This window comes from Cheilinus undulatus, linkage group 10, assembly GCF_018320785.1.
Source record: "Cheilinus undulatus linkage group 10, ASM1832078v1, whole genome shotgun sequence".
NCBI classification, from domain to species: domain Eukaryota; kingdom Metazoa; phylum Chordata; class Actinopteri; order Labriformes; family Labridae; genus Cheilinus; species Cheilinus undulatus.
Genome location: NC_054874.1, coordinates 41,612,893 through 41,684,981, shown reverse-complemented (window position 1 = coordinate 41,684,981; position 72,089 = coordinate 41,612,893). Strand labels below are relative to the sequence as shown.

At 39.2% G+C, this 72,089-nt stretch overlaps 1 protein-coding gene across 2 annotated transcripts; it reads left to right on the top strand.

Annotated features, from left to right (window-relative positions):
* Positions 1–50,220: 50,220 nt before the first annotated feature.
* On the top strand, positions 50,221–63,911 carry pcgf1 (polycomb group ring finger 1). Of its 2 annotated transcripts, none has more exons than XM_041796878.1 (9): positions 50,221–50,333; positions 54,006–54,111; positions 54,216–54,368; positions 56,345–56,416; positions 56,810–56,915; positions 57,061–57,103; positions 61,641–61,724; positions 63,359–63,439; positions 63,732–63,911. In XM_041796878.1, the coding sequence occupies exons 1-9, from the start codon at positions 50,247–50,249 to the stop codon at positions 63,780–63,782; spliced, it is 783 nt and encodes a 260-aa protein (XP_041652812.1). In that variant the 5' UTR covers positions 50,221–50,246; the 3' UTR covers positions 63,783–63,911. The 2 variants fall into 2 exon arrangements, with proteins under 2 accessions (XP_041652812.1, XP_041652811.1); XM_041796877.1 differs by having other exon boundaries at positions 61,638–61,724.
* The last annotated feature ends 8,178 nt before the right edge of the window (positions 63,912–72,089 follow it).

Here is a 72,089-nt window from a genome sequence, read left to right as displayed (position 1 = left end):
CCCAAAATGCTGCTGGGATTAAAGTTACTTATGTCTGCCATCTCCTGGTGTAAAGTGGCAACAGCGCAGACCTCCGCCATTAGCCCTATCTCCCAATAGTACAGAATCCTTAAAAAAATTCCTGAATCCATACTGTGACCTGGATCAGTCCCAAAATCTGGTCAGTTCTTCCTCATGTCATTTCTGGCATTTCCTGAAAATGTCATCAAAATCCATCCACAACTTTATGAGTTATGTTGCTAACAAATGAACAAACTAACAAACGGACAAACCCACCCGATCACATAACCTCCTTGGCAGAGGTAATAAGCCAAAGGAGTACCTGATGCAGACCTCAACTGTATATTTCGTTAAATTGTCTTTAACGCCAAATTGTCTTTATTTTTTTTGTTGCATGTTTATTTCACACAATAGACTAGTGCAGGAATGAGTCCTAAGACACGGAAGTGAGTTGGCATCTTAGCACTTCTGGTTCCCTCATCTGGACATGTATGGGAGTTTTGACTGAGTTTTTGGTTTAAATGTCTGAAATAATGTCTGTGGTGACCACAAGCTTAAGAGAGTTTAATGTTTTATCCAACAACATAAAATACGTCTGAAACCTGCCCCACCTTTGAGTTTTATCTTTTCAAGCCTTAATAAAGGTGGCTGCTAAAGGACAGCTAACAAGGGCTACAGCATTTTTCAGGAAGATAATATACAGGGTGCGAATTGTTGAAAAACCAGAGGGGGGACATTTTCCAAAAAAAAAAAAAAAAATTGTCTTGCTACTGGCCTTTAATCAGTAGCCAGGCATACACTGTGAGCCTTTAAGCCAACCTGATGATTTTTTAGGTGCATTGTTTGTGAGGACACAATGACCAACCTCTGCAGTTTTCCTGTATAAAGTTCTCGGAGCTAATCATCAGATGATCCATGGGGGACTGAGAGAAGGAGCTACATGAGGAGAAACTCACATCTAAATAGTTAAAATCCTGAGAACTTCTCAAAATTTTTATCAACTCCTTTCCCTCATCGCTGATACTCCACCTACTGAGAGTCACGGGATTTTCCTACTGGGTTAATGTTTCTTTATGAAACGACAAAAACTGGCAAAGGAAAGAAGGAAAGACAGGAGTTAAAGCTGAATGTTCCTGGCTTATCTGATTGTTTTTATGTTGTCTTAAAATAAAAATCAAACTGATTAAAAATTAGACTGACAGCACAGCACGCCACTCTTTCCCCACTAACTCTCTCTCTCTCTCTCTCTGATCAAAAACAAATAATGATTCATGCTTATCGTCAAAAAGAGAGCATTTTCTTACATTGAAGACAAAGAAAAGTCTTCTGATGACTGATATATGGGTCTTTGGAATAGCAAAAAATTAAGGCAATCATTTCTGGATTGGGCGATAAGAGCTGTGTGCTCTACTAGTGCCAATAAATGAATATGACTCATTAGTTATTACATTAACAAAAGGCTGTCTCTATCATGGGCTAAGTGTTTCAAACATCTTCAGCATTTTATTTGAGATAAGGACTGGAAATTGTTTAAACTTAAGGTATTAAAATGCCCAGACAAAGCTGTAATCCTTCCAGCAACAGCTCAAATGAAAATGACATTAGCCCAACTTGAGCAAAATTCTGTAATAAAATACTCAAAAATTCGAGCTCACCACTATTAATAAAGAAAAAGCTATTTGTTGTTTTAGCAAGGGCTCCTTCTTATTATTACATTAATGACTTCAGAGAAGTCTCGACTGGTCTTGATGGAAAATTGCAAGTCATTTCTAGCCTATTAAAACAAGATTTATATGCCTTGTTTATCTCCTTGTAACATCCATAACCAGTTGTTTGGGATTTGACAAAACTAAATCACAGGAAACCCCATCAGCCAGCCTGATTTGAGCTGCGATAGCTCTGTTCCCACAGCTGCGACTGTTCCCTTTAACATTCTTAATCAGTCTTATTGCATCAAATCAAAATGATGCCCACATGCATTATCACTTTAAAAATGAAGCTTTAAGATTACCAAAAATACCAGCATCATGGTGACTAGTACAGACAAGACAAGAGGCAGCAGTCTCTCTTTTCTTTTTAACTTGTACGGCCAAGCAATCCCTCTTTGGCATCCATCCTAAGAGGTTTTGCAGATCTTAGAATGTCAGAAGATTTTTCTTCACATAAACTGCACTGAACTGAAGAAATGTGAAATTAATGGAAAGGAAAGACATGTTGAACTGACGATATGTGAAGGAAATAACAAATAGTCCCGTTCAAACTGCATATTTGAGGAGGGTGTTGAAATCTGCAGGCAGTCCAAATAAAAGTTTAAGAGCACATTTTTATCATAGCAATAAAATCTGAGAGAGGATAATCTGACCTGATTTTGTGTAAAACGTTGACTTGGCTTCAAACCCTTTCTGAAAACCATTCGGTGTAAATCATGTCATCACAAAAATGAGACTGATACTGTGAGGAAAGCAAGACAGATTGTGTTCCAGTTAGTATTAAAACTATTCCATTTATCAGCATGATCAGACAAAGCTTTGCTGGAATAACTCATCGGAGACCAATCAGGTGTTTGGCTCAGATGCTGTGTGGTCTCATCTAGAGAATCTCAATTAGGCTTCATATGAGATGAATGGCTCTAAAAATTGGACAAGTTTGCCAAATATTTCTCTGCATGTGGTCCAGTTTGAGTGCATGTTTGAAAAGACCACAGGAGAAAGTTTATATTTTCTCTGCAAAATTGTGATGTTCTTGTAATTTTTGTAGAGGAATTTAATCAAAGTATATCCTTAATCTCATCTTTTACACACAGTCTGAGTGTGTGAGGATTTTGGAAAATCATTTTAAAATACATAAAGACTTAAAACGTACTCTCCTCTGTTTCTTTGGCAGTATAAATGCATTGTAAATTTGCAAGCCAAATCTCAAACATCTTAGATACACATATTAGACCCTCTTTTAGCACAGTCTCCAGTGGTATAAATCAGTGGTTCTCAACTGGTGAGTCAAAGCCCAAAAGTGGGTTGCAGAGAGAGAAAAGTTTGGAGCAAAGAGGCTATGATAAGAAGAGATACCAGCCTCCACTCTTCTTGGAAAGCTTCCCATAAGATTTGGAGTGTTTTGTGGGAATTTGTGTCCATTCATTCTGTACAGCATTTATGAAGACAGGCACTAATGTTGGATGAGAAGGCCTGGCAAGAAATCTCCAGCCAGGGCTCTGTGTGGGCCAGTAAAGTTCTTGCACACCGAACTCATCAAACCATGTCTTCGTAGTCTTTGCTTTGTGCACTGGGGTGCAGACAAGTTGGAATAGAAAAGGGCCTTCCCCAAACTTTTTCCACATAGCATAGCATAGCATTGACCAAACTGTCTTGGTATGCTGTAAGATTGCCCTTCACTGTAGTTAAGGGGGCCTAGCTCAAACCCTGCTCGGCACTGGACTTGGTGATGTGAGGCCTGCATGCACCGGCTCAGCCACGGAAACCCATTCCATAAAGCTTCTAACTCAGTTTGTGTGCTAACATTAACGCCAGTGGAAGTCAGGAACTCTTCAGCTAGGAAATCAGCGGCGTATTGGTGACTTTTTACGCACCATATGCCTTTGCAGTTGTGATTCTGATATTTTATGTTGTCTTCTGCTTTGTGGATAAGTTGCTGCTGTTCCTAAATGCTTCCAGTTTCTAATAATCACACTGACACTTGACTGTGGAATATCCAGCAGCATATTCTGAATGGACTGCAAGATTTCATGTTTTCAAAAATACACATACCATGAACAACAGATTGGGTCAGCTTATTTCACTTTTGATGGATAATCCGGATTCCCAAAAATATGTGCACAAGATTTTTTAAAATAATATTCCTTCCTTTAAGATGAATTCTGAAACACAAAGAGTGTTTTTAATACAGTGGGAGATAATGAATGAGTTTAGCTTGTAAACCATATTTTTCTCTTTCCTGGTAATTTAATTTTCCTTCGTGCTTCTCTGACCTTGGATTGAAATGCTGGATTGAGCATTAAATAGGGACTAAGGCAGTAAATACTGCTTAAAGAGGCTTAAACAGCAGGGAAATCTCCCTCCAGTAAAGACAAATGTCATCCCCTATTTCTACATGAAATATGTGAGTGGAGATGTGTTCCCAAGATAAACACAGAGTGATAAAAATACAAGACCAAAAGAATTATGCTGGCCTAAAAGCAGCATAAAGTATGAGGATGATTTATCACGGACTGTGGGTGGTTTTGAGCAGATAGGAAAACTTGACTTTAAATATCTAAGAAAAAAATAATCAGGAAAATTTGAGTTTTTGGGTCCCAAAGAAAATATTTGAATGCACGAAGCTTTCGTGTCACAAATAATTAAATGTGATAATAGGCAGAAGTTAAGGTCAGGCATTAACCTGCATTATCTTAACTTACACAGCTATGCTGTTGTAGCTTTTGCTGTTGTGAGCACCACATACTTGTGCACTGACGTGACTGTATCACAATGCAATAATCCATCCAAACAATGGCTGTGCGATTTTAAATCTACTGTTCCCATCAGCAACATTTCCTGCTTATTTGATGACCATTCATTTTTCCCTAAAGTTTGGTTATTTTCAAGGGTATTCTTGCCTCATTTGGATGGAAAGATTAGGACGGATGTTGGGAGAAGAAAGTGGAAGATGACATGCAGCAAAAACCAACTTGATCCTCAGGTGTCCACATTGACCACAGTCTCCATATGAGCCTTTCTAACTGCTAGCAGCTCATGTCAGTATTATGCAGAGATGCACACAAGTCATTTTTTGCAAGTCCAAGTCAAGTCTCAAGTCTTTGGTCACGAGTCCAAGTCAAGTCTCAAGTCTTTGGTCACAAGTCCAAGTCAAGTCTCAAGTCTCTGATGGTTGTAATGAGCGTTCTATGATCTGCCTCTGACGTCCAGTCTTCTTAGACCACTGCATCGTTCTGTCTAAGGAACTTAAACCCTGTACTGTATTATCACCATCAGTAGGGTGGGGTGTTGTCTGTGGCTGGCTCATTGTGGTGTGCGCATGTGTACACTTACATAAGAACAGGGCCTGACATTAACTTTTTTCACACCAGGCAGCCACTGTGACTAATGGTTACTAGCCACTCAGTGTTTCCACTAGCCACAGTTCTGTTGTTGGAATGTATTTTGTATATATCATATGCACCGCTGCTAAAAGATGAAACACATGCTCTCTCTTTTTCCCTCATCAACATGATCAGTTTAAGCTCTCCTCTTAATAAAGCTTCTCTCTGTGTACGTATGAAACACTACAGACACATGAGTCAGACTTCACTGATAGACACAGACACTGAGACACTGGAGATTAAATGTTCTTGTTATTTGTCAGATATATTTCTTTAATGGTAGTAATTTTATACTAACATAAAAACAGTAACTGTTAATAAACTGTTAATTCTGAAAAAAAAAAATCAATCAGCATTTCTAATTCTCACTCAGATCTTCAACAGAGTATGCTGAGTATTTTTCCCTCCATTCTCCTTAATAAACTTCTGTAATCATTTATGGTGTAAATTTTTTATATGGGTAAAAACAAGCTAAATTTCACTTTATTCAGCTGAGAGCTCCTGGACTCCTTAGTTCATGTTACAGCCTCGTATCTGTCTCTGTTTCTCACTGCCTCCATGAACCGTATTTAAAGTTTTAATGTTCCTAACGTCTTTTATGTCCGTTCATTATCAATAAGCAACAATTCAGAGATTCTAACATTAATTTGCTCCCCACAAACATGTGATATTAAGGGAATTATTAACCAAATAATATTTTAACATTGCGCACACCTATGGCTCAAGTGGGCGACACAGAGAGATGCACACAGTTGGAGCGCACACACACGGCGCTGACGCCGATCCTCCGTGGTCAGAGGAGCTTTAATGCAGGAGAAAAGAGTTTAGGTATTCTGACACTTCTGCCCTTACAGAAGTCTGAAGTCTGCAATCTGCACAACCAATATGTTGGTGTGCGTTTCAAAGTAGGTGTGTGCGTGAGCGTTGCGTTTGTGTGTCATATGCAGCAGATGAGGAAGAGAGGTTGGTGCTGCGTAAAAGACGCAGGAACCGTCAAAGAGAAGGGGAGGAAAGGGAATAAAGTGACAGGGGGACAAGAGATCATGATGGAAAAATTAAAAACTGAAGATTGTGCACGAGTCCCAAATCATGAGTCCGAGTCGAGTTGGGGGTCTTTTGTGCACTAGTCCATGTCAAGTCTCAAGTCATGGACGTGTGCGATTCAAGTCCAAGTCGTGGACTCGAGTCCCCATCTCTGGTATTATGATGTTCAAAACTTCTAATATGTTATTTAGTTTGATCCATAACTGATGAAGTAGGATCCCAGGTCAATGTTTTTACCCTAGTTCCTAAAGTGACTTGTCTTACTTTCCACTAAGTTGTGTTTCCTCAGTTATGATCCACTGGGTGGTTCAGAGGTCTATGTTATCTATGTGAAGGGCTTCTTGGCCTTCTCTGTTGTAGAGGTAACTGGTTGGGTTCCTCAGCACACCGGCAAACAGAAGCTTTTGCCTTCACTGTGCTGAATCACTAAGCAAGGAGAGAGAGAGAAAGTGTATCCTCTCCTCTTCACTTTGTCTTTCTTGCCCCTGTGGCTTATGTGGCCATAACATGGAGTGAATTTGCATTGGGAAAATAGAAGCGACTCATTTAGCTTTATTCACCGTTTTAGACACAACCAGTATAAACTTGTCAGACTTGTCCTGATGTGATTGAAGTCTTGAATAAACCTTTAACTCATAGTGAGAGTGAAAGTATGACCCAATTTTCAAGATTTGCAATGCCTAACCATCAGGGTGAAATCAGTCTTTTAATGTTTTACAAAGAAAATATGTATATTTACTGCTTACATTTAGAAAACTGACTTTTGTCACTCCAGGTGCACTTACTCAATTTCTTACAGATGTTCCAGCCGCATCTGATGCCTGTCAAAGGCAAACAAATGCATCTAAGTTGTCTTGAAGAATAAAAATTTATCGTTAGAAATAATCATTTGTATGACATTCCTTTTGTATGGTCTTTGCCCAGAGTCAAACCCAAAACAATGCAATTAATGTGTGACCAGCATGACAAAAGATTGGTAGTAATGTGTAGAGCTTAAAAGCATTTTTTGGCCTAAAATTCAGGCCAAAATAAGGTGTAGATGTGGCGAGTAGGCTGCCTGAGGGCACAGTCGAGCAGGGAGAAAGATTGACTCAATCCTGGTAGTGTTCTGGATCTCCCTGCATATTACAAGGGTCATGGTAAATAATCTGTTGAAATCACAACAATGTCCAAAGGTTTAGGGCAACATAAGGGGTGGATGTGGGGAGTAAGCACAGCCTGGGGTATCATCTGGGTGGGTAGTAGAGTTGCCACGAGCCCCTGGTTGTGCTGTGGATGTCCCAGGGCCTGAAAACTGAAGGCAGTCTCCAGCTGTATCAACAGAGGTGAAAAGGCCCAGACAAAAGAAATGCCTTCAAGCCCCGAGTTGTGGCACAAAGGTCCCCATGATAAATCCTTAGAACCCTACATGCCTAAACTGTAGAATTTTTGCACTCTATATTAAGTTGAAAAATTAATACTCCTATTTTAAGTGATATATCTTTTGTGGAGTTCTTATAATCCCTTAGCCAGAGCTTTTCCTCACGGCTCAGCTCCCGCTTGACCACAACAGCCTAGTAAAAGGCCTGCAACACTGCAGATGCTGCACCAATCCACCTGTCAATCTCAGAGTCCATTCTACCCTCATTCATGAACTTCTTCACCCGAGGCAGAGACTCACTCCTCACCCACCCAGAGGGAGAAATCCATTGGCAGAGAACCAAGGCCTCATACCAGCCACAAATCTTCCCAAGAAAGTCTGCAGCTGAAGAACCCAACAGAACCACATCATCTGAGACCCTCCTCCCCCCAACTGGGCCTTGAGATCCTGTCCATGAAAATCCCAAACAGAATCATGGACAAAGGGGCAGCCGTGGTGGAGGCCACCACACACCGGGACTGTGTCTGACATCTGGCAAACACATAACTGGCTTGCCACAACGACCCATATTCTGTTTATGCACAAAGGATTCAGGCCTTGTCCACATGGAGATGAGAACAATATATTTCTGTTTCATTTTGAAAAAAGGTTTACGTAAACACAGGATTGTTTCAGGAAATGTCCACCTAAGCATGGAACCACTGAAAACGCTGTGGTATACATACCAAGGCTGTAAGTAGCACTGTAACAATGCCACAGAAGTGCACCATAAGGGAGAAAAAGATCACAGAAAACTGCCACAAACTTTCTCCTGGTTGCCCTTCTGGTTGTTCTCCGCATTGGATTTAAGAGCGTCTGGTGTATGTTTGCGGCCTCCCAAAAATGCTGTTTCCATGTGGATGATATGCTGGTACGACAAAAAACTTAAGCGTATACTTCTGAATTCGTCTCCGTGTGGATGGAGCCTCAGAGAGCCTCCAGTAGGGGTGTTCAAAAAGGCAGTTCATTTAACCATTACAAAGACAGTTCACAGTAAGACAAAAGCCAGAGTTTAAGGCAAAGAGATGAGACACACTGGGGTTAAATACACAATCAGGGCATAAGAAGACACAGGTGCAGGTAATTAGGGGAAGCGCAGACACAGAAGGCGGGAAACACAGGGAGCAGAACCTGGACAACAGAAATGAGGGTAAGTGACCACAAAATTATACAGGAAATTTATAATAAATGTGCAAGAAAATATGACCAAGGTAATGGCAAGTTTTTTCAGCATCTATGCAACTCAGGTGACAGAGCACTTTCTGTGCACACACATTTCACATGCTAGGTCTTAACCCAGAAGTTGTGAAAAGCATAAATCTGTGTTAGTTTACAAGCTTGCAGGCATTTCAGTCAGACCACACCAGTAGTAACTACTACCTCCCCTCAGATGCAGTTGATTGATTTGGTCATTCTTGTTTAGGGAACAAGCGTTTCAGCTTAAAGCCTTGCAAGATGGATCCATCTGACAGACATGGAATCTGGCCAGTCCATCTGCTTTGCAAGGTTACTGAGTATCTGAGGTTCATGCTCAAGTGGATGTTTGATGTTGTAGCAAAGATTAAAGAAACACCGGGCATCTCTCCGTAGCTCAGGTCTCAGAGTTATTCCTTCAGTGCTCCTTACAGTGTGCCAAGTGGAATCCCTCTAATCTTGTTGGTCACGGATTAGAAAAGGCTTCAGATTCTTGATTCCAGCTTTAGTTAATTTGGTGACCTTATCACTGCACACAGTTCTTCAGTGGACACTGTGTCTCCAAACAGGGCAGGTCCTGATTAGCTGAGAATGTGTGGAACACGCCGGTGAACGCCCTCTTGTTTGGCTTCACAACATGGTCCACCTCCCTCCTCCGTTTATGTTGAGCGTGATCTGACGGCATGTGGAGCACATGTGCCGGCCGTCGGTGATGTCAAAAGGTGCGTATGTGTAATATCACTGTCAGATAGTCGGGAGCTGCCCTACACCTCAATGGCTTTACTCTGCAGCTGCAGAGGGAAAAAACGCACTCAGAGGGGATAAAATCTTCTGTACGGTCAGGGATTCATAAGGATTTGTCATTTAATAATTTGATCATAGAGATAAAATCTAACAGACTTTTTAGTCTGATGGTTTTTATGAGAAATTCTATCACAACAAAGAAGCCTTTTATTTGCTATGAAAATAGTCATTTAGTGCAGAGATGCATCATTATATGGCACAGCATGCAACTGAATAGATCTCAGAAAGAATAGCTGCTGCTATACAAAAGATGATGGTGATCTAAAAGACACGAACCCACTGAAGACAACCATCAGTAATAGTTGCCACGCATTCAAATAAGAATTTCTAGACAGATGTCAAAATGAAGGAAAAAAGCAGAACATTTTCATATGGGACCAAATTGTGTGCATAAAAAAAAAAGTAAAATTTTGTCAAGTCTGCAAATTTTTGATGGAGTTGCTAAAGTACAGTTTGAGTGACAGAAATATGGTCTTTGCATGTTGTTCTGTTACACTAACTGTTAGAAAATGCTCATTCTGCATCTTTTTCATAGCTTTGAGAAAAAATAGCCACAGCACAGCTAATAATGCATGACTATGCAAATACACTGAGAAGCAGCACAAGGTTCTGAAAACAGGACAAAATCAAAGTTTATACTACACAAAGATGTGTGGTGTACAATTAAGGTGCTGTGAAAAAAAGGTTGGGGGTGCTCCGTGAAAAAACGAGTTGTAAATATGCCTTGGGCAGACGTTCAATTTGCCACTTCTGAGGAAAAAGTTAGAGTTGGAAAAACAAGTCGGAATACAAGTTACAATGACAAATGCAAGCAGCATAAGGAACATTCCAAACAAAACAAAGCGAAGGTCAGAGGTCTAATCTGGGATTAGAATAAGTATAGACCTGTTTCAGAAGTTGCATGAATAGTGGCTCACTCAAGCTCTGTGAGCTAACTTAGGTTTGCAAACTACATAGTTAGCATTACTACATAAGCCACTTTAGCTTCTGTAGCAAGTGTAGCAAAAGCTTCTATAGCTAACATATCTTTGTTATCTTTTGCTTTAGCTATGTTTGCAACATAGCAATTTTTCATGACCAAAATATTGGTTTATAAGATTTGCAAAAATAGACAAAGGTGCAGCGTCCTCAGGAACTTTACCTATGTAGCTAATGAAGCTTTGTTAGCTTAGCCTTTGCTACATTAGCTGCGTTAGACTGTTTTCATGAAGGAAGAGATTTTGTCCTTGTAAGCAGACTGTTTAGTTGGCTTTATTAACATTTTGTATTTAGGTTTTGCAGGTCAGGTTTTTGACTTTTAACTTTTGGTTACAAACCGTTAACCCTTACCCTAACAAGCAGTTTTATTCAGTTTTATTTTGGAAGTTTCAGCATGTACTTGACAAATGCAGACTCTCATAGTGGTGATCAGAAAAAAGGGGTGTCTGAGAGTTTCTGTGGTCTGCAGCCAGACTGTCCTTTAAAGGTGGAGGAGTCCTAGTAGTGTGAACACTGAGCTGAGAACAACAAACCCAGAGGGGATCTGATCTAACTCTTTTTGAGGAATTCATGCCTCAATGATAATTTTGGTTTGTATGAATTTGATATCTGCTGTTTTTAGTTTTCAATGTGTACAAATGTTACACCTTTTAGAAAAAGGTCTGAACAGCAAAATTGTCTGTTTTCCATCTTTCTTTTTCATAGTTGCCTAAAATTCCAGTGTCTTCGGCTGTCTAGCATACAATGATACAACTTAGGTCCTACTTGACTGGTTAAATATATGTATTCAGTCCCTGTGGTTATGCTTCTCAAACCTTCTTTAAATCAGAACAGCAATAGCAATAGCCCAGTAGAAAGTTGTGTTTGGAATTAATTTTTTTGATAGATATGTTGTTATTAATAACTCTTCAGTGTTCAATCATTGCTCCCACAACACAGATGGACTCTTGCAGCCTCTTTCCTGAAGCGTTTTGACCATGATTGATTGTTGGGAAAGAGTGGTAATGCTGCAGCACAGGAATGCACATTACATCAAGATTCTCACACCCCTACGAAATTCCACCACACCGGTGAATCGAGGCGTCACCGATGAACCTAAAATACGCCTGGAATCTGCATTAATTCATGTCTAAAAGCACAGGGAGGACTTGTTGCTCACTGTTTAGAGAAAGGTCCACAGAGAGGCAGTTGCATCTGTTTTTGTCTCGTCTCTGCAGCTCTGCTTCTGAGTCCATTTAAAGGCAGCAAAGCAAACATGCTCTCTTTCATGTACAAGCTTTTAGGCCTCTGTTCTGGGCCCATCCATCTCATAAAATAAAGGCTGATGACACTTCACGGGCTGCTGAGTCACATGAGACGAGAGCCTGGAGGACGGCGCTGCAGTGTAATCAACTGAGGAGACTGTGGCAGGGATACTGAAACCTCAGACACTCAGTTTACCCACCTTTTTACTTGTTAATTCCTACATCCCTTGGGTTTCCTCTCCTCTAATTTGCACAATCTGTTATTATTCTCTCTTCTACATCTGCAAATAAACAAACCAAGCCGCCCAGTGATGAATGGTAATGCCCTGAGCTTTGTCCGCGATCCCTCTGTCTGGTGTTAATTAGCGCTCGGGGGCTGACCATGACGTGATACTGGCTCTGATGTCATGGAGTCCAACAACCTTGCAGGTCAGACGCCACATTGCACACTGCCGCTTTGATGCTCAGAGACATTGACTCATTTGTTACAGTCCTTGGGTGGCATTGGATATCATCCTCATGCTCGTCCTGCAAATGTTTGTTCTCTGAGATATTAGACTGTTCCCGTTCGTTAGGCTTCGCCAGGTTGCAGGATTCTGATTCCTCCTAAACACACAGCTGATTTTTTTTTTCCCCCATTGGAGCAGACAACAACAGTTGCTGTAGTCACAACAGAGCTGGGAAAGGCTTCTTCATTGTCACATTGCGTGTAATTACAAGACAGTTTCGTTGTTTCAACTTAAAATGACACTATTTATTGGGCAGGTTTAAATGAACGTAATGTGTCTGTAAAACAAAGCAGGCATCAGTTAAGACAAACAATAATGAACGGACCTAACCACTAAACAACTTTGTCTCAAACCATGTACAATGAAGACATGACTCTCCAGTTCAGGGATTTTTCATTTGCATGAAATCATATCTCATCCCTACACTGAAGGTTTTATTTATTTTACAATTAAGGTGATGTGAAAAAGTATTTGCTGCCCTTTGGATTTTTTTTCCATATTTGTCACACTTAAATATTTCAGATTATTATACAATTTGGAAAATAAGACAAATATCAGCTGAGTAAATACAAAATTATGTTTTTAAACGATGATTTCATTTATGAAGAGAAGAAAAAGCCATCCAAACTTACATGGCCCGATGTGAAAAAGTAATTCCCCCCTTGTAAAATCATGAATTAACTGTAATTAACCACATTTTTTGGACAGCTGAGTTCAATTTCATTGCAAAACCCAGGCCTGATTACTGCCAGACCTGCTGAATCAAGAAATCCCTAAAATAGAACCTGTCTGACAAAGTGAAGTAGGCTAAAAGATCTCAAAAAGCAACACATCATGGCACCATCTAAAGAAAGTCAAGAACAGATAAGAAACAAATTCATTGACATCTAAGGGTTACAAAGCCATTTCTAAGGCTTTGGAGCTCCAGCAAACCATGATAAGAGCCATTATCCACAAATGGAGAAAACTTGTAACTATCACAGGAGTGGCCAAAATGAAATCACCTTAATTTACAAAGGCTACTTTATTTAATCTGTGATAAATAAACTAGACCAGTGGTTCTCAACTGGTGGGCCGGGACCCAAAACTGGGTTGCGAAGCCCTTCTCAGTGGGTTGTGGATAGGAGCCAGGGGAAAAAAATGCACCAAATCGTCCATGAGTATCTATTAAGCATGCATGTTTTGTCCTGTTTCATTGTTTTGTTACACCTTTTGTACTGTCTTTGGCCCAAGATCTACTCTTTTTTTATTAAACACATCTGATTGACGAAAAGATCTCCAAAATTTGGATCGCGATTCTCCTTGAGGAGTTGATGGTGGGTCCCAGGATTCAACTAGTTGAGAACCACTGCACTAGACCATTTTTTTGCATCTCCCTATAAAATCAGTTGTGTTAACCAGACAATGTGCGATTATACAGTGTTGCATAAAACTTTGTTTGGTCCAAAAATTGAGGCTGAAGTAAGGTGTAGAAGTGGCAAGTTACCCGGGACTGGGGTCAGTCGCTGGTCCATCACTGTGCTACAGTTTGTCAACACCCACCAACTGCTTTTTCAGAATGCAGCACTGTGCACCATCACCCAACTGCTCAACCTGTGGGACCAAGAAGTTCACACGGTAATAACAGAATCACGCCTGGCTGCATGAGAAGATACTAAATAAATAACACACATGAAGCTATTGTTCTAAACTGTTGGAGCTGAAAAGGGTGGACTTTATTGGATTTTTCTGTTTTTTGTCCTTTCATGTGGATTTTTGTGCTTGTACCATGGTTAAGTAAGCTGTTTATAAATAGATGTGCTTCCTCTTGTCCCTATGACCTGTTGACTCCAGGCTCAGCTAAACCCCATTATGATGTATTGATGTAGTAAAGTGAAATAAGATCTGGCATTTGTCTGGTGTCAGCATGGAGTAGTTTATCCTGAAATTTAAGAGGAAATTTTAATTTGGTTTTGGCAAAACTTCCTGCCCTACTCGATCCCAATTGGTGTGCAGTTGTCCAGCATCCAGAAAAAACAGAAATTCTACTGTGGAGAGCTCTGAACTGCCAGAGCTGTGATGGAGCAGATATGTACTACATTGAGGCCAGGGAAGCACTTTCATTGACAAAAACGGAAACCTATCTGCTCTGTTGGCATGACGAACCAAACACATATCTGGTGGAATTTAGGTGTAAGCCTGCCTGAGGTCACTATCAGGTAAAAAGGAGGATTGACACAACCCAAGTCTTGCTCTGGATGTCCTTGTATATCACCAGGGGCATTGAAAAACAATCTGTGGAACAATAAGGTCCACACCTTCGTTATTCTGAGTTAGGGGTGCATGTAGCATGACCTATGGTACCGTTCAGGTCGGTGGTAGGTTGTACTTTGGATGTCCTGAGGGCTTGAAAACCGCCAGCAATGTTCGGACATATCACCAGGGGTAAAAAGGCCCGGACACAAGATGCTTTTGAGCTTGACCTTGGCTTAACCTTGACATACACATGTATGCTGACATGTGTCGAATAGAAAGACAAGGTATAGTCAACAGGATATGTTTACCTTTTGAAAAAATGTGTCAGCTGTTGAATGAGAATACTGGGCTGAAATAATTAGTTTTAGTTTAGTTTGTTGTCCTCTCTGTTGAAGCCACAGACCCAAACAGCTGTTCATGCTCATACAGAGGAGCAAGTAGTTGAAGCTTACCGTGCAAAATAGTGCAAAACACAGAGACTTTCTGGGTGAAGAATAAAATTATTAAAAAATCTCAGTAGAGCATACATTTGAGCCAACAATATTTCTTGGCCCATTGTTCCTTTACACTGAGAAACTGTAGCTGTCTGCAGCACAGTATAGCCTAGCTTCCCTGCTGGTATGACCAGGGCGTCTTCTAAAAGGGGCAACACTCACTAAAATCACTGGAGGCTAATGCTACTGCAATGCAAAGTGCCTTATACAACACAGCTTAAAAAATACCAAAACATTCCTGTAATATGCATTCTCTCATAATGTACATTTTACCACTCCTATGACTTTTTTCTACATTTTTCCCACTTACTGGGCAGCATTTCTTTGCAGTAGTTGATGGCTACAGCAGCTTGTAGTTGTTGTAGTTGATGCCCTTGCTTCTCCCTTCCCTACACAAGTTTTAATGAGGGAAGAGAGGATAGGTGCAGAAGGTGCTCAGCCTTGCTCATAAAATTACACCCTGATTCACAACAACAAAACAAACCAAAAACTATTTAATTCCCTTCCAACAAAAATCTCTTCTGCCATCTGTAATTCCTGTGATGTCCCAGACATGCACAAGAGAGTGTCTTTCTCTATTTCTGCTTAGAAGCCTTTAAATCTCCTGTCTCCACACACACTGGATTCAGTTCCGTCTTGCTGAACCACAAAAGCCCCGTGACTCTGCCAACGAGCCGGCAAATATCTGCTTGCAAACTATTTGCAACATTTTTGATTCAGGTGTCTGCAGTGACAGCACCGCTGTGTTTGCTGGCAAGCCGACTGAGCGTGTGTCAGAGCAAGCAGGAGCATGTGCAAGGCACCTGATCAGCACGCCAGTCAGCCGGAGTGTCAGTTATAACGAAAAACGATAAAAACAGTTTAAAGGAAAAAAGACGGTGATGGTGCCACGTTGGACTAAGGTTACCCACTGGATAGGATGACTGACTGAAACGTGGCTTGTATCAGTTATCTAAGTTACTATTTGTTCTGTCAAACTGAAGTGAAACTTGTCGAGAGTTGTCGAAGGGTTGCCAGCTTATATTTGATTGCAGCCAGGCATGCTTCACTTGGAAGAGCTGTTTACAAAATACGAGGTATCTATCACAGGTCAGAGCCTGAGAAATAATGAAGCGTGAGTGTTTTGTCTATCTTTGAATCCCATGTAAGCGCCATGAAATAGTTTTGTACTCATAATGATCAAAGTCATATATTTGTATAAAATCAGTTGCATGACAGGAGAGGCTTTTAAATGTATTTTTGAAAACACAATGAACACACAATAATGGGCAAAAATAAGAATGTTTTTGTCCATTACAACCAACATGAAAGATGACAGCTGACAGCTGCAAGAATATCAAGAACCCAACCCATCAATTTCTCAACATCAATAACAATGCACACATTTGACTTAACCCTTTATGGGGCAAGGAACCATATATTGTCACATTGATTCACCTCCTTTGTTGCCTCCCTAAGCTCTGTGAGACAATCAGTGGAGATCAGCCAGCACCATGGAGAGAGGCCTCACAGCATCTGACCAATCAGCAGTGGCCCATAGCATCTCGAACTTCCTGTTTCCTTCAGAACTTGTGAAATGCGGTTTCACATTTCTTTCTGTCCCACACCAGCAGCCCTAACGTCATAAGTAGCCATGGTAAGCTGACGAAGGTGCCACATTATACAGGTGAATACTCTTGCTATATGTTACGATTTTTGTTTGCACAGAATTTCTAGCAGTTACTGCAGTTTTAGCATGAAACATGAAGGAAGCATGTTTGATCATACACCTGTGCAGGGATGTAAAAGGTGGTCTGTTTTAAGACATGGCCAAGTCATTTAGTGACCATACTAAAGTTTTTTTTCTGGCCAAATAATTCATTATAATGTAGGATAATAGCACTGTATTGAGTGGTTAGATGTCGCTACAGGTTTGTAAAAAATTAAAGAGTGATCCAGTGGTATGTTTTAATAATCTATGGAAATTTTCAAGGTACAAATAATAAGATAGGAGTGATTTTTGGTCAGTTTTTAAACTTACAACAGTTTCATTACACTTGTGTCTTTTTATCCCTTTTTAAAATTGTACTGTGGGCTTTTTTTCTGCTTAATTCATTCATACATGCAATATTTGCAATATTTATGTTCTTCTGATGGAATTATTATTATTATTATTTTACCATTAACTGGCAAGGAACTATATATCAGTGGTTCTCAACTGGTTGAGTCACGGGACCCATCATCAACTCCTCAAGGAGAATTGTGACCCAAATTTGGGGGATTTGTTTTTTTTTTTTTTTTTTTTTGGTCAATCAGATGTATCAAATAAAAAACATATCAGTGTTTAGGCCTAAGACAGTACAAAATGCATAAAAAAAAACAATGAAAAAAAAACCCAGCAAAACATGCATGTTTTATAGAGTCTCATAGACAATTTAGCACAATTTTTTCCCAGGCACACATCCACGACCCACTGAAAAGGCCTTCACGACCCACTTTTGGGTCCCGACCCACCAGTCGAGAACGACTGCTATATATGGTCAATTTATTGACCTGTATTTTTACCATGATAGTGAAGAAAAATATATAAGTGACTTAAAAAAAGAAAAAAGTCCTGATAATATTTTAGGGTTTAAATTTTGAATTAACAAGTATTTCAACAAGTGCCCTAAAGCTTACACGACATAGCCAGCCATCCAGGAGGGGGGCACAGACAATGCGACATTACACGGGTAACCTGACAGAGCTTGAGCAGTTCTGTGAAAAAGAATGGAGTAAAATTTTAGTTTCCAGATGTGCAAGCCTGATTGAGACCTATCCACACAGACTCAGTGTTGAGGTTGCAGCCAAAGGTGCATCTTCGGGGATAAATAAAGTTCTTGTATTGTATTGTATTGTATTGTATTGTATTGTATCTACTTGATACTGACTTGAAGGAGGTTAATATTTATGCAATCACTTATTTTACACAACATATTTTTATTCAGTTGACATTATTTTGTTGAAATATTTCTCACTTAAATGCTACAGAGTTTTATTGTCAATAAAAGCCAAATTATATTGACCATGATTGATTTATAAAAATCAATGAAAGAGTAAAACATCCAAGGGGGTGAATACTTTTTATAGGCTCTGTATATTTGAGGAAAGCTGATTTGTCTGACAGATGAGCCCATCTTAGCTGTTTTCCTGCATCAGCTTACTTTGCCTGTTTCTAAAGGTGGACATAACATTTTCAAGATGGCACTGATCTCTTCTTCACAAAACCTCTTCAGGAACAGGTTGGTGACATCACAGTGACTATGTCCATGTTTTATACCGTCTTTTGTCTGCCTTTTATTCTTTTGTATTGATCTTTTCTGTCTGTACAGCCACTCCAACATGTTTTGTCATTCAGGTAGGATTCAGGTGGGATTTATTAGCTGTTTCTTCAGGCTAACACAAACTTTGAACATCAAAGATCGGCAAAAGGACATAAAATCCAACGTCATCCAAACAAACAGGGAGTGTTTCTATTCCTTCTGATTAGCGTAGCAGTTATTGCAGGATCACTGCAGAAAAATGTTAATATTTTCTTTAGCTTAGGTCAAATATTGAACGTTTCCCACCTGTTTTTATACGACAGTTGAGGTATGGTGTCAGGATTACACAGTAAAGATAAATGGAAGCATACTATGTTTGACAGGCTCCAACATTTTTGGGTTGAAATCTGTCAGAGGAGAGTCTTCATACGGTGATGTTGTAGGAGGGGAACAATGAGGCAGTAATGAGAAGGACCAAATATTTGGGGTGTCAGAACTGTTTGATCAGTGCTGAATGGTGGGTTGCAGAAATGAATAATTCCGAATTATGTGTAAGTGGTAAAGCAAATTCCAGAAAGACTGAAGAAATGAGATGGAGCTGGGAGAAAAGAACTGTCAAAGTAAGTTGAACAGATGGACAGTTATCAGGTTAGGGCACTTTCCTTCTCAAGCTTTGATAACATCAGAGTCCCAACCCTTTAAAAGACATAAAATGTTCAAAGAAAGACAGTTATCTCTTGCCTTTATCCCAAATGGAAAACACTGTTTGATGTTGTATTGGATCCATGCCTGTATTAAGAAAGGTAAAACTATTCAGAGAATGTTCAATGAATGTATTCCAAAAATTGACTGGATTTTGTTCACAGTACCTCTGATTGATTTTTATCTGATACTGATTGCACTTGATGTTTTTCACAAACCTCTCGACCGTCATTGAGCTGGGATTTCTTCCCATCTGAAACGGCAATCATAGATGGTGAGAGCGTGGAAGTTATAGAGCAGTTCAACCATCTTAGCAGCATAATCCATTGATCCCTTTTTCTGTGAGGCTGAGATCAACCTCAGACTAGGCCACAAACATGGAGCAAAGGGTTTGCTGGGCAGTGTGGCGCTTTTGGAGGCACATGCAGATGAAAGTAAGAGCCTTTCGGTTCTTGAGCCTTCCAAGTCTTAGTATACCCTTATGAGGCCTGGACTGATGGCCAGAGGAGCCAGCTGGGCTTCTCTGTGACGTCTTCCCTTTGGCACATTTTGGGGTGTCATTGGGAAGACCATGTGACTTGTGCTGATCTGCTCAGGAGAACAGGGGTGGCAGCTGCTCTTCTATGGATGCCTGGCACACTTTCTCAGGTCTGATCCAGCTCACTGCTTACAAGGGGTCAGCTGGGAGTAGACCTGGAGTTATGGGGTATGGGTCTGGCGAAGGCCTGGATGATGGCCATCAGGAGGCCGGAGCAATACAGGGCCAGGATTGACACGGAAAAAGTGCTTGGTCCACTAGCCAGATGTCAGTGTGCATTGTGTGGCTGCAACAAATTGGACTGGGGTTAGTGGGTGGAACTTAGCAAAAGAGCAATTCTAAGGTCTTTGCTGAGCAGCAACCTTTGGTCCTGAAAAATGAGGCCAATGTGGAAGAGCAAAAATTTTATTCAGTCAGTGTTACATGGCTGTGAGTACAAACCGGTGCACTATCGGTTAAATTCCATGGTTGGTTTCCACATTAAACACAGGCAATTCCTGTTAAGCTAGGTTTCAGTGTGAGGGAGTTGAGGGTGATCAAGCAAGATGGAAGCAGCAGTTGCTGACCTGAATTATCAATCACTTATTTGACTGATGCAAGACAAAAAAATGGAACCTGTTCCAAAGATTAATGATGGACAAAAGTTTTGGCATCAGTTTGTAAGCATGGTTAACACAACTTAAGACTGGTTTTCGTTTTTAACTTGTGAAAACCTTGGATGAAAAACAGACTCAGTGCTGCAACTTGTGTGTTGCAATATAAGTTTTTCTTTCATATAACATCTCAAACCTTATTCACCTCGAGTGCTGAAGATTTGGGTCAAGTCAAACTTTAAATTTATTGCACATTTCATTCGCATTTTTTGCAATACATTATGGTTCATATTTTCAATCAATAGATCAATCCTATGTAATAATATACGTGTTACCTTCTTACACATTTAGACCGTATACTCTGTTTCATTATTTACAGAGACCAAATGTTTAAAAATTAGGGATGAACAATATTATCAATGTAACATTGGTAACAGCAGACAATAGCTTAAAAAGTTGGTGTAGGTAGTAGTAGTGATGGGTCATTCGTGAACAAGCCAGTTCAAATAGCCGGCCCCTTTGCGTGAACGACAGGAGCCGGATTATGTTTGAGAGCTGTTTTATATTTTTATGAATATTAGAATAATTGTTATCATTTTTATATAGATTGTATGTCTGTGTTATTTGATTTATCTGAAGGCATGATCTTTTATCTTCTACCACAGGCACATCATGCATTAAAGACTTATGTTTGATGGTGTAACATTAATGTTTTATGTCAGTTAGGTCATACATCCCAGCCAGTGAGCAGAATTCTTCTGTCCCACAAGGTGTTTTGGATAGATAGTTAGATAGATTTTGAAAAGCAATTACCTGATATTTTCATCAATTTTGAAAACTGAGTGTAGTTTCAGTAAAATACCTGCCTGGTTATCAATGCTATGTTATAATAGTGCTATAATTTGCAGGTCAAATGAAGCCAAACCAGTACCCAAATTGAAGAGCCTTTAAAGAGTCGAAAGAGCCGTCTCTTTTTGCTAAGCAAAGCCAAATGATCCAGATCACTGAAAAGAGTCGCTATTCCCATCAGTAAGTAGTAATAAGCACAGTTGATATATCTGCCATGTGGTCAACAGAATTACAACAGTGCTTCACCTTGCTTTTAATACATAGAAACAGGATGATGTTTTTGTTGCACATTGCTTGTGGGCAAGTCTATTAAGTGAGTACCATGATATTAAGTAATATGTCAAAGGAAAATCACTGTAAAGTATGTCTCCAACTGTAGTAAAAGTACGAAAAAAAACCCAGAAATACTGGGGAAAACAAAGATAACTCTTGGCACTCAGTCAGATATGAAACAGAGAAACTGAAACAAATCCTAAAATAATCTTGGAAGGTGTTTCTCTTCTCCCCCCCCCCCCATGTTTGAAACAACAGGTGATATAACGTGATTTAAAGCCTCTGACTGTTGCAGCACCAATTAGCTCCATGAACATTTACATGTGTCTGCGGCTCATGGACACTCATAGATCATACTGACTCAGGTGGGAGCTGTTTGGCCTGGAGCAGCATGAATGAATTATGACAGTTTCCACCTACAACTTGGAGGGCCCCCATGTTTGGGGGATGAATCAAGTTCTTACATCTCCATAACGGCCATCCTAACAAATCACCCTGTAGTCAGCTAGGAAGGTATATTTCTGCAGAGAAGTGATACTTACAGACTGCAATAAAAATGTTTTTAATAGCGTCAGTTGAAAACTCGCTGTGATTAAAGTTATCTCTCTCCGTTGACAGATATTTAGGTAATCCTTGAGAAAACTACACTGTACATCGTAATTCTAGCAGATTTACAATATCATACTCAGTGTAACAGCAGAAATGATACTCATATGCAGGTGCAAAAGAAAAACATGCAAAGTCAGAAGTGACATTTTCTGGTTGATGTCTGGCAGTTACATTCATAAAATAACCACATTGCAACCATTACACACAAAGCAACATTTCATACATAAAACAGAGAAAAAGGCCAGAGGTCTAATCTGGGATTAAATTATCAATAGGCCTGTTTCAGTTACAAGAACATTGGCTGGCTTTAGCTTCATAGGCTTAAGTTAACGTAGCCATGCTAACTACATACTTAACATTCCTATGTGAGCCATTGTAGCTACATTAGCTTTAGTTTTAGGAACATTAGCACCAGCAAACATAGCTAATGCAAACATAGCTATGTTGGCTACATAGGGAATGCAGCACCTTAGCTAATGTCCAATGTTAGCTCTAGCTATGTTAGCTAAGTAGCCACTTTACATGAATCAAATATGGGTTTATAAGATTTACAGAACTGTAAAAGGTGTACTGTCTCCAGCTATGTTACTTAAATAGCATACGTAACAATCATAGCTGAATTAGCTTTAGCCTTAGCTACATGGCTATGTTAGAGTGTTTTCATGGGGACAAGCTTTATTCTTGTAAACAGACTGTTTTGTTGGCTTTACTAAAATTTTTGTTATTAGGTTTTGCAGGTCGGGTCTTTTTTTTTATCTTTTGGTATCCTAACCCTTACCCTAAACCTAACAGGAAGTTCTGACGGACTGCATCAAATGTAATGTAGTTTTGTATATGAAGACTCAAATGCAACCAACACAACCTTGAAAATCTGTAGTGTCATGACCCAAATTGAAAGCTGAATGTGATTAGTCTTTTGCTGTTTATGAAATATTCAAACTTGCCTTCGTATTTGAAATGGCTTAAGTATCATTTAAGTGTTCTCATCGTTACTCATTCAGCAGTGATGAAGAACCAAAGACCTGCTAATCAGAGGACAATGTAAAGACGACGCCTCAAGACGTAGACAAGGGATAGAAAAACCCTTCAACCATCTCTGAACCAAACATCCTGCTCTTCACAAACCAAGTGGTCTCATTTTTTCTCCTCCACACTATTTGCTAATGAGGGTCAGTGTAATTGTTGCAGGAAACACTGCACTGATCAGAGGTGCAATTTGAGGGAAAATTAGGTTCTGTCGGATGACCTCATCTCTTTGGTCGGGCAGGCCGAGCCCCAAGGCTTTTCTGATTTGTCTTCTTGGGTCAACAGAACCACATATGTGGAATGAGTGTGTGTGAGACGGACTAAAGTGATGTCACCTCGGGGGAAAAAAGGCCAGTGAGGATGAGTCTGGGTGAGGAGCTGAGCTGATTAGACCACCTACAAACGATTCAACGCCAATTCAAGGAGATTTACTCCATTTTCAGCGGACTGGCTTCTCTGTCTTATCAAAGTTCTCAAATTAGGAGAGCTGATTAGGGATCTTTGATTAAGCAGGAATGTAGTTTGAATTATGTTTAATTGATAAAGGATGAGTTAAGTATCATTCCTTCTGTCTGTGGAGAGCAGTCATTTGGATTATGACCAGTTCCTTCCCCAGGCTAAAAATCAGGGATAAACGATGCTTAATCACAAGGCCTGAAACCAGAGAAGTATGACTTATACCTGTGATGTCATCAAAATGTACCTGAGGAGACTCACTATACAGGACAAGTTAATGTAGCATGTGTGCTCTGTAGTTGAAATGGTCCCAGTTGCAGAGTCATGAGAAAAGTGCCATAATGATAAAAGACCTATTTGTAGGGGGGAAAAAAGTGTGTTTGCATCATGTGTGAACATAATAACAGAAGCTTTTACACAAACCTGACTCATAGTTTTCTTTTGTCAGCTAGTACATTTTTGGGTGAAGTTGGATTGGGTTCATGTGGGAACTAGAATGGCCGTCTGAGGCGGCAGACCCACGCCTAAGCAGCGCCACCGAAGAACTCACGCTCCCATTGAGTACTATGGTGTTCAAAATGTCGAAGTCTGAGAAAAACCGAACGGGTGCATGGATCATCACCAAAATCTAATCGATTCTTCCCTATCACTATCCCAATACTCCCTGAAAGTTTGGTGAAGATCCAACTTTCCGTTCTCGAGTTATCTTGTACACGTACAAACAAACAAACAAACAAACAAACAAAGATACGGAACCCTTTACATAACCCCCTGCCGATTTCATCAGCGCGGGTAAAAAAGTAGAAAATATGAAGGAATTTCATTGGGTGTGAGTGTGTTCCCCCATAAAGCTTTGACTGGTGAAGAACTGGGGCAACAGTTGTATTGAGTCTCTCTCATCTCAGATCCTGGCATTTGTAACTCCTTCAGAATAGTCATATGTGTCTTGGTGGCCTCTCTCACCAGTCTCCTTCTTGTACGGTCACTCATTTTGTGAGAACGGCCTGATTTAGGCAGATTTACACATGGGCCATATTCCTTCCATTTCCTCATGATGGATTTATCTGAAGTCCAGGGGATGCTCAGTGCGTTGGAAATCTTTTTGCATCCATCCCCTGACTTGCTCTTTTCAATAACCTTTTCCCTGAGAGTGTTCTTTTGACTTTCTGGTGTAATGGTAGCCAGGTATACTGATTAACCTTAACTGAACCTTCCAGACACAGGTGCCTTTACACTACAATCACCTGAGACACATTCACTGCAATCAGGTGATCCCCTTTACGCTAACTGTGAAACCAACTTAGGTGGAAAGAAACTAATTACATTTACTTAAATTATCAATCAAACTTTATTTATAAAGCACGTTTCATACAAGTAGATGTAGCAAAAAGGGATTTTCAAACAGACACAAATAAAAGGTGATAAAAGACCATATGACCCTTACCCACTCCGCCCAACCCCCCGCCCCAGGCTCCATACACACTACTGGTAAAATAAATCATAAATTAAAGAGCAGGAACTTACAGTATGTGTGAAGTACAAGTAATGTTTTTTGGGTACTTCTGCTTTTTTGAACCCCACATTAAAGTACATGTTAAAATACATGTGTTTGAATACAATGTCATTACAGTCTCTGTTGGTATAATAGTGAAGCGACCAAATACTTTTGTCCATATAGTACATCTTGAGGCTTTTTGAACTAAAGGTAGTTTGAAGTAGTGGAACTACAAGAAAGACAAATTTCAGTTGTCTAAAAATCACAAATTCTACAACTTTGCACAGCTGGTGTGACGGCACAGCAAGAACTTTGAAGTCCTTCATATCATACTAGGGTGGCTGGTAGTCAGTTTACAGACCTAAAGATTGATCTTAGTTATTCACTTAACCCTGACACAACTTAGTGAGGCATCTTTATCTCTATTGACAACAAAAGATGAAAAATACAAACACAAAACATTCAATCATTGATTCAGTTCTTAATATCAGCTCATCCTCAAAGAGAGTGAGTCATCCAACAAGAACTGGAAGCTTTTTAAGGAATCCCTGGTCCACTTATTTCACATGCTGTGGCTCTCCTTTAATCATATCATAACTTTGATCCACCCACCTATCAGAAAATTAAAGGCTCTCTCTCACAAATTATCCATTAGCAGGGAAATGTGTGCACTGAGCTGGTTAGCCTGGCCAAACCTCCACCATTACCAGCTGTGATCAAGCCGTACGGCAGAGACAGACAAAAGGTACACTCAGTCTGACTCCAGGTCAGAGGCTGGGCTCACATCTCTTTTGAAGTCTGTGCCTTTCTGTGACAAGCATAGTTTAATATAAAAAAGAGGTACGTGTGTATTTAAAGGGACACAGATGACACGCAACAAGGATCTGAAGCCAGGATGTTTTGATTATGTGGTTGCAGTTCAGCTGATCGAGCCAAGTGTGTTCTTTTCAGATCATTTGGTGAAGTTTTGTACGTAGGAGCAGATAAGAGATAGGAATGATGGGACAAAGAACCTTTTTTCCCAGTGTTTTAGATGCTTTGTAAAAACCCTGTGGTAAAGGATAACTGTGACATTCCAAGACAGTCATCATGTGCACGCATATTTGACGCAAGTACATCTCCAGACGTAAAAGGATAATCACCAGAACAAGTAACCTAAAGGTTGTTTGTAACCATTTTAACATCCCACTATGACCTCTGTCTGTACTGAACAAGTAGGCAAACCATACATGTAAGGTTAGCCTTACGCCAGAGGACTTTGCTAAATCTCTTAAAAGACTCTAAAAAGACTGTAATCTGAGACACTCTCACAGCTGAAGACAATTTGTCGGCAAGTCGTTGAGCTTTTAGTCCCAGACTAAAATTCTGCAGACTGTGGGTCACTAACTACAAGAATATGATTCCTTTTAAGATTTATTCCCATCATGCGTCTGGTGGAAATTCACAGCAGCAATTTTTGAGCAGAGAACAAGATGTAGAAGGAGATGGAGATCACATCTGAGTTAATCTCTCTTATAATCTTAAGTTTTTAAATCAGTTACATCGAGTAGAAATGAAAGGAAAGTTAAACACCGAAGCAACTTTGCATGTTACTGCAACAACTGAAGAACCATCCTGGAAACACTTCAGAATAAAAGTACCATATGAAAACATGAGTTGTCTCATCCTCTTTGAATTTTCAGATGTCTAACTGTCTTTGAACACATCATAATGTAACAGTACATCGCCTTCTTTGGCTCGCTAATTAGCGTTTTTTAACGCGGATTTCAACTTTGGATTCGAATTTTAACAAACGGGACCTAGAACAAGATTTTGGAGGTTTTTTATCTATCACAACTCTGACCAAGACTGAGGAGGATTACTGTGCAGCAGCATCAGAAGCTAATATTAGGTGTCTCTGCTGCTAAACAGCTGATGGAGTTTTTCAACGATTCTAAGGTAGGCTGGCTGCATTTTAGTTTAACTTCTTGTAAAGACTACCATGAGAATACAGAGCAGAGCCACATGTTTAATCTACCTATCAGCTTCTAGCTCTGTTCCATTGCGCCACACCCAGGCACACAGCTCCTCTTCCTCTCATTGGTTGTTTTAACAGACAGCAGGCTAGACACAAAGAGGAGAAATATCACAGAATCTGAAAGTCCGTCAGTCCGTCATGTACATTTTAGTCTCGTTTCTGTAAAAAAAAGTCATCTACTTTCTGAAAAAAGGTCGTTCACAAAGATTTTTTGTTATAGTTTTTATTAGAGGTCACATATTTGACCCTTTTTAATACAGGTTTATATTCTCCGAGGTCTCCAAAACATGCCTGTGAAGTTTGTTCTGAGAAAAACACTCCAATATTGGATTTTTGCATGTCTAGATTTGTGCATTTGTGATCATCATCATGAATGATAAGCAGCTTCGAGTGTACGTGTATGAAAAGTTTACAATGTTAACCACAGCAGGAGTTAGTCTGCATCTATAATTGCTGTATAACTGAAGTGATAGTGTCCTACCAGTGACATCAAATAGAGAGGAGTGAAATACGCACATCTGTTTGTGGTCTAGGCCTTACATTCTGAAATTGCATACAAAACAAAGTAGAGATTTTGTAGCTGATTTGAATATCCTATTAAATTATTCGAAAGCTTATATTGTAACTAAAGCATCACAATCATTAAATGTTCTGTTCCATGTAATTGCACTAATGGACTTGGTATAATGCAGTGACTGCAGCAGACTGACAGAAACTTGCCAGTTTCCTCACCTCAACAAACAAACCTGAGAGCTGCCAAAACTCTAACCCCCTTAATCTCTAAGCCTACAGCACCCACCAGGAAGCAGCACGGCGACCCCCAACCCAAAGCCAAGGGCAAGCACGAGAGAGCACCTTGGACTGTGGAGAGCAAATAGGGGGGAGAGGGGCGATCTATATATCACACAGCGACCCCAGCACTCAGGGCTTGGCAAAGTAAACAAGAGCAGTAACAGGCCCAGAATTGATGGCACCGTTCCTTTTTATACAGTAAATAGATGTCAAACTGTGGTGGAGCACAGCAACCAGATCACAAAAGATTTGCAACACGCCAGGATTAGAGACGAATTCTTTGCTTTGATCTTACACCACTTAGTCTTTGATTCCCTGTAATTACTCGGAGCAGCCGCGTTCTTCTGCAGGGTTGGAAAAATGATGTATGGCCTCAAGCAATTTCTAGTTTTAGGAGGAATAAGTGGCTAGGGCCATAATGGTGGCCGAGAACGAAAGTTACATTTGATGCAAAACAGGGATGTTCATAACATCTGATATATGTAAAAGCACAGCCTCAGTGTTGTATTTATTGCAAGGGGTTAAATCCCCAACAAGATATTAAAATAAAGACCCCCACTGATGTTATCACATAAATATCTGGAGTTACTGAACTGTCCACTGCTGACAAGCTTCAAAAATTATGTACATTTAGACATGCTGACAGCAGTTTTAGGATATAAAAATAAGTCAGCTGCATACTGAAGTACACTTGTGACCACTTGTATACCTGTTCAGCTGCCTTTTAAGGGAAATACCAGCCCATCACATTGAAGCAGCCAGTCTATTCAGGCATGTAGATATGAGTTTTAATCACTCACTCATTCCTTTTACCTGCTGTGATATCCATTTATGCACATTGACTTCCAGGTCAAAGTTCATTCAGTTTGGTTACAACTAACTACAACTACTCAATCGACCATGGACACCTACGACACATTTTTTCAGATATTGTTTTATTTAAAGTGCAATTGTTTAATTTTTTTTCTAAGTCTTCATCGTTGTTCTGAGTTTTTTTATAGCACAATCAATACTGTACCATGAGATTTTGATATCGTTACATCCCTGGAAGAAAGCGTATGTGACAAAGCTGAAAGGGCCCATTCCAGACATGTAAAACAGAAAGCACCATGTCAGGACCAGATTGAGACCAGAGTTAACATAATCCAAGTTAACACCAGCCATCAGCTCAACCAACCAGCCAAAGAAAGCACAGAAGGCAGACTTGATAAGTATTAATGTACAGTAAAAAAGTTGTTGGGTTTCTTTGGCTTGTACCTTATAAAAGTGGGTCTGCACATTTCTATACCAACGACAATGTAATATATTTGCTATATGCCAGCCTTTCCCAGACTTCAGTGCGCTTGGGCCCACTTTGAGGTCTGAAAACCTTCATTCAAATGTTTTACCTCCTAATTTTCATTTCATACATTTCAATGCAAATCCCTGGTTTTATAAGACATTAACATCACTAGAAAGAGTTGGGACAATCTAAAGTACAAGTAATGAGCCACCAGCACTTATTTTGTTTAGACAGGCACCTTAAAAGTGATCATTTTATTTTCTTACACTAATCTCTTAAAATGTACCTTGTGGCTACATAAATTCTTTTCAACATCACCAGTTAATTCAGCGCTAGTTAAAAGATGACACCTATTCTGTATCACACAAAATAAATGCTGAAAAGGTGACATATAAGTTGAATATTCTGGGGTTTTTTTTCTTGGACACTAGAAACATACTATTTATCAATGTGTTATCAAGTATTTTCTGATCATTTAAAACTAATTGTAATTTTGAAAACTATGTGTATTGTTTTGACATGAGGTAAAAGGCCGACCTACAGTAGCCCCAGGGCCCATTGGTGGGCCGTGGCCCATACTTTAGGAATCACATGCTACTACTGCACTACATGCTACGCTTCCAGCTTTGTGGCAACAGTTTAGAAAAGGCCATTTACTCGTTCAACATAACTGTGGCCCAGTGCACAAAACAAGGACTATAAAGACATTTCTTTGATGAGGTTGGAATGGAAGAACTTGACTGTCCCACACAGATCCCTGGCCCCAGTGCCATTGAGCACCTTTTGGAACTGCAGTAGAAATTGCCAGCCAGGCCTTCTCGTCCAACATCAGTGCCTGACCTCATGAATGCTCTACAGAATGAATGGGCACAAATTTCCTCAAAAACACCCCAAAATGTTGTGGGAAAAGTTCCAAGAAGAGAGGAGTCTGTTATAGCTGCAAAAGAGGGGAAAACTCTAAATGAAAGTATGTCTTTGAATACATACATGCCATTACAGTCCCCACTGGTGCTATGGTCAGGCTGCCAAATACTTTTGTCCATATTGTGAATGTCCCTTTGCACCCAACTAACCATAAAATTTTTGATCAATCCGACATTTACTGGAATTGTTTTAAACATTTGTTGTTCATTTTTAAAACACTTCATGACCAGGCCCTGAGATCTGTATTATTGAATTTTTAACCCCTTATGAGCCAGCGTGCCTCCCTGCACCAGCTGATGGGGGTTCACTGGTTATACTTCTTAAAATGATCCTTGTTTGGAATTATGCTGCATCTTGCTTCAAGTTGTACTGATGTGTTGTACCTTCTTTTGTGCTTAATTTATCGTAGTTATAACATTAACATGTGACTAAACTGTGATATAAATGTAAAACTAATCAGCTTCAATCCTGACTAAATCAGTGAGAGTGAGCACTGAACCTCATCAAGACGACTCATACTGATATATCTGCTTCCTCTGAGAGGTGGAGACCCAACTTTGCAATCTTAGCAGTTGCATGCTACGGAAGAAGATGGCAAAGATAGATGAAAGACCGCCTGCATGTACGGCTGGAACACAAGAAGACAAGACGGGGGTGAAATCTCCAAAACAATTTCATTATTGACACAGTAAGTGCAGGCAATAAGGGTCCTCTCTTTTGGGTCCTCATCAAAGTTCTTTACAGGGAGGCCAAAAGGGAAATAATGCGGCAGTAAGCTTGAACCAAATCGCTCTCAGGCATCAAAGGATTGCCATTATCTCACACAAATATACACAAATACACACAGGCAAAACACAAACATACACACATAGGCTCACGACATTGTCAGAGGCATCCTGGAGCACCGGGATGCTTTGATGTGCGTTTATCTGGATGCCGTAAGCTGGAATCACAGGGAGACTACAGGGTGTTGTAAGAGTTACAGTTGGTCAGAGATGACGGATGCAGATTTTTGTGTAGCTGGAGAATTAAGGACAATCTTGTACAAGACATTTATCAAATTACTGTTCTTAGAATAGAAACATCCTGTCACTAGAAGTAAACTAGGTTGCATCTTTGTACTAGAGCCCAATTTAGGGACCTCCAGGCAGCAGTGATGGCAAAAAAATACACAGGTGGTGCAGCTTGACCTTTATCAAATATCACCCTTCATTTTTCACCTTCATCTATTTTGTAATAATGATGCACAACATAATAGCCTGCTCTGATATGTCAAAGGTTTGTTTGTTTTTTAATCCCTTTGGATTTATTAGTCTTACAATGTTCCCTCCTGACATTTTATGCATCTCTTAAAGATACTGGAAAGTGAAATCCATAATTTGTGTCTTAACACACCAGATATGTTGTAATATGGTTGCTGTAAACATGTGAAAACACAGAGATCTACATGTGACTCAATGCTGGATTGAGACCGTCACCTCTGTCCTGGCTTGGCTTAATTTGGGCGGGGCCAATATGTGGACTCGTGATGTCATGAGCACCCAGGGGGGAATAACCCCATCCCTCTAACACTACAGTGTAAAATCTCAGAGGAGTTAATCTCAGCACAGTCTGTCGTTGGTTGATGTCAATGCCTTAATTGAAAGTTAACAATCAGTTAAATGCTTTTTTCTGTTCATTGTGAGGTAAATTTGCCAAATCTATCAGCAACAGTGGTCTATGGATCATTTAAAGCATCATAACAGATTTGAGCCAGAAAACAGACTTTGTCTTTTCTTCTAAAGTCAACAAAAGTCAAGAGGCAGGCGTATGGCATAAGTGATGTCCTCAATTCAGATTGTAATATGTTTTTAATTTGAGAGGATCGTATTTTTCCTGAGTGGGGGTGGCTTGAGCTCAATCAACAGACACGCCCACACCATCCTGGAGCAGAATTTACTGCCTCATTTTTCTTGTGTTGAAGCTTAATTTTATACACTTTGAGATGTTTTATTTGACTGAAATTTGACCCGGGGGTTCATAACACAGTGACCTGTCAGACAACAAACCTATACACAGATCTGTTTTCACTTTACAGGGTCTTTAAAGACACTGGAAAGTTAGACTATAGGTGCAGTGGTAAGCTATTGGCTGTAGAAAATATTGGACAAAGCACAAGTGTGTCAGCCATTTGCTTATTGAAGGCAGCTTTTAAAGCCAATCTGCAGTGGCTGCCATATTGGAAATGCTGTCTCTAACTCTAACAGAGGAAGAGCCGAAGCAGGTCAGACAACTCCTGATAAACTCGTCAGTGCTAGCTTGTTGTCATATCAGCAATGTCCTTGATTATGTATTACGTGTACCTGTCTTAAAGCTGAAACTGAGGTTTTTTTTGTTTGAATAAAAAAATCATACAAGCAGCACTGAAGGACCCTCGCACCCCACCGCAACTGCCAGTGAAGGTAATAGTCGGGTGTTAGCAAACCCATGCAGTGTGCTTCAGCACAGCGGAGAGACCATGTAGATCCCCCAATGAGAGTCACGTTTAAAAAAATAAGCACAGTACTCTTTGTTTATGAGGTAGTACTGCCCCTCAACTGTAGGTGGCAGTGTGACAAAGGAAGATGCTGATAAGTAGAAGTGATAAGGGCAGGAGTATTTATCATGGAACATTCAAGGACAATAGGACACATTGTGTCAGAGGTGCTACTGGCATTGTACAGTAGGTGTCACTACAGCAAAACCATAAAATTAACATTTAAATGTGTGAAAGGGCAGACCCTGATCACACATGTGAAATCTGAAGCAAAACAAATGTTTCGTTGTGGTTTGAGACCAACAACATAAATGACCCTCTGACCTCACTGGCCAAATCAATCCACAAAACATATTGTCCAATAAAATTGCTGCAGCATTTTAATCCAAATTCTAAAACTGGAGTTATTCGAAGCTCTGAGGTCTGCTTCCCTTGCTGGTACACAGATTTGTGTTCAACCTTTACAATGGGCAGAATGGAAAATAATACAGTGCTTTCAGAAAGTAAACCCCCTTTACTTTTTTCAGTTTTGTCATGTGGCAGCCTGATGCTACAGTCGTATCAGTTCATTTTTATTCTCATTAATCTACACTCAGTACACTGTCATGACAAAGTGAAAACTAAATTTTAGAAATTTCCGCAAATTTATTAGAAATTGTCAGACCCTTTGCAACGACACCTGAAAATGAGCTCAGGTTCCTCCCATTTCTCTAGATTATTGCTGAGATGTTCCTACGCCTTGATTGGAGTCCACCTGTGGTAAATGAAATTGATTGGACATGATTTGGAAAGGCACACAGCTCTCTATAGAAGCCATGAAGTCAAAGGAACTGCCTGCAGAGTTCAGACACAGGACTGCTGCAAGGCACAGATCTGGGGAAGGTTACAAATAATTCTATTGCAAAGTTCCCAAGTGCGCAGTGTCGTCCATAATTCTCAAATAGATGAAGTTTGGCACAGCTAGGGCTCTTCCAAGAGTTGGTCGCCTGACCAAACTGAGCAATCTTTGATTTCCTGAATTTCCTGTTTTAATCGTATATAGTGTGATGTTGAAGGATCAGCTAGGCTCACCACACACTAACAGATTCTCTTCACCGACTACTAGCGTCTCGGCCTGGTCTTGTCTCTCAAAATGTCAAATCTTGCGCAGTCAAACATAACTATGGAGTGAAAAGGCTATGGTGGTTAGCTATTAGCTACATGCTACGTCCATTATGGTTGCAATATCTGTCTTACCCCCTTGTCAGTTCATCAGTGGTATATTTTACAGACAAGGTTCTCCTCCATCCAACTTTATGCTTCCTGTTAACAGTGCCATCTATGGCGCTGCTGTGTATCATGGTTGTTATGGTTGCCAATGGCTATGATTTTGTTTACGTTCTCCTTCACAAGATGTGCCAAGTCTGCCCATGTCTGCCTGGATGTCCTCGGTGCTCACCACACACAACAAGATTTCTGGTTGTAAATCTTGAACATGTTTAAAATTTATGATCTCAGGTCGGATCGCCTCCGGTCAGGTCGAAGAGGGAAAATTTCACTCGTAACACACCACACACTACAGGATAATGTGAAAAGAAAATCTTAAGAACCATCTGATAACCAGACCTTTGCTTGTCAGAAGGAAGGATTCAGCCCAACAATCATATCGGTGCACTGTCATATCGGTGCAATCATCCTGTGAGATCCTGTGTGGAGATGGGACAGAGTTCCAGAAGGACAAACATCACTAATCTGGGCTTTATGGCAGAGTGGCTAGACAAAAGCATTTCCTCAGTGTAATTAAACCTGCTGGGATTTGCCAAAAAGCACCTGAAGGACTCCCAAGCTGTGAGAAACAAGATTCTTTGGTCTGAAAAAACCAAGGTTGACCTCTGTGTGGTGAAAAACAGGCACCTTTCATCACCTGTGTAATGCCTGCCCAACCATGAATCATGGTGGTAGCAGCATCATGCTGTGGGGGTGTTTTTCAGCAGCAGGGACTGGCCAGAGTTGAGCTAAACAGTGCAATGCATTGAGATATCCTCAGTGAAAACCTGTTCCACAGTGCTCAGGACCTGGGCTAGAGGTTCACCTTCCAACATGGCAATGATCCGAAGCACACAGTCAAGACTACACAGGAGTGGCTCAGGGACAACTCTGTGGATGTCTTTGAGTGGCCCAACGTAAACCCTATCGAACATCTCTGGAGCAGATCTGAAAATGGCGGCCAGTGGTCCCTATCCAACCTGACTGAGTCTAAGAGAAGGCTAGAAAATTCCCTTATCCAGGTGTGCAAAGCTTATTGCATCATACTGAAACAGATCCAGGCTGTAATTGCCGTCAAAGGTGCTTCAACTAAGAACTGAGTAGTGTCTGAATACTAACATCAATGTGATATTTCAGTTCATTGTTTTCATAAATTTGCAAACATTTCTAAAATCCAGTTTTCACTTTGTCATGATGGGGCTCTGAGTGAATGGGGACTAGATACTTCCTGAATGGACTATACATGTATTTTATGCAGGTACTTGCATAGCACAGAGTTTATTCTATCACTTTTATTTAATCAATGCCAAAATCAATTTAACACATTCATCAAATAGCACCCCTAGTGGTCAGAAATGCATGAAGATCTATCTAAACATTTGGATATGAGTTCAGTGTAGAGATATAGTGCACATAAATAATCAGCCTCTTAAATAATGAACTTGATGTGATTCTGTTTTCAAGAAGAGTCACTTCCTTCTATCTTGTGGTTAAATGGGAAACCTCCAGATAATTTACAGCAGGCAAAAATGGTGTGTTACATTTATCACAAAACCCCATAAATTAGTGGAAGCCTGGCTAGACGGCCTGTAAGTGCTGCTCTCATCGAGCCTGCATCCTTAGACGAGGCTTCCTTTCTGCTGAGTTTGTTTTCCCTTCACCCTTATTCTCTTAAATGCCCATGAAGATAAGATGGCTGGCATGATAAGTGAGCGTGCACCAAACAGATACAGGGGATGACTAAAGGAGCAAGTGTGCCTGTCCTCTTTGTTGGTCTTAAATTTCTGAGAGATAGCACAATAGAAAGGAGGCCGGGCATTGAATGGAGTCAGAAAACCTTGTAATGTTTAGTCGTATCATTTCACAGAGTGATGAACATCCAAGAAAATAAGAGTTAGACAGTTTATAAATATGTATACCAGTAAAAGCTGCTGTGAAAATACTTTTATCCATAAATAACAGGATGTGCTTCTTTTTATGATCAGTAGATAGTGAATGCATGCAACAAATCACCTTATCTTAGCATGACGTGTCTGTGTTTGTGTGTGGGTGGGAGGGAGAGAGGGAGAGAGAGAGAGCGCTACCAGGACTGAGTGCATTACTCAACAACTGAAAATACATCCATTACTACTGGAATTGCTCCATAAGCAGCCATGACATGCCACAGTAGCTGAATTAACACTGGGGGCAAATATGATTAATTTAATAAGTATCAACCAATAATATAAAGACATACCACTTATTAGACAAAACTTTTAATTTAAAGCAGAAATATGCAGGAATTAAATGGTGCACTTTGGCCCCCACTACAAATCTCTGGAACTCCATTTATACAACAATAACAGGGATTTAAAGTCCATTTGGAGCAGTCGGATTTCAAGAAATTTCTTAATACTTTTTGTGGATGGAATTCAATGCAGTCAATTCCAGTATTAAACGTGACATTTACGTCTACAGTACACATTAAAGCCACACGAGGGGCTGCACCCTGTAACTCTCACCTTCTCCACCAAAATAAATCACATGCTTGGCTAATGAGGAAATGCATTGTTCCTGACCAGAAAGCTACTGGATCGAGCATCAGCCTAGCTGATGGAAGTGAAGTGGCTTCTTCCAGCCTTGCTGTGCTGGGTAAGGACCAGATTGAGTCTAGATTTAACTTTATTCAAGCTAGAACCAGCCATCAGCCAACCAACCAGCTGAGGGCAGTGCAGAAGGCAGACTTGCTAAGCACTAATGTACGGAAAACTAAATTGTTGGGTCGCCATGGCTTGTACCTTGTCAAAATAGAGTCAAAAAAAAGTTTGGGAAACACCTCTAGTAAAAAAAAAATATGGCTGTATTTATGTCAGTCAATCCTTGCTTGCAGATGCTGCTCTTCAGGTGATGATGTAAAATCTTCCTGACAAACAGACGTGAAAAGATACACCATTCAAAGTTAGGGCACTTTTCAGATGTTTTTTATGTGGTGGGATAAAACGTTAAACTCTCTTGAGCTTGTGTTCACCACAGACCTTATTTCAGGCATTTAACCGAAAACTCAGTCAAAAATCCCATAGACTTTCAGACGAGGCATCCAGAAATGCTAAAATGCTATCTTACTTCCGCGTTTTAGGACTCATTCCTGCACCACTCTATAGGTAAGGCAAGGCAAAGCAAGGCAAGTTTATTTGTATAGCACATTTCAGCAACAAGGCAATTCAAAGTGCTTCACACAGTTCATTAAAATACACTGACAAAAGGAAAAAGAAACACAGTGAAAACATTTTAAACGAAGCACGTAAAAGGTGATTAAAAACAGCAAATGAGACCCACACAAGATAGACACATCCCTAGTGCCATTTGTCTGAACTTTATATGTAAAACAGCAGATAAAATCCAAAAAAGATAAAAACACACACAAAAAGTTTTTAAAACAACAACAACAACAAAAAAATCAGTAAAGATAAAAACAGATATTAAAGTAAAAGCTACAGTGCAGAGTTCAAGCAAAAATGGAAAATTTGAAAAGTAAAACTTTTTTTAGTCAAAGGCAGCAGTCAACAGGTGAGTCTTCAACCTTGATTTAAAATAACTCAAACTCTCAGCAGTTCCTTCATTTGGTCCCATTTTAGCTTTTTAAGTCTCTAAAACATCAAAACCAGGGAACAAAGGACACCTTTTTTGAACAGGAACTGACTCCCATTGCCCACAAAAGCTCCAGATCATTTGAAAACGACACATCCCTCAGAACGTGTTGTATTAAACCAGGGGTGTCCAAACTTTTCCCACTAAGGGCCACTTAGAGAAAATTATAAGAATGGTGGGGCCACTTTCAAGTAACTCACCTTATGATACTGAAGTCAGTAGATCCAGTCTAATTGAGGGTAAGATTTGCCTAGTGATTGGATATGCTTAAATACCTTATTAATAGCTGGCAAGGCAAAAGAAGGCCAGTCAGATTTCAGGGTAGCCCTGCCTTGCCCTGGCTCACTGGCTCCACCCTGGTCAGAATAAGAATAACGCACCATGAACCACAGAATTGACAGTGTTGTCTTGGTCTGAGTCACAAAAAAAGCACATCAATAAGTTGTCCTGACATAATGTTTGTTTACAGAATTAGAACATTAGCACTGCATAGTGATGAAACTCAAATACACACTAATAAAAAATGAAAATTAAAAACTGCTAATATATCCTGTCTAAAATGACCTTGTAACCATCAAGTGTTTTTGGATGGTGCTAATTTATGAGCTACTTTCTTGCCTGAAATTTCCCCAGAGACTAACTGAAGATGTTTTTTTCCCCTCTATTTACTATGACTACACTGCTCTTCTATTATACTGCAATAAAAGGTTCATGTTTCATGCACCGTGCAGACAAAAGTCCTTGGATAATCCAGAGATAACCGAGACTCTTGAAAGTTTTCACGGATCACTGCATTTTGTGTTTGCATTTGTGTGCACTTGACACCCACACACACACCGCACAGGCCTGAGCACACAGATGCTCTCTGCACAAAGCTGCACACACACACACGTGAGTAATGAAAATTCATCCGATGACAGACAAAGCGCTATTGTGCCACATTAATAAGATTTAATACGGAGCTTTCTTTTCCCCCGACACTGGCAGGCCAACTTGTTCTTGTTGGCAAACTCACCTTATCTCTGCATCTTCCAGCCATGTCAGTCATTATTTGGCCTCTAGCTGATCTACACTGATCAGTACAAGTTTTTAAGGCATCCTGACTCTGACAAGAAGATAAGGAAGTCACAGTTTCCTTTGAAGAGTTACATGAAAAACACCTGATTCATAAAATACTTTGTTAGAACCACAAAGTGAACCAGAGCTGAAGACAGAGCAAGATATCAATCTGCATGAAGTGACATGAAAAGTACCTGCCCTCTTCCTGATTTCTTAATTTGATTTGCACATTTTTCATACTGGAATGTTTCAGATCAAGCAAATTTTAATATTAGACTAAGATGACCTGCGTGAATACACACCCTGGCCTGATTACTGCCAGACCTGATGAATCAAGAAATCCCCTAAATAGAACCTGTCTGACAAAGTGAAGTAGGCTACAAGATCTCAAAAAACTACACAACATGGCCCTCTCTAAAGAAATTCAAGAACAGATAAGAAACAAAGCTAGTGACATCTGGAAAAGGTTACAAAGGCTTTGGGACTCCAGCGAACCACAGTCAGAACCATTAGCCACAAATGGAGAAAACTGGGAAGAGTGGTGAACCTTCCCAGGAGTGGTTGGCCCACCAAATTTACACCAAGAGTGCAAAAAGGGCACCCATGGGAGAGTTCCAAGGCCAGAACCACTGCTGACAAAAAGAGCACAAAGACTTGTCTCATATTTGCCAAGAAACATCTTGATGATCCCCAAGACCTTTGGAGAAATATTCTGTGGACTGACGAGACAAAAGTTGAACTTTCTGGAAGGTGTGCGGCCCGTTACATCTGGCGTAAAAATAACCCAGCATCTGATAAAAAGAACATCATGCCAACAGTCAAACATGGTGGTGGCAGTGTGATGGTCTGGGGCTGCTTTGCTGTTTCAGGACCTGGACCACTTTCTGTGATTCAAAGCCAACATACAGCCATCAGTTCATGCTCTCAAGCTCAAGCAATCTTGGGTTATTCAGCAGGACAACAACGCGAAACATACCAGGAAATCCACCTCTAAATGGCTAAAAATAAATAAATAAATAAATAAACATCAAAATTAAGGTTTTGAAAAGGCCAAGTCAAAGTCCAGACTTAAATCCAACACAGCAAATTATTTGGTGCCTACCAAGATTTAAAAACTTCAATTAAGAAGTGTTAGATAATTTATCTTGTTTTAAAAGTTTATTTCTTATTTTTATTGTGTAACTTTAAAATATAATCTTAAATCAAGCATGATCATATCTTTTTTGTCTCAATTGGTCAGAAAGTCCTTAAACTAAGTAAAAAACTCTTAAAATATGCTACATTAGTTCTCTTACCCACAGTCTCATTAAAATAGATCTTGTTTCAAGATTCAGTAACAAACTCAAGTAGCTTGATTCAGGGTGTACTCCACCTCGCTTGTTTGCTGTTCCATGTTTTTCTGTTATTTTCTTAAATCACTCACCTGGTTGATCTTAGGTCTAATTTTTACTTTAGGCCTGAGTTTTGAAAGTTACTTCAGTTGAAAAATGTTGATGTAGAATTGAGATGGTTGAGAGATAACAGAGCATTATTTATATTTTATTCTTCCTTTTTTCTTTTGGATCGTCTTGTACTCATTTGGCATTAGAACATGATTTTTGTATGATGATTGTCATTTGCTCTGCAGTCCAAAAGTTCTGTTAAAATGTCTTTGAGCCATAAAAAGATCTTGAATGTTGTCAGACTGATTTTGAGAATGTGCAGCAACTCTGACTCACTGTTGACTGTGCTGACAGTTTAATAAATGGTGACAATTATCATACTTGTCATCCTGGTTGGGATTTCAGTAGAAACATTATGATGTATGGTCTAAAAATACGGACTGGTTTTTAGTTTTATAGTTTAGTTTTAACATGGATTTAGACTGGGGCTTCATGGTGGTGCAGGGGTTAGCGCTGTTGCCTCACAGCAAGAAGGTCCCTGGTTTGCTTCCCTGTCAGGGTCTTTCTGTGTGGAGTTTGCATGTTCTCCCCATGCATGTGTGGGACCCCAACTTCCTTCTACCCCCAAAAACATGCTTGTTAGGTTGAAAGTATATTTCACTTATTTTAAACTGTAGGGAGTTCAGTTTTAAGAAATCTCAGATTAAAACCCAGCATTCTCTGCTTATTTTAAGCCATTTAAAGGGTTCTGCCAACTTAATTATTTCTAGATTTAACAATCTTATTACAAAAAATCTTACCTGTTCAAATTATCTCACTGCACTGGCAGATAATTTCAAGTTTTTTTTTTTTCTTAAATCTAGACAGATCATTTTTGCAGTGAACTGATGCTGTGGTGTGACCTTAAACAGGCAGTTCATGCTGAAAAATTTTCCAATATGGCTGAGTTTAAACACTTCTGTGAAGAGGCGACCAATTATTAGGTTTAGGAGGCAATTACTTATTCACACAGGGCCAGATAGGTTTGGATTTTTTCCCCCTTGATAATAAAATCATCATTTAGAAACTGCATTTTCTATTTACTTGGGTTGTCTTTGTGAGAGATTAAAATTGGTTTGATGTTCCAAAACATTTAAGTGTGATAAATATGGAAAAAACTCAGGAATCAGAAAGGAGTCAAATACTTTTTCACAGCACTGTATTTGACATTACTTCATTTTTTTTTTCTGTCTTATTCTGTTACGGTTTGGTAGCGGGAGGGCTTTTGCATCTTAAATCTACTTTTATGTTTTTAGTCCTTGGACCAGGTCAAGTTCCTTGCATGTGTCAGCTGATTTGGAATCAACCTTCATTCTTATTCTGATTTAATTCTGGCATAATCATTGTTTAATAAACTGTTTCATCAATGAACGCACTAAGATGAATACCTTGTTTTCTGTTTCAAGTTGAATGATTTTAAAATGCGTAAAAATATGCTGTACCTTACAGTGTAAGTTTCTACTCCACAGTGTTTGACTGGTTTCTTGGTAGTTCTGTGTAGGTCAGTGTATTTCTGTGACTCTGACAGATCCTGACATCATTTTCTCACAGAAGCAAATTCCTGCGCATGTGTTTTTACCCGGCATTTGAAGTGATTCAGATCGTGATACTGGGAGTTCGGGTTTTGTGCCAGGGGGAGGCCTAAGGGCTTGCCCTACATCATTCATTATGCCCTCGCCCATCATGCAGAGCAAGCTGTACCGCTCTGGAGTCAATCCAAGAGGGCTCTCGTCATTAGCTTGCCACTTGGCGGCCAATTGCTGGAGCAAGAGAGACAAAAGCTGCAGTCCACCCCTGCATGCTCTGATTGCTCTGAGAGAGAGCGAGAGAGGGAGAGAGAGAGAGAGTGGAGGGACGGGGCCTCCTTTTGGCATGACTGAACGTAGATTCTAGTAGCAGGCTGGTTGTGAGGTTGGTTTTGGCACAGAACGTCCAGTACAGAGGTAAATGGGGTCTCTATCAGCTCAGTGAGTGTTCGGTTGATTCAGATCGCCGTGGTTTGAAGGAGTTTCCTCATGCATTGTCTAATTACACAGAGTAACAGATAACATCCAATCCAAATGAAACACACCTCAGAGAAGTTTGTAATCTGTTCTCACTTTTGATATCTGTCATTTTTGCTCAATAAAAGATAATCCTCAAATTCTTCATAATAGCACTGTCTTTGTAATGCTGGCAGGTGTTTGATCTATCAGATAAACTAATTATTTCCAATAAAGTGAAGGACAGGAGAAATAAGCAGCAGATTTGTAAACACTCCAAGAAAATAGGGGTTCTATTGTCAATGCTTTTGACATGGAGCAATGACAACAAATAAAAAGCTTTGATTCGTCTTGATCCTTTCCCTTCTTGATGGCTGCTTTGCCTCTCCCTCCTTCTCTTTCTCTAACACTCCAGACCGGTGGATTTTGCCATGCTGTGATCCTCCTTTGCCTCCAGGCCCTCAGGTTATTTGGATATTGCGTGGAGTCAAAGCCCTGTCAATCAGATAAGCAGTGACCTCGCAGACCCAGGAGATAAGACGTTACATGGCAAGAGGAAACGGCAGACAGCAAGGGACACAACGCCTGACTATGAAGGCTCGGTGAAGCGAGAGTGATCACAACGACTCCTCAGACTTTAAAAGGCTGCCAAGAATCAAAGGATATTGCCTGTAAATTTACTTTTTTCTCTTTTCATTTTCAATAAATTTACATTTACAGTGAAGTAGAGCTATGGTTGTAGCTCAGTAAGGATATTTATCTGGACTACTAGTCCAGATGAATATCCGAATACAAACACCGGGGGAAAACTATTGATGAAAGTATGTCCGACTCTGCTATGCTAGGTGGCAACATTCCTTCTTTAGTATGATGCTACTGGACCTAGCTCAGCTTGGTATTGCCAAAAGGATAAGCAAGCAGCTAGCAGTGGGAGGTCTATTTTGTACATGCCATACTGTTTTCGTTTGGCAATAAAATGCACATTATCCTCCTATCTATCAATGCTACACCAGACCTCAATACATGTCTGCACAGCCAGGGTCAAGCTTGACGGACCTTTTTGTCCAGGACTTTTCACCCCTTGTAATATTCCAGAAGACTGCCAGCCCTTAGGACAGCCACAGCACAACCAGGGGCTCGTGGCAACCCTACTACCCTCTCCGATGGTACCCTATGTGTCTAACTTGGGTGGAACTACTGTCCATAATTCAATTACCTTCAGGCAACAAGTTATTTTTTTGAGTGTATGTAGAGCGCAAAGGAAGAAAGTTGGGCAACACTGGCCCTGGGCCATTGAGCTTGATCTTGGCACCCTTGCAGCCCTGGCTCGTGGCAAATCGGGTGTGATGGATCCTTAGTGACTTACATGCTTTAAACTAATACACAGTGCTGTATTTAGCATGCAGTTAACTTTTAAGTTAAAAACAGAAACATAATATAAGTGCGTCTTGTGAGTTGTTTTCAGATGACATCATGTCACAGCAAAGAACTCCAGATGGGGGCAGGAAGTGATAGAGCAGTGCTATCAAAATGCTGACGTTTTGTGCTCTTTACAGTGGTCTTGATTGGTCATAACAGGAAGTGCCACGGTTTATCCATTACAAATTAAAGGCTGTGGGAGCTGAATATGTCTGTGGAAAATTAATGTTTCTCAGCGGAAATATTCGTTATAACAAGACTGATCTGGCAAAGCATTTTTATGTTTTTATGTGCCGTGAAATTTTGCTGCCGTGCTGAGATGGTGATGACAAGTGATTATCAGGAGGATCGATGAGAAAAGAGGTAATATAATTTGAATAAAGAGCATGACTAATTGAAATATTTGGCGTTTGTAGCCTTTCAAAACGAGATTTATATTTTCCTTTTCACATTTATCTGCTTACAGTGTTCTTAAACCAGCTCTTTACGACTTGACAGGCTTAATCGCTGGCGAATACATCAGACAGCTTGAGTCGAGCTGCAACAGTTCAGTTCAGACTGCTGTGACTCTTGCCAGCAACATTAAAAAAAAAAAAAAACGCAAATCTTTGGTCTGAGCTGGGCTTTGGGGGGCCCAAAGGAAAGAAGTTGGGAACCACTGACACTTCAGGGCATTTTGCCACAATATGTCCATTGAGAAGGCCTCTGGAGGGCATTTGACCGCACTGGGTGGGCACCTTGGGGGCACTTTGTCATGTATTGTCCACTAGGAGTTCACCTTAGAGCAATCTTTCTCAAGGTGAGTTCTAGCGTTGTCAGGGGTGCCTTCAAAATACTTCAAATTCAACCACAAATTTCAATGAATATGCAGATTATTAGCTATCCCGACATAAACAATCAAAATTGTCTCAAGTGCCCTTTTCATACCATCAGAGCAAATGAACTGGCATTTGACAATACAAGTAGGGTGAGAATTATGCCCTTTATTTTTTCCCCAGTTCGTCAGGTGTACCAAAACATGCCAAAGTGTGTTTTAAAGGCCTACATGGCCTTTTTGTGAAAAAATATAGGCATTTTAATTGTTTTATGAGATTGCTTTTTATTGATGTATTATTACACAAAGCCCTCGGTAGCCATGGGATTAAACATTCATTTAATATCAGCAAATGTTGACTGAGATGAGAATTTTCATAAATTTGAAGTTTTACAACTTTAAGTCAGACTGATTGAAATCAACTTTTTAAGGGCATGTGAATGAACTGACTAAAAGTGATTTACATCTCTTGTCAAGAGCTTGTCTTCTAATGACAAGAAAAAAATCCCTGTTTGCAAAGTACTCCATATTTCCTCTCACAAAAGGAGCAACTTTCTTGTATTTCTAACAAACTCAACTGACACCCATTAAAAAAAAAGCATTTATGCGTCTCTGTCAGCCTCAGTAAATGGCTTGCACGCAGCAGTTTCAGCCGCTCCAGTCTCACTGTTGTGGTTGGAATAAGACAAACTTGCCAGTCATTCCGTTACACTGGGAAATTACAAAAGGATGAATGAAGGGTGAGTCTTTATTCAGGACTGCAGCTTTTGGGTGGTCCACAGGTTGGAAGCCCTCTGGGAGGGATCAGGGAGACCTCCACATGTAACACCACATACGACGACCTGTTGAAACAGGGTAGACACTAATTCAGATGCAACTCAGCCACAACCAAGATTACATTTTCTTTTCTTCTCCATTTTAGGATTACTTTTTCCACAAAACTATTACTCTGATTCTTTCCATGATTAAATAATTGTAAGTAAAAACAAACTGATTCTACCCCACGTCTGAGAACAAACCTCAAGCATAAGCCATCCAACCGCTGTAAAAACCTGAATGAATGGTTAAAATACTGCAGAGCACAATACAAACAGCTGATTTAATTATTATGGTCCCAAACACATGAGCCGCATGATTTTCTAGGGAAATGTTTGTGGAGCCCACACACTATTTCTCTCTTTTCAATGCTCTGCCTCATATTCACACACATATTTAAACATCGGTCTGGGACAAACCACAGTCTTCTTAACTTGGTAGCCACTGAGCCACTGGTTCAGTTCTTTTCTCAAGAGGCCCTCAATGGTTGTTGTTCATGGAGGGGAGAGAAGTGCTCATTCAAACCCAAACAGTGTGGGGGGTTCAAACACTTAAGTCACAAGGGCTCCTCGAGGTGAAAGACTTACTGCTGCAAAGATTAGATACATCAAGCCAATTAGAGCCAGTTTTGCTTTTTTGTTATCTGAATGAAACACATATATTCTGAAGGTAATTCAGCTTATAGAAAAACTTACTGTGCATTGTTTTCAAGGCAACATTTAAAGAAAATTCAATTGAAAATGAACTTTTAGACAAAAAAATAGATGACAACAATCTCTTTAATGTCAAAGTAAAAACAGATTTCCTCAAAACAATGTTAATCCAACACAAATTTGTAATGTAAATAAGTGATTGCATAAATAATCAACTCCCTTTAAAGTGACTGACCTAATTCAACAGGAGTTCAACCAGTTGGTGCTAGTAGACTCACAGTTTGTCAAACGGGGATCACTCGAGTGCAGTGAATATGTCTCAAGTGACTGTAGTATAAAAACACCTGTGTCTGGAATGTCCAGTCACTTTTTAATCAGTATTCCTGGCTACCATTACACCATAAAGACAAAAGAACACTCAAAGCAACTCAGAGAAAAGGATATTGAAAAGTATAAGTCAGAGGATGGATACAAAAAAAATCCAAAGCACTGAACATCCCCCAGAGCTCAGTTAAATTCATCATCAAGGAAAGGAAGGAACATGGCACATGTGTAAATCTGCCTAGATCAGGCTGTCCTCACCAACTGAGTGACCATGCAAGAAGGAGACTAGTGACAGAGGCCACCAAGACACCTATGACTACTCTGAAGGTGTTACAAGCTTCAGCAGCTGAGATGGGAGAGACTCTGCATACACCAACTGTTACCTGGGTTCTTCACCAGTCAAAGCAAAGAGTAAGCCACTGTTGAAGAAAACTCAGATTAAATCTTGACTAGAGGGTGCCAAAAGGCATGTGGGAGACTCCATGTTCAAGTGGAAGAAAGTTCTTTGGTCTGATGAGACCAAGATGGTGTTTTTTGGCAATCAGACAAGACGCCAAACACTGCACATCACCACAAACACGCCATCCCCACTGTGAAGCACGGTGGTGGCAGCATCAGGCTGTGGGGATGCTTCTCAGCAGCCGGCCCTGAAAGGCTTATAAAGGTAGAGGGTAAAATGATTGCGGCAAAATATAGGAAAATCCTGGTGGCCAATCTTATTCAGTCTGCAAGAAAACTACTGCTTGAGCGATGAGTTATTCTCTAGCAAGACAATGACCTGAAGCATTTAGTGAAAACTACACAGAAACGGTTTAAATACAACACGATGAGAGGTAAAAATGGGTTAACAGAGGCATAAACATGCAGAAAAGTGGTGAAAAGGGATTACAAGTGGAAAAATTAGTTTGAAGTGGCAAAATGGGCTTTAGAAATAGTGAAAAGATGTTAATAGTGGAAAAAATGGGTCAACAGAGGAAACATTAGGTGTAAAGTGGCAAAAGTGGGCTGAAAGTGGCAGGGACAGGCACAAAAAGTTGTGGAAAGCAATTAAGGGGTAAAATTTGGCTAAAAGTGACAAGAAATGGAATGGTGGTGGTGAAATTGGACTGAAAGTGGCAAAAATTGGTTATAAGTTGCAGAAATGGGCTACGGTGCAAAAAAAAAAAAAAAAGTTTATTGCAGAAAAATGAATGAAAAGGGTGCCGATAGTTGGATTAAAGTGGCAAAAATGGGTTAAAAGATGAATAAATGGCTTCAAAGAGCACAAAATGCATGAAAAGTGGCAAATAATAGTGCCAAAAATTGGCAAAAAAAAAGTAGCTAAACGGTTAAAAAGTGGCCGAAAAAATGATTTAAACATCAGAGCCAACTAGTAGTTTGACACACTTTTCAGCTCCTCAGTGAAGTAACTTTTAGCTCTGACACTAGCACCACTAATACTGATCCAACACATATTCATTGATACTAACAATACATTACAACTGGGGATGGCCCTTTCTCTGGGTTGGTCAGGGGCCCAGCCAAATCGGTAGGCCTGGTGGGAGCTATATGTAAATGGGGTTGATACCTTTCTGTTATTTGTCATCCACACAGCCTGTTTCTCCTGTTACACCAAAGCCTGCTGATACTGTATGCGATTATTCATACAGCTCAGGCAACAAATGTACCAAAAATAGTACCAGAGAACTTCCCATGCTTAAAATTCAGACCTCTGAGTACAGATTCCACTCGCTAGGTCGATAAAGATTAATGAGGTATTAATGTTTTCTGCATCCATGTATGTGACATAATCTTTTCAGAGCTGATGGGATTGCGTGCGCCGTGGAGAGCAGCCCACCCTTTCAGGATGCCCGAGCTCTGTAGGTGTCAGGATGTCAGAGGATTCATGTTACAAGACCCACCATGTTCTGTCTGCTGCAGAGGACTGTGGTTAAATTTAAGTGTTTTTCCCACACTCCTGCTTTGTGCCTAAAACTGCTTGAGGTGTGGTAATATTAGCACACCCCTCCCCATTTTATTCACAGTCATACCAGCAGAAGTACAACATTGTTTCTAAGATGACTTAAATCTGGGACCAAGCCAAGTACATTTTTGTATCATAGCAGCAGACTTCCAACATACCAAAACAGCTGTGAAATGACTTGCACAGACTACATGATGCTGTTGTCTAATCATTAATTAACACAGTAATGAGTCAGACTACACCACAGGAATATTATGCATACAGTACTGATTTAAGTTGAGTCATGTGCACTTACTGTGTAAAGTAGCCTCAAAAGCCCAGCCTACTGAGCCACAGCTTGGTGTTTTGAATTCATAGCAATTTCTTTTCAACAACTACAACATCAAAACCCAAAGTTCATGAATGACTGAATGCCACGGCCTGATGTGAAGACACAAACATCAGAAGATGCCAAAAGCTGCAGCCAATAGAGTGAAGCGTGTTCCTGCAGTGCCCTCTATTGCCAAAAGGAAAGAAAAACAAAAAAGTGAACACAGTCCAACTCATGACACTGCTGGAGGGTCGTGGCCTAAACAGATACAGACACAGAGAGGATTTAATGAATAAACCTTTTAAAACACATATTTTCTAACTTAAAGTTTGTCTTTTTTCACATACTAGTAGATGTGTTGGCTTTAACTAAGCACTACAAAAGTATAACTGCACAAACAGACAAAATAATAGATCTTTAATAATAATAACAACTTTATTTATATAGCACTTTTTATAGACCTTAACTGCCTGGACTGGATTTTGTTTTCATAAGAACTACTGTTGAATATTAAGTAGTCTTTTTTGAGTGATTTAATAGTTACATCAAGTTTAGACTAGCAATGTTGTAAACATTATTTAGCCTATTCTAAAACCAGTCAAGATCACCTTTTCGAAGGAAAGGAAACTGGATGCCATAATAAACCCTCATCAAATCAGAATATCATTCAACAGATAACCACTGCATTAAAACGTATCAACTCATTTTGAACTTTGCTGTTAATCAATCAGTCAATCTTTTTTTGATAGAGCCAACAGATTATAAAAAAATCCTCGGGAAACTTTCCAAATAGAGCAGGTCTAAATTGTACAAGGGGCAGTGGCAAACTTAGATCTTAGAGGCCCATTAAAAACCAGGTATGGGGCCCTCCACATCCATTGTTCTGCTTCTTACTTAACCCTTATATAAGCTTAGCACAAAAAGTCAGGAAATTTGTGTTTGGTAGATTGTTTCTTTGTTGTAACAATGCTTCTTGACCATAAATCTTAAACCATTGGAAAGCCTGTTTATTTCCCTTTTAAATGGTGCCACTTTTGTAAGGAACACACATTTGTGGGATGAGCAGCAGAGCTGAGTATGTGTGATGCACCCATGAAAAAATTTCCAGATCTCTCTGCCAATGTCAAACAGCTCATTCTGTTGATTCTTGTTTGATGCACTGGATGATTTAAGTCTGAAGAAACAAGACATACTGGCAATTTAACAATCTATTCACTCATTCGTGTGGAAGGACCTTACACAGCCACAACAGCCTGGCACCTCTTCCTCATGCTGCTCGCCAGCCTGGTCACACACTGCTGTGGGATGGCATCCCATTCTTCAACCAGCATTAACAGCAAGTCAGCCAATAAAGAAATAAATTTATGATAAAAATTTAAGCACACAGAAATGAAAGAAGGCTGCTAAACTGGAGGGCAACTACACACATTTTTTCAAAATTTGGCAACCTGTTCTAGGTCACTTACCATCTGAAATTACAGATTTAATATGGAGGGGTGGATAAACTTTTGGTTGGAATCCCAGCTCCAAAAATTACCATTTAACAGGGACAAAATGAATTGAACTGACTGAAATTATCAATTCTATTTTTTGTTTGTTTAGTGAATCTCATTACCCTTTTTTTCCTGTAGAAAAATGCTGAAATAGGGATGTACTACAATGTTGTAGATCTCCTTTAAGTGTGGGTGTTACACTACTTCTGAAAAGAATACATTATGTGATGTCCCATAGCTGTGAGTCTCTTGATCCTTGCTCTGTCTTGTCATGTCATTGTTATGTTTTGTATTTGCTTTGTTTTTTATTTGTTCTGTGTTGTTAGGCTGTCCTCTGTTGAAGCTATTGTTTTTAAAATTAATAAAAATTTCCAGAAAAAAAATAAAATAAAAAAGGTCAACAAGTCCTCCAATCAAAACAGGTTATGCAATATAAACAGGGAACTGCAGCTGTCTGTCAAACCTGTACAAATCCAAATGATTCTGAAAACAGGTCTAATCGCGGTTGCCCAGGGCCTTAGATTCATTGTTGAAAAATTGAATGCATTTTAGCTAAATGGGCTATGTTATGGTAATTGGTCTGCATGGAGTGAAAAATATTAGGATATTCTTTTAAAAGTCTTTTTGAATGCCTGTGAAGTGGCTTGGTATGTAATTATTCACGTTGATATCGATTTATTTATTTTCCTCGTTTAATATTTTGCAGTGGCCCGCCTTCTTCAGAGCTCATAAATACAACATCCGGTTTACCCGGAAGTAAGCATAATTCCCAAAGATGGCGGAACAAGGTCCGATGGCCATAGCGATGCGGCTACGAAATCAGCTACAGTCCGTCTATAAACTGGATCCGCTGAGGAACGAGGTGAGTGAGCATGTTGTTCGAGCTCATTAGCACTGGGGGTCGAGGAAACGGGCAGCCAAACTGCAGCAGGAGCGTGTTGGAGGCACGCATTGCCGGGAGATCGTTGTCGTCTCCGCGGCGCTGATTGAGAGAGAGGGAGAGCAATGCTGGATCGCTATGAGAAGAGCCGCTTTTGAGCATGCGCAGACGGTGGGAGTCGACCCGTGTTGTTCTGCCTGAACAGCGGAGCAGCGTGCTGAAAACATAACAACATACGGTCAATTTCATCCATTTTGGCCCTAAAATTAACAGCTCTCCTGGCAGTCTTGTTTAGGGTGAACTGATATCGATTTGGTATTGACTGCTGTACTTCAGGTATTCTCCGCAACCGAAACAACAACGGCTGTGTTTCGCAGCTGCGGCGGTCTGATTGTGTTGACGGAGCACGCCGCGTGTTTTATTCAGAGTTTGTCCGGTAAAGTTGAATGTTGATAAAGCGCTGGTCCTAGCTTCCACCCACAGTACATAAAGCAACATTTCACCTCGACCCGCTTTTGTTCAAACGACCGGAATGTCGGACTTATCGTAGTGTGCGTGTACGTTTTAAATGCAAGGTGTAAGTTGAACTAATGAGCCTGTTAACGGGCAGATTTCACCTGACTTTATCCATGGTTACAGGTGCCTCTCCGCAATGGTAGTAAAGTTCGTTTTTTCCTTGTACTTTTGTTCAAAAAGGGAAACTTTAATATACTGTTTATACATTACACGACGTTAAATTTACCAAAGTTTTATCCATTATGACTAGACTACGCCTTACTGCTCTCGTGAATCAAAAATTAAGTATCTAGAATAATACATTACACTAAGAAATTTATACAGAAATGTTAGATTTCTGTATGAAAAAAAAACTTAAAAGTTTGTTCATTCATGCACTCATTACTTGGTCGGGTCTCCTTTTACACAAATTATGACACCAGTGCTGCGTAGCATGGTGGGAATCGGCTTTTGGCACTGCTATGGTGTTATAGCTAAATCCCTTTGATATCAGCCTTGCACTCGTCTTTATTATTGCCTTTGGTGAGCATCTTCCTCTTGACCACAGGTTCTCTATGGGGTTCAGGCCAGGGATGTAGGCTGGCCAGGCCAGCAAAGTTACACTGTGGTCAGCAAACCACAGTTTTGGCTTCACTGTGAGCTGCCTGCCAGAAACAGTTGGAAAAGAAAATAAGCATTTACATAAAGTTTGTTTGCAGACGGAAAATTTAATGACTCAAAAATCTCCTGGTAGACGGCTTGGTTGACTCTGGACTTGATACACACATCAGATCAGCATTAGCAGATGACATGACACCCCATTGGTTTTTACATTAAGACAGAGCCGCTTGATTTTTATTTTAGCAAGCTGTCAGCAGTAATCATCAGAGATAAACCCCCAAAAGTGTTTTAAATGTATATCTTTACCGTTAATGAATCTAGAGCGGTGCTCTCAAAAGATCTGGCAGGGCACTTGAGACAAGTCGAGGTGTGTCTTGGGAATCTGCACAACCACACGTTATTACTACAACTATACAACAATAGAAGCAACTTCATAGTGCTTTACAGCAGCTGTTTTGTATGAATAAGGTGTGCATTTAGATTTTGGCTTGATCTCACTTATGCCTTGGGCTTAAAACATTGAAAACTACTTATCTAGAGCAGTGGTTCTCAACTGGTCTTGCCTCAGGACCCATCAACGTCTTTGCTGACATATCATGACCCAGAGTTCCCAAAACTTCCATGAGTGTACGTTTAGTAAATAAAATTATTGCAATTAAGATCTTGGATGGAACAGAATTTATGACAGGAACAAGGGACAGGACAAAATTGACATGTTTTACACCCCCCTTTTCCCATGATAACATGCAAATTTAAGCCAATTTTCCATAACTCTTGAGATATTACTTCATGAACATGGTAAAAGCTGCACTTTCATTACAAAAAAGGGGATACATGAGTTGAAATCATAAGTCATTTTAATGTGCCCATTATCACAATAAAACAGAGTAAAATCCGGTGTGGTTGCATGCTCTTTATGGATTTTTTCTACCATTTTTTTCCAGACACACATTCATGACCCACTGAATACCTGCTTAAAAGTTTGTTCATTCATGCATCAGGGACCCTCTTATGGGTCCTGACCCACCAGTTGAGAACCACTGAGCTAGAGTATATAAAACTTTGACTTTTTAAATTAAATTGAGAGAAGGAAACTTTTTCACAATATTCTAATGCTTTTGAATGCACCTTTAGTATTTAGAACAGCGGTTGAATACTAATTCTTGTGAACAACTCTTTGTTGGGACGTTTGTTGAGTCCAAATATTCTTATCAGATATGAAATCAATAAAAATGACTTTCCTAAAAGGGCATTGACAAGGAGTCAGTGTTCAACATCTGTACTTTTGCTGAAAGTCACCGGTTGGCATGGTCCCTTGAAATTCCTCAAAGAACTTAATAAATGAAGCTATTTTTCCACATATGCTGAAATTAACTGAAATAGGAGCAGTGTTTTATAACCTATTTGGGTCAAAACTAACAATGTCCTACGAAGCCTCTATTATTTTTTTTAGTCAGAAAAAGGAGCAGAAAAAGCTGCATGGACTGTATAAAAACTAGAGTTACCACCCTACATTAGAGAGGCTGATTCGTACGGGATTAGTGTTACCTGTGGACCTATGTGTGCACTAAAATATGGTAGGTAATTTGCACTGCAATTTTAGCTCCACAAATTACAGACGTAGTCAGTTTGTACAGGATTAAAAACATGGATGTCCTGCTTATTTATTGCAAATTACCAGAGGTCCCTAGTTTATTCTAGTTCCGTGCGGATAAGTCAATGGCAGTTTTTTTTTACACATAAATGACACATGGATGGGCCACCAAGTGTATATGCAGCCACCCAAGTATACGCTCTTTATCTTTATGCAGTCAACACCCAGAAAAACCAGAGCACAATTCAATCAGAAGCGGCTCCTTCCTCTTAGCTTTAAGAAAAACAAACTCCAGCTGCACTGAAAGTAGTTTGCAATCAACAGCAGCTGAAGAACAGTACGTTTCTAATCTGCTCAGATCAGATGTGAAAAGTGCTCCTAAACTTTGTAGCAAGTCCTGTTAGTTAAAAATATCAGCCGGGTGTGGAATCCTGTGTTGAAAATTGACAGAATCAAGGATAATACGAGGGCTAAATGAGCAGACAAACTGTTATATATATAGAGTTTAGGTTTAGTAAAGTAACGACTAGGCCAATGCAAATAAAATTTAATGATGTGCTCAAATGTCGCACCAAGAAAGCTAAAACTCAGTTTTTGATTCTTGAATAAATGCAGTTGTGAAGATGAGGAATGTTTGTGAAGATGAGGAATGTTTGTGTTTTCAGCAATAGCACATAGCAGGCGCAACAGCAATCTGTGGGAAACTCTAATGGTAAATAAAAAGACAAGTCATGTTTGTTCTGTAGTATAAATTAGAGGTGTTGCTTGTGCATTGCTTTAAAAGTTAACAGAAAAATGACTCCAATTAATACTGCGATGTGTGTAATTGTTGAGTTGTTTCAGCCCCTTCAACAAAACCTGAAGATCTGTATCTTTATTAAAGGAATTTTGCTGTTAAACCTGGTTTCGGAGTTGACATAAACACCCTTTTTTTGTCTCAACAGGAGGAGGTGAAGTTAAAGATTAAGGACCTAAATGAACACATCGTGTGCTACCTATGTGCGGGTTACTTCATAGATGCAACAACAATTACGGAGTGTTTGCACACCTGTAAGTCCTAATTGATGTCCTAATTTGCTTTATTGTTATTGGCATGCCTTATGTTAGAGCTGGATGAAGTCATTTGAATGATGATGCAAATTTTCTCTCCCCAGTCTGTAAAAGTTGTATTGTAAAGTACCTCCAAACGAGCAAGTATTGCCCCATGTGTAATATCAAAATACACGAAACCCAGCCTCTACTCAACCTGAAGCTGGACAGAGTGATGCAGGACATCGTCTATAAACTGGTGCCCGGGCTGCAAGAAAGTAAGTAGATAGCACTGTTCTCTGTAACAGTTGTGGTATAAAAAGTTTCCAACATAACAATCAATATTTGAAAAATAGTGCTGATAAAATTTTGCTCTATTCCAGCAGAAGTTTTACTACAACAAATCTGACTTCACAGCTGCAGGATATCAACAGTTTTAAATGCTGCATTGAAAGCAGATGTTTTAGTGCACTGAAGTGTATAATTCATTGAGCACTTCATTAGATACACCTTTTTGGCTGTTTATTAACACAGATACATAATCAGTGACAAATCACATGGTTGTAATCAATGCTTCTAAGCATTTAGACGTGGTCAGGCACAGTGCTGAAGTTCATGCCGAGCATCAGTATGGACAAGAAAGGTGTCTAAATGTATTTGAACGTGCCATGGTTGTTGGCTTTTATGCCCAAGGTTCAAGGTTGTCTTCATTATCTCTGAAGAACCATTTGTTTGTATCAGATCTCCCAAAGATGCCACCGACACTGCTTGTTACCATTACCAGGGCCATTAAAACATGGAAAGTCTCACTCTACTGTTTTAGATATCTGCGGAAATGAGCTCACCAGACCAGGCAACTTTTTTTTTCAATCTTTTATTGTTAAATGTCAGTAATCCCACGTGGACTGTGGCTTCATTTTTTCTCTTTTTTTAGCAGACAGGTGTGGCACCTGGTGGTCTTCTGCTGCTGTTGCCCTTCTGCCTGTAGGTTCAACGTGTTGCACATTCCTATACATACTGTAGAAATGTACAATATTGGCATGGTATAAGTATTGGCTTAAAAAAAGGCTTATTACAGGTATTAGCAGATAACATTTCTGCCCATATTACTAACCAATATATTGGATTTAAATATCTTGCATCCCTAGTAATGAGTGGTACCAAGAGTTATTATTGCCTTTCTATCATTTCAAACCAGTCTGGTCATTCTCCTTTGACCTTTGCTATCAAGAAGGCTTTATAGCAGTTCCTGAAAGACTCAGACCAGGCACCAACAACAACAATTGCATGAATAAAGTCACTTCGCCCTTGGAATGTGAAGCCAGCTTGTGCTATTTTTGGTCAGTCTGTATTTTTTTTATCCCAAAAAGGCTGTCTAATCTCAACCCACATCTGTGTTTAGTTCCTACAGGCCTTATTTATCAGGAGAAAGAACAACTTTCTAACAAGCATATAACAAAAACTATCACTATAAACTCTCTCTGTAAAACCCATTCACATACTGAGCATGTTTGGTAGTCCAGTGTGTTAAATGTGCATGAAGCCCAATTTAGGACTGTAAAAGTTCTCTTTTCATTATTTGGGCAGTAACAGACTACTTTTTCTTCCTTTTTAAAGCGGCAGATAATTATCTTGGCACTTGTTTATCTCTGTCTGGACCTTATTTGTCACTACCACCAAGAAAACGATAATAGAAGAAAATGGAGCAACAGGCTAACATGAAGTTGTTGTCTTTAATTTCCAGTGTCAAAACAGAGGACTGATGGCACCTCTGCTGAGTTTTTTTTTTTATACCAACAAAAACATAATACATTTTCATGGATTTAGCAATCCATCAAAGCTCTCAATAAACACTAGGCTTAGTGCCTAGATTAAAAATGTTCTGGAAGGGATATCAATGTCAGGAGTAGTCTATAGATTGACAAAAAGGTAAGCTTCAGATGAAAATTTACTCCAAAGAGATCTGTTATAGGTTTCCTGAGATATTGTAAACAACGTTTGCACTACTGCCTGTGATCATCAGCCACCCAGTGGAGTTCAGAGGGTTAATTTGCCTTTCTTCCCTTTTTTGAAATACTCTGTATGAACCTAGGCACATCCTCTTGACCATGCCCTCATGCTTGTATGCACTGGTTGCCACCAAGTGATTGGCTGATTGGATGTTTACAAAGATGAGCGGTTGAAAAGATGTGCCCAATGAAGTGCCTGGGAGTAATTTTGGCACAGTTTGTCTAATTTCCATGTTGTTGAACAGGTGAAGATAAAAGAATAAAGGAGTTTTATCAGTCACGGGGGTTAGAGAGAGTCATCCAGCCATCAGGAGACGGTGAGTCATCAGTGGAGTTTATTGTATCAGTCTGTTGGTATGTTTGTGTTATTATAGGGGAGGAAACTGCAGAAATGTTTTTCTCTTTTCTTTTTTTAAGTTCTTTCTTAAGTTCTGTTGCTTTGGTGTTTTGCACAGCACCAAGTTTGAATGGATGTAAACCACTGCAGCATAGCTTGGACAAACTTGTTCAACTTTCTTGAAGTTTTTAAAAAAAAATTTCCCATTTCTATTCAGACTGAACAAGGTTGCTGAACATAGGCTGACGTTAGGATCAACATCTATTCATCTGTAACTGTTATTGTCTATAGATGCTACCTTGGCTACACTGCAACTGTTCGAAATGTCCTTGATGTGTAAACTGATGTTTTTTTTTTTCCTTTATCTTGGCAGACTCTATACCTGATGCTACGGGTTTACCGTATACAAGCTTTGACCATTCAAAAGCGCATTTCTACAGATATGATGAGCAGGTGTCACTCTGTTTAGAAAGACTAAGGTGAGCTTCTCTCTTATAAACATATCTGATATTTTTTGTTTGAATTTTGCTCTAGTCAAGGAGAGAAAAGCTGCTAATTGTGTCAAACTCAAAAGTCTAGCCTGGCTAATGCCTCCTCTCTAAACTATTGTGTTTGTCTTTACAGTTCATCACTTTCTGGAAAGGACAAGACAAAGCTCACACTCCAGGTAAGTAGCACCAGTCATCTAACCTAAATGTATTTAGCAGTTCATTTCAAGAATGCACAGCTAAATGAAACTGTCAAGCTGTTTTTGGAGGCTTTCTTTGCAACTCAGCTCACAGGTCTACATAACCCTGAGAAACATGTCATCAGGGGCAAATTTTTGAAGCCTTAACAAGTAATTTTTCTGCCTCAAACTGCAAAGTAAATACATGACACAATGACGTCTGCTACACCAGCAGAATAGAGCACTCAGAGCTGGTTACTGTGGCGGCCTCGTACTAACAAACAGACATGGATGAATGGCAGAAGTACGCCACTGAGGCATATAATCATTTTCAACTTCCCAAGCAAACCGGCATTTTTTAAAACGGTTGATTATGTAACTGTTGAAGTGAGTTGTGGTGTTGGTTAAACACTGAAGCATAACTTGATGTTGTCAAGAGGTGACTCAGTGTTTGGTAATTAGGGCTGACTCTTTGGAAAAAGTTTGAATAATGTATCAACCTAAAACATCTCACAGCAGCATATTTATTATCCAACAACTACATTTTTATAGACTTGATTCAAATGAACTCAGGCACCAGGCAGTTGAAAGGCCGTAGTCTTTGCTGTGTGACAAACTCCTGTTTTGTCACAGAGAAGAACAAAGCAGAAAACTGCTTGGCACCAACAAAAATTTGAAATTGATGTTAATGAAAGGCTGATATGAATTTTTATCCCAGTTTATCTCAGATTAAGCGGTTTTTTTCTGCATATGTTTTCTCCACCACCCAGTTATTTAACATTTACATACTGGTCTTTGGAAAGTGCTTGCTTACTAATTTTAAACCCACTAAACTGCAGAAAATGCCTATCATGTAGGTTATTCTCCCTATGTGGCTGAATCCTTTGGACAGGCTCATTTGTCAAAGGAGTGAGTGTAGTGAGAGAAATATGAAGCAAAGACTGGAATGGATCAAGTCTTAAACAATGATTATAGGCAGAGTGGTTTAACTAAAACACAGAGGCTAAAGCAAATTGTACTTTATTTATAATCCACGCAGCCCAGACGTACTTTTTCATGCTGCAGTGACTTTATTCAACCAGCAGAGGGTGCTCTTGTGTAACAAATAGCTGTGTTGTACTGCAGAGCTGTTGTCCAAATGCAAGTCAAATTAAGTTTCAGATATAGTTTGTTTTCAATTTAAAGGTTTTTAAAGTTTCCTTGTAGGCCGAAACATTATTCACAGGGTTCCTGTAGCCCCTTAAAAAGTCTAAAGTTAGAATTTTGAAATCTTCCACCCTTAAAAGTCTTAAGTCTTGTCTTTACTAGTTAGTGTTCTTGAGTTTAAGAATGCACTGTGACTTGGATGTTTCATGGATTTCTATCTACATTTATTAAATTGTAATCACTCTTTTTTGAAAATATGCTTGTTGCTTATGTTGTGATAAATTCCACTATATTGTCTTTTGGTAGAAAAGAGGCATGTAATGTGCCAGAAATCAACAATTTTGGGTGTTTCTGACCAAAAAAATCTCTTTGTCTTCTATCAGTTGATATTTCATTAACAGTTTTTTAAACTAAATAATTCAGCTCTTTTGGACTTACAGAGAATTCTCATATACCTCTTATATTCAACCATTTGCCACTCAAAAATGCTAATTTTTCTCATTTCAGGTCTTCAAAAAGGTCTTTGATTTGATTGGTAAAGGTGTACAGGAACCCTTAGTCATTTCCCCTTTTTAGAGAAAAAGAGGTTGAATTAGGGCTATGCAGTTAATCTGAAGTTCATTTTTGTGAAATGAGCTTTTGCTTTAGACCATTTTAAAATTTTGTACACAATAACAGCGCGTTATGTGGGCCAAGTCAAAGTTAAGTAGTAGTAGCATTCACAGAAATCGGGGGAGTTCACATCAGAAAATCACAGTGTCTTGACACCCTTACTACTTATTTTAAAAGTTTGAAAAATATCTTATCTACCTCATTTTAATCTTCCACATAACATATTTTATCCCTCTTAATCATGGTTATTCAGCACCCTTGCACTTCCTGCACCTGTACTATTAATTCAGGTACTGGGAAAAAAAGGAAAAAGCTTCCCTTTATCTAAAAATCTACTTAATCTGTGCCAGGTTCCTCATTGTGCCCTACTGGTTGTCTGAATTATCTTAAAAATAACCATGACAAGCTTTATTACTTATTTTTAACCTCGTTATGTTGTACTAAAATAACACCCGACTCAAAGGTGATTACTGTTGAGCATCACAACCTGCAACATATCCTCGGGTAATTAGTTGTGTTAATTCATAACCATAACTTTTAACAGGAGCACTTGTTCCAGTTCGCGCTGTCATTCGTGAGCATATATCAGACAGCACTTGGCGTTTATTTACAGTTTGATACTAATGCTGATGTGTACATGTTACTGAGATGATTAAGGTATTTGCTAACCTGTGAATTTAGGAGTATAGGAGTTGAGGCTCTGACGGAGGGCAGAGTAGACACTGAGCAGCAGAACTTCAGTACAAACAGACGTTCATCTTCATGTCAGGTTTAGAATATGTTTTTAAGTTATTTACCGTTACTGTTGTGAAACAATCAGAACATAATACTTTGTGTGCCTTTCTGCCTTTATTGCCCAGCGCTTCATTGCCCCTCACCATTTCCTGCTGCATGTTTCTCAGTCAGCTGCATGCTCACACCGTTTCATTCTCAAACACATACACACACACGTGTGCGCATGACCAGTCGACCAGCGGGATCTTGGTCGGATGAGAGCACATTGATCAACCAGCCGACTGGAAGGTGTCAGCCCTACTACATAGTACTATTACTGCACAGAGACTTACATTAGTAAAAAAATATCTAATTTCAGTGTGTGCATATTTAAATTCATAATGAGTTTAATCAGTTTTATTTTTAATATTTGATATTTAACCCCTGTACATTAGGAGCAAAACTTTTAACTTCCTGGTTTGTGTGAGCAGATTTTGCCAGTGAGGCTGATTATGATTCATAAGACAAATTGTCTTACAGTAAAAGGAACTGAGGTGAAGTTTGCTGACCTGTACTAACGGTCAGGTCAGCAGGTCAACCATCCATCTAACAGGCCACAGTTAAAGTGGCCAGACATCTTCAAATAGCTTGTGGAGAAACCCAGCAGCTATTAAGGGAACCTCAAGGAGTACAAATCTCCTGGCATATACAATTATGTCCTTGGTGGTCATGTCTAGGACATGAGCACTGAAACGTTTTGGTGGTTTTTGTGTATGACGGACTAAGGTAGTGCTGAGCCAGCAGCAGGAACATAAAACACAGCTATAGAAGACATATCATTAACAAATTAAAACAGTGACTTACTGATGATGAACTACACTTGTATGACTGGAAAGGCATTAAGTCTTAGTCGTAATCAGCACTAAACTTACAATATAATATAAATAAATACAATATAAATCTTCTGCAAGTACACATACAACCATAGAAGTCTTGTTTGCCTCAGAGAACGTCTTATTCTGTAGGCCATGTTTTTCACTGTCTTTTTCTGATATTTGCACAATAAGACATTTTTGGCTTATGATGATGACCGTGCACTGAGGAAAAACTTTGTTTTTTTAAAGCATTATGAGTTTAGAGTTTGGGAGAAGTGCTCTGGTCCCAGTAGCAAGCTAAATAGGCATCATCATGAGCACACGTCCTCTTTGACCCTTCCATAAATTCAAAATGTTGTTTATTGTTGTCTAATGTTACCAGACGTAATGGGAGCACGCAGTTTTGCCGGTTTAATTCCTACCACTCTTGATATGCAGCTCTGTCGTTCTAACCTCAGTGGTAAGCTGTGAAATGGGACTTTTGTTATGTGGGATCATTTTGCCAAGCATGCTCTGTCGATACAGCATTCTGGGTCTGAATTACACCCGTAACCTTTGGTTTGTCCTCTGTCTCCTGCTTGTTCATCATAACCTCATGTTTATACAGAGGTAAAAACCTGACTTAGCTTTACAGACCCACACTTCATTCAGGGAGTAAAGAAGTTTAGGTCAGTGGCTTTAGCATAATAAGTATGTTTAGAAGTGAAACCATCAAGCTGCTTCTTTGGTTTTTCCTCCATTGTTAATTAAACTGTAACAGGAGTAAGCTACACACTGATATGCTGTTACCTGACCTGTAACAATGCTGTCATGTTTGAAATGTAATCGTCTCATATTTTGAGAAGCACTTCTACACTTTTAATACTGTGAACTTTTGATGGAAAACTTTTTTTTAGAATAGAAAAATGAAAAACAACATCTTAGGACCATTTTCTTCCAAAGATGCAGCCAAAACAGAACTGATGCTTTAGACTTTGTGTCATGATGCAGCTACATGAAAAAACTACGATTAATTTAGGCAGTTAAACAGCAGTTAAAAGTCAAGAAACCTCCCCGGCTAACTCCACTGTGATCTTTTTGAGCTGCGGCAAAGAGCACGAACGTACAGCTGTTTTTTATTCATCTGAATCCTTCTCATCTGTACATTTTTAAATTTTTAAGTATATTTTTTGACCTTTCCCCTGCAGCAGAAGTTTGTTCGCTGCTCTGTCCGAGCAGAGGTGAGGCATCTAAGGAAGGTTCTCTGTCATCGACTCAACGTTGAGAAACACCAGGTATGTTTGTAATTATCATCGAGTCATGAAGGGAGACACGACTTTAGATGAAAGTGAACCAGTATTACTTGGAAATAATGCTTCTGAGAAAATATTTGTGCAAAAATTGTTATGCTTTAACACTGTAGCCATACTAAATACAAGAAGTAAATGTCCAAGAAGAGCTTTAAAGTTATGTGTTCATCCACATTTAAGGATGTGTTTTATTAAATGGTTGCCTGATGCTTGGGAACTTTATTTTCAGTCTTTATTATTTATTTTCAATTGTTACTTAATTATTAATTTTATTAACTTATTTTATTTTTGTTTCTTTTTTTTTTTTTTTTTAAAGAAAAGGAACTTTTAATCAAACATTATGGCAGTAACATTAAAGAAGAGGAGTTTTTTTTGTCATATATTTTTAATTTTTTTAATAGAGGATTATAGTTTTCCAGGGGCAGAGGATGCACTGGAAATGGAAAACATGATCAGCAATGTTTTTTGATTGCCAGTAAACTAAAATTTTGATTTTTATTCACATTTGTGCTGCTCTAATGTCAAACCTAAAAAAAAACCAAAACAGACTATACATAAAAAACACGTTAGAGAGAAAGAAGCATTATACCCCTGCATATGAAAACCCTGCAGTGGATCTAAGAGGGTTTTTATGTGAAATGAGACTTGAGGTTCAGGCAGTTAGGGCATAGAGAAAGAAATGTGATTCCATACAATTTATTAAAAATTCAGTCAGAAAATAATCTCTTGATTAAACTTTGAATACTACTTTAATGCTGTTGTAAGATTTATTTTAGTGATGATGTAAACAGATTTTAGACACTTTAATCTGCACAAACATGCACTTACAATATTTCCTCTAAATTTTTCTCGAATAAAGGTCAAATCGTGTTGTTTAAAAATACCTAAAAGAAAAACGTGCAGTAAAGTAATGGGGGTAAAATTAATTCCTCCCTTTTTGTCCCTGCTCAAAAGCTCACTTTAATCAAATTGTCGGGGCTGAGCAGTATGACTTAAAAATAAAATGTAATGTTTTTTTTTTTTTCATGCCAACCTCAGTTTATATTATAAAGAGTTTTCTTTTTTCTTAATTCTGAAATATGTGTGTGTCTTTTGTGGATAAAGCAAATAAGAATACTTAGTTTGCAGTTATACATGGCAGGCCTATTAAGTCTGTTCTTCAAACTAGTTTTCCTACAAAGATCATGGGGCTGGTGGAGCAAGCTTGGGGAAAATCTAAATCTTCCTCTAAAACAATATATTGATGCAATTAATGTATTAACCACTCCTCCAATGACTACATTATGGTCAGCATTTCTGTTTTCATTTTTATTTTATTTATTTTTTTTGGACATTTTCCTCTAATTAAAAACTTAACATGCCTGTAGAAGTCCCATAAATCCATGTTTTCACAGCCTTGTTGAGGTTATTTACCCAGTCACTCTTTTTCTTTCATTTTTAATGACTTTGTCTCAGTTTGGAGACAATTTAAGGCAGTTTGGTGTAAATAACATTCTTTTTTTCCCACTGTATTTTATCCACACTTTACTAACAAACTTAGAAACAGCTGACATTTGAAAATAACCATGGATGTTCCTTTGAGATTTCCCTTCACATCTGTCTGTGTGGTCTCCTTATAGGTCCAGATGTTGTTTAACAATGAATCTCTGCCTGATCACATGACCATGAAGCGGTTATGGCTCTCACACTGGTTTGGAAAGGTACGGTTCGGCAAATGTTAGCTAGTGGTAATAAATGACACAACAAACTTCTCTAAAGTTTAAATCAGCAAGGAGGTGGAAGAAAGTAAACTAAGTTTAAGTGAATAAATGAGAATAATTGTTCTCAGCATTTGTGTTAAATTTTTTAGTGATTCTGTCTGCATATGTAGTGTGATGCTTGATTTAATGCATGCAAGAAAACAAAGGAGAATTTACTTTATTATCAAAGTAAAATATTAAAGTGTGCCCTTTAAATATTGGCATTTAATATTTAAAATGTCTTCTTCTGTAGGCCCAGCCGTTGGTGCTGCACTACACCATCAAGGACAAAAGGAACAGATAGGACTGGTTTTCACTCGGGACAGCTGTACATATTTTGTACAATACATATTCTATTTTAATAGTGTTTGTGTACATATACTTATTTTCCTTGTTTTGTATTTTTGAAAATAAATTTGAAATGGGAAAAATTCCAGTTTGTAATAACTTTTTTAATCTACATAGTGAAATGCAGAAAAGCCTCTTGCACCTATACTAATACTCTTAATAAGGGAATATATTATAAATCAAATATTGACAACAAAAATGGAAATATGAGATACTTCGTGTGGGTTTATTTGTTGTGTTTAGTAATCAAAAATGGCAAGTAAATCCCCACACATGGTTTTAATTTCACAAATATGTTGGCACTGAAACTTTGCCAGTGTTTTTCTGTAATCTAGACCAGAGGTTCTCAAAGTGTGGGAGATCCTCCCCTGAAAGAACAGGATTGCTGCTTCTATTTAAAATAACTCTGCTTTAAAACCTCTGTCTTTTCATAATGTGTGTCGGAATTATTCCTTTTTTAAGCAATCCATCAACCCACAGCAACTAGTATTGCTTTTGTTGAAATCTTGCCTCATTATGTTGACCTCTTATTTAGTAGGTATGAGTCTGCATTTATGCAGTTGATGCAGGGCTGTACTATGGAAAGGTACAACTGCAGATCATCCTTCACCTTCATTTATTTAATATTTATTTGTATCAGGACCTGTATGATGCAAGAAAATTTTTTCCACACACATCAGCGTTTATAACCAGAGCAAATTTGCAATACCCGTCCCTAACTGGGCTTTAAAAGACATAAAATTCAACCACAAATACACAAAATAAACATATCAAAAAAATTAACAGATTACATAAAATATACAATCACACTATGGCACAAAGTTAGAAAGGAAGTGTGAGATCATCCAAGACTTTAAGACTGAGTCCTCTTTAAAAACCGCTTCAGTCTGAGTCAAAAATGATCCCAGTCTGGATCCAGTTTGATCTCTGCTGGCAAAGCATTCCACATTTTGATCTTCTGTGCAGAAAATGCTGTTTTCCCACTGAGGATTTACAAAAGGGCACATTACAGTCTCCGTGAGATGCTCCATGTGCCTGGGGGTCTGATGGTTTGAACATTTATGAATTAGTTTAAGATCAGCAAATTTGATCAAATGTTCAAGACTTAACATTCTACTTTTTAGGACATGGGAGTGATGTGATTCTATCAGCATCCTATCTAAGACTTTAATGTTCTATAAATCATCAGAGGTTTGATTGTTTAGGTGCAGCTTGTGACCAGGAGGTTCCACAATAGCTGATGTGGGTGAAATTTGAGTTCATAAAAGAATTCACTGCGTGAAATGATAAACAGTCCTGTGAGTCTAAATGTGTGAAGGTTAGCTTTATCAGTCCTGCCTTATGAATTTTAAGGCTGGAGTCTGACTGGAGACCAACATACTTCATTTCATGAACCTGCTCAATAGATTGTCCATTGATTTCAGTCACACTTACAGAGTTTGCCTTGGTGTTTAGTTTGTTTTTCTCTGTCTGCAAAAAAATACTGTCTTGTCCCGGTCACCAAACTTGATTGCGTAGTCTCAACATAATAGTCGTCGTCTTACTTCTTTTTTCTTTTAACCCAAGAATCTTTTCTTCTGTCTCTGCAGTGGGTAAAAATCTCTCAAGTTTGCTCTGCACATTTCAGAAGCTAGCTCAGAAAATTACAAGTTTTGCCTTTTTTGTTGTTCCCCTCAAGGAAAGCCTGCTTCATACTTTGAAAATCCCTGACCTAGACAGTGTTCAGGAGTTTACAACTTTTTGATGGGACTCCTTCCTCTCCTGCACACCTGTCTTATGATCTGAATATGCACGGTATTTATCTATTTTCTAGTTGCCCTGTATGGGATTTTTAGCTACTGCATTTTTTACACACTTTGAAAAAGACAGTAGAGGTGTCAGTATTTGCTGACTTATTTATCTATTTTCTGTGATGTTTGGTGGGGCTTTTTTCCTTTTTTGGGGGCAGGACAGCTGAAGAAAGAAAGGAAATAGAAGGAGAGAGAGTTGGTGAAAGACGTACCAAACAGCGCTGAGACTGGGAATCATTGAGGACCACAGCGTCTGTATTTGGGCGCTTGCTCTACACACTGAGCTAAACTGGTGCCCGATATGTGAATTTTAGTAAACAAGTATTGCTCTCCCTTTCTCTAACAGGTTTTGTCTGAAATTATGACCTACAATAGGCAATTTTTAAATCTTTGAAACCACACGTAATGATACTATTTATCTGTGAATAAGAGATATGGCTGTACACTGAAGTATTGAAATGTTTAACTGTGGTGTTTCTCACAGAATGTCAGTAATTGTTAAAAGAAATTACAAATGGAAGTAAGTTTTTATGCTGATGAAAAGAATTTAATTACTGCCGTTTTTAAACATTGCCAATGGGTGCCAAAGTCTTTAGATTAGATTAGAGATATACTTTATTGATCCAAAGGAAATATTAAGTTTACTTTCATTATACAAATTTATCATACATTTAAAAAAATATCAGACTTTAAACAGGAGGACTTGATCGATAGTTATACAAGTACAAAAACATTTATATTTAAAGAGACAGTTCAGTGGTAGATGAATTAATCCATCAAAAACTGCAAGAAAACTTATAAATCGCACAAAAACGCTGGTCTAAATGTGGGCAAAACTGCACAAATGTATGCCAACATTTTGGTGCAAGATGGCGTGAGGTAACCTGGCATGCCAGGTGGATTTGTTTCACACACAGTGCTTAACAACTTTATTAGACCACCACCCAAAGTGAGGTTTATGCCACAGCTGCCCTAAATTAAAAGCATTGGTAATTACCAAAATCATTTTTTAGGTTTTTGCAATGGTTAATACACCAATATGTAGAAGCTCTTTAACCCAAATGATATTTTTAATGCTAAAATATACTTATTATTGTTATACATGAATTTTCAGATGTACTGATTTACAAAAAAAAAAAAAATTGTAAAGCACATTATTTCTTTATTGATATGTCAAATTATAGTTATTTACTTGCATTCCTGATGAGAAAAAATGTTTTTAGTGGTTGAATGTTATGCTTGATTAATTTCTGACTTCTCAGAGAAGCCCAGTGAGCCAGCTCAAATTTGGATATAAAAAGGTGAATTCAGTTCGAAATTCCTCATTCCTGTTCAAAATGGTAAAACGTGGAGAGCTCACTGAAAATGAAAGAGTCCACATTAAAGCACTTCATGATGCTGGATGGTCTCTGAGACAAATCGGGAAAGACATAAAGTGTTCTCACAGTGTGGTCAAGTATGCTTTGGAGTCAACTGCCGAGACTGGTACTTACAAAATGCGCCAAGGAAGAGGCAGGAAAGGAAAGTTAACTGAAGCAGATGTCAGACACCTCAAGATTTTAAGTACTAGAGACAGAAGGAAGACCACTGCTGATCTTCAGGCAGAGATGAATGCTTCTAGATCAGAGTCTGAGAACGTCTCCAGAATGACCATAAGCAGACGACTGACGGAACAAGGCTCAAAGGGAGGAATAGCTGCTAGGAAGCCATTATTGAGGCCTGCAAACATCCAGAAATGCCTCAGATTTGCCAGGGAGCACAAACACTGGACTGTTGATGACTGGAAGAAGGTACTCTGGAAGGACGAGTCCAAGTTTGAACTCTTCGGTCAGCATTGTCATGTTTATGTCCGCAGAAAAGCTGGAGAACGTTTTGATGCCAGATGCATTGCACCCACAGTCAAACAGTGGAGATTTCATTATGGTATGGGGTTCCATTTGTGGATACGACGTGGGCAAATTAGTGAAAATCGACAGTATCATGAACAAGAATGTCTACCACAACATCTTAGTGCATCATGGAATCCCTTCTGGACTGAGTCTGATTGGTCGTGTGTTCATACAAGACAATGACCCCAAGCAAACTTCAAAGCTGTGCAGAGACTATTTGACCAAGACAAAGGAATCTGGAGAACTGGAACTGATGGACTGGCCAAGTCAAAGTCCGGATTTGAATCCTATTGAACAAATTTGGTATTTAGTAGATTCAAAGATTGATGGCACAAAAGTTTCATCTAAAGCAAGTCTGTGGGAACAGCTAGAAACTATTTGGAACTCAATAACAAAAAAGACTGTGGAAAAGTCCATAAAAACAATGCCAGCAAGAATGCAAGCTGTTATCAAGACCAAAGGAGGCCATACAAAACATTAAGTTTTTGGTTATTATGTGTGAAAAAGGACTATTTAGTTGTTTCAGTTTGTTATTTGCCAAATAAATAACAATAAGTTTTAGTTTAGTTAAGTTTAGTTTTAAACAAGTTTTTCAAAGATTTCTAAAATATTTATGTTTTTTTTTTTGTTTTTAAGACAGGTGGTCTAATAAATTTGTTAAGCACTGTACATCTGGGCAACCTCTCATATACAGCATTTGGGAAAGGGCAGTGCCTCTGAAAAAAAAAATTCGGAGGGTGATTGGATGATAGTTCTGTCACATCTTTATGGGCCAATCAGAACATGTGACGTGGTGGCCAGCGAGCTGCCCTCCTACCGAAGTAGCAAACTCCATAGAGAATTGCATAACGCAAACCATGGCGACTGTAGACATGTCAGTACACGACTTTTTTTTTTTAAGTAAACAACTCACTGCTGTTCTTTGTTCTTCTTTTAACGAAGAAATGCTGTCAAGTTCTGATAAAACTGGCGCTTTAGCAGCATCCACGCTGATGTCTTCTGCCATAATTGTACCAGTCTCTTATTGCTGCTTGCTTACGTCACGTCTCCCTGCGCCTGAAAGTACTGCCCCTCGATGCTGGTTGGTCCTGTCACTTTCTAACTGGGCCCAAACTGTTCAGACGGGAGCTTCGCAAGATGGATTCACCAGTGAGTAACACGGAAACAGGCGTATCCATCTGCTTTGCAAGGTTAGGCAGGAGGAGTTTTCTTGCACCATTTTATCATTGAAAATTATATGAAAACAATATTCTCCTCATATTGAGTGCCCACAGCTTTTACTTTTTCTGCCAAAACAGAAATTAAATTAAAAAATCAAAACAGGCATTAGCAGCTTTGATTTGTACTTTTCTCAAATCAGGGCTAAAAATTCTGGATCAAACTTTAGAAATAATCTTTTTTCGGTGTAACTTTAGTTGTCTTTTTACATTGAAACTTTTCCTCTCGGCCAGTGTGTTACAGTGTGAAGCTGCTTCCTGACACATTAGAGGCGCTCTTTTGAAAAAGAATGTGTTTCAGCAGTTCTGTTTTCACCTTATTTGTAGCTTAATGCCTCTGGAAACGTTGCATTTTTCCCCGTCTTTCTAAAATGTGCTCCGTCTCTGTAGAGATTTTGAAAGAATAATAATTTAAAGTCCTCACACATATTCTGGACTGGGACTTGGCCGATCATTGTTGTTTTGAAGCCATACCTGTCAGCTTTGGCTTATCTCCGGGGTTATTGTCTTACTGAAAAATAAATCTTCTCGCTCGTAGTTCTGCAGCACGATGCACTGAAGGAATGTCATCTTTTTCACACACGTTATTTTTCTTCTGGGGCCTGTTGAAGAGAAGTATTTCCTCTCTCCGCTGCTTCCATCTTTAAACCATAGACTGTTTCTTAAGGAGGTGTATTTTTATTACACCTAAAAAAAACGGCCAAAACGCCACTTTCCTCTGAACTGTAGCACCTTCTTCAACTCTGTTTTAATTCTTTCCTGCTGATGCTACCTTCAGAGTGTAAATCTGTGACCGTGGCAGTACTTATAAGTCTTTCTTCTTCAACAGTGTAACTCTTCATTCACTCATCTCCTAGCAGCCTTCTTTACAACTGCTCAACCTTCTCTGTAACTCTAATACCAAGAGGTATTCCGGGACAAGCATTGTCTTCTATTTCTAAACTGAGTGTTAAGTTTTTCATGAATGTCTTACAGATATTACATTTAAGTGCAACTTCTAAAAACAACAGTAGTAATGTGGGGCATCACCCAGATTTAAGCCCTCCATTAAAAAAATCTCCACCGTTATCTCCAGCGTCATCCAGCCCTGTAATATTACTGTAACCACATTTACATTACACAGGTTATCATTTTTTGTTTCAACATTTTATAACAATAAAACCTTTTAATTACAATACTCTCAAAAAGTAGGTATGCTTTGTTATAAAACTGTCCTTTAAATTAAAAAGAAAAAACTTTTAGAGATAGAATTTCCAGGGACGCAGGTGGCTTTGTAGTTATTTAACACCCCTCGCACATGGGCTGGTTTACAGTGCCTATAAAAAGTTTTCACCTTTGAATGTTCTACACTTCTGTTAATTTCATAAATCAATCATGGTCAATAATATGTGGCTTTTTCAACAAAAACAAGTATTTAATATCAAAGTGAAAACAGATTTCTTCAAGGCAATGTCAAGTAAACAAAAACATGTAGGGTAAAATATAAGTGACTGCATAAATATTCATCCCCTTTAAAGTGACCGACCTAATTCAACAGAGGTCCGGCTAATTGGGGCCTGTCGGCTCACAATTAGTGAAACTGGGATCATCTGAGTGCAGTGAGTGTGTCTCAAGTGATTGTAGTATAAATACACCTGTGTCTGGAAGGTCCAGTGACTGGTTAATCACAAAAAAAGGTTCCTGGCTACCATTACACCAGGAAGACAAAAGAACACTCCAGAGAAAAGGATTTCGAAATGTATAAGTCAGGGGATGGATACAAAAAGGTTTCCAAAGCACTGAATATCCTCAGAGTTCAGTTAAATCCATCGTCAAGAAATGGAAGGAATATGGCACATGTGTAAACCTGCCAGGATCAGGACGTCTTCACAAACTGAGTGACCATGCAGGAAGGAGACAAGTGAGAAAGGCCACCAAGACACCTGTGACTACTCTAAAGGAGTTACAAGCTTCAGCAGCTGAGATGGGAGAGACTCAACTGTTGACCAAGTTCTTTTTACCAGTCAAAGCTTTATGGGAGAGTGGCAAAGAATAAGTTACTGTTGAAGAAAACTCCGATTAAATCTCATCTAGAGTTCACCAGAAGGCATGTGGAAAAAGTTTGTTGGTCTGATGAGACCAAAATGGTCCTTTTTGGCCATCAGACTAGACACCATGTTTGGCAGAGACCAACACTGCACAAACACACCATCCCCACTGTGAAGCACAGTGGTGGCAGCATCATGCTGTGGGGATGCTTCTAGGCAGCCTGCCCTGGAAGGCTTCTAAAGTAGAAGGTAAAATGAATGAGGCAAAATAGAAGAAAATTCTTAAGGACAGTCTTATTCATTCTGTAAGAGAACTTCGGCTTGGGCAAAGATTTATTTTCCAGCAAAACAAGTTTCACCTTGACATTCAAGAGGTTTTTTTTTTGTTGTTGTTGTCGTCAAAAAGCCTGTGAAGCCACTCTTATCGATTGACCTTTCTGAATAATTTTCAGTGCATTTCTTTAAGATTTGGGCCTTAAAGAGACAAAAGATGCTGGTAAATCTGGTGAGAGGTCCTAATCTTCATTCTGTATGTCTGCAAAAATCTAATAATCCCAGATTCCCTTATTGATAAGTCTACATGATGGTCCATAACCACTATAAGAAAATAGCCTTGCAAAGCAGATGAATTGGACAGATTCCATGTCTGTCATCAGGTGGATCCATCTTTGAAAGCGTCAAATCATTACACTTGTTCCTGACCAGAGAATGACCGAACCAATCAGTGTTATTTCAGGTACAAAAATTTAAATCCAAGCCTATTCTGTATAATCCAAAAACACAAAAAAATAATGTTTTCAGCCTATCAATTCTGCTATCTCTAAGACAACATCTTTATATGTTATCACTGGTGTTAAAAAAAAAAAAAAAAAAACAACAGTTCATGCAAAGAGAACATGAGCTGAAAGCAAAAAGTGAATTTGCTTTGAAGTTTTCATGAAAATTCTGGGTGAGTTTTTATTTTTCAGAGAGCTTGATTTGAAGTTTATTTTTTTGTGATGGAGTGGGGGAAGCTTTGAAATTCAAAATAGTTTTTCCGAGAATTTAGTTGTACATTTTAGGGAATTTGATCAGGCTTTTTTAGGAGGGAATTCCCCTGGTTTTTCATGGAAATATGAGGGAATTTGTTTGGGTGTTTGAGGAATCAGTTTGGAAATGTTCCATGAAAATTTTTATGGAATTTATTTGTTACATATTTGGGAACTTGATTTGAATTTTGGATGATATCTGCTCGAGAATTTCTGGAATTTACATGGATTTTTTGGGGAAAATCATAATGGGCTGTTTAGGCTTCATGGTAAAGGTTTAATGAAACCTTTGAGAAATATTTGAATACACTT

What these genes read in the sequence shown, in the direction of transcription:
- pcgf1 (XM_041796877.1), top strand. Translation starts at nt 50,247, where the DNA reads ATGGCGGAACAAGGTCCGATGGCCATAGCGATGCGGCTACGAAATCAG. An exon ending in TGGATCCGCTGAGGAACGAG is followed by an intron (nt 50,334 to 54,005) that starts GTGAGTGAGCAT and finishes TTGTCTCAACAG; the next exon opens with GAGGAGGTGAAGTTAAAGAT. An exon ending in CATCCAGCCATCAGGAGACG is followed by an intron (nt 56,417 to 56,809) that starts GTGAGTCATCAG and finishes TTATCTTGGCAG; the next exon opens with ACTCTATACCTGATGCTACG.